The sequence below is a fragment of the Bidens hawaiensis genome, unplaced genomic scaffold, assembly GCF_021521415.1.
Source record: "Bidens hawaiensis isolate Kalapana, Puna unplaced genomic scaffold, B.hawaiensis_p1.1 tig00004357_1, whole genome shotgun sequence".
NCBI lineage: Eukaryota > Viridiplantae > Streptophyta > Magnoliopsida > Asterales > Asteraceae > Bidens > Bidens hawaiensis.
In genome coordinates, this window is record NW_027491262.1 from 1,413,412 (window position 1) to 1,485,500 (window position 72,089).

Sequence of the window (72,089 nt, forward strand, 5' to 3'; positions counted from 1 at the left end):
TTGAAAGTTAACTTTACTTTTCTTTAGAAAATTATAATAAAATTAAATAAAAATGCACTTTATGGTTTTGACTTGTTTGATAAATATTATGATTTATATTTATCAACAAATCAATCTAGACACTAAACTAAAGTCATCTCTTATGTTTGTTAATTGAAGGTTACCCGTAAAAAGAATGTGTAATTAAACAAATAATGGAATGTGGTCGTAGTGGTTAACCTTTTAAAATTTAACCATCAAGCATGTCCACGTTAGCTCTGATTTTTATTCATTTCTTTCTTCTTTGGCATTGTCTTTGTTTTCCAGTTTCCCCGTTTTCACTTCTCAGACATTAGCCGTGCTTCTCTAACAAAAGGTATTTAGCTTAATAATATCTTGTCGAATGGGCATCTTTTTAAGTAATAACCTTATGCAACTGTTGGTTTAACTATAAAGATACAATCGAATCTTCATTTGTGTTTGTGGAAATCATACGAATTAGGATTCGTTGTCTTATATACCTTGTGAGTAGTTTAATTTCACAACAAATTTCAAAGACTTTTTTTAAATCTACACCTTTTTTTTTTCTACCAAATGACCTAGAAGTCTATAACCCTCCCCACTTTAAGGCGGGACACCTTTATTCCAACACTTTGTACCATTAGGCTAAAAGTTTTTTGTATATATGTTTCAAATATTCGATCTTTTATTATAATAGAAGAAAATGATGGTCAGGTAAACTCGGTTCTAGCATGCTCTTTGTTAAACGTAGTTTAAATGAGTTTTTGGTTTTTTATCATCAATTTGCCATACTAACAACTAACAATATTGATACATAGAGGGAAAGCTTTACACATAAATAGATTACTTTCATCAAAAATATGGCATATTGATGTTTAAAAAACTTTATTGGACCAATTTTATATAGAAAATGCCATGAAGTTTAACCCCTACCCTACTTGTCATCTTCACTAACATTTTTTTTCATTTTATAGTACAAAATATGTGCATTTTATTACGTAATACATTATTTCTTCTTTTATTTATTGAAATCTGTTTAAAAAATGCTAACTATCTCTAAAAACTATTTAAAAAATACTCATTAAGAAATTAAAACAATTATAGAAAATAAAACTTGATTTTAAATAATAAAAAATATTTTAAATAATACAAAAATGTTTTTTGTTATTTTAAGTAAACAAAAAATCATTGTAAAAATTGAAAACATAAAGTAAAAAAAATACTTAAAAGAATGTGTTTTAAAAACGATAATAATAAAAGATAACAAAATGACAAAAAAGAAACAAAAAACGTTTAAATTGTATTAATGTAAAATTTAAGAGAGCGAGATATGTTTAGTAAAAATGAACAAAAGAGGGGTATGTTTAGCAACACCCTTAATCGTTTAAAGGTAAGGAAGAAAGCATTAAAGTGGTATGTGGTTTGGTGGAATTGGTTCCTTAATTGTTGCAACTTATAATGATTATTATCATGATAAAACTAATTACTTATAAAAAGAAGAAGATGAAAGTTGCTTTCTGAAAGCTGATTCCCTATTTTACTAAAAGATCATTAACAAAATAATAATTAAAAGACCTAATGTAGAAATTGGTTTCATAATCTTTTATGTCTTGTGTGAACTCATATTGTATGATTACATGATCATTTTAATTCAATGTCTTCAGATTTGTATTCTTGGTTTTATTCAAAAAGGATTGGTGTTGAAATGAAATAGACGTTTGTTAGAGAGAATGAGATAAGAGACTCATGTGCTAAGAGTTTCATTGTACATGATACAAACAAAGAAGAATCATGTCCATGGTATTTCTATTGAAAACTCATTTGGTTGCACTGAAACTACTTGCATGTTCATTTTGATACGTTGCAGAAAACGTTGGGATGGTTATGAACTACCAGCCACACTACACTGGCGGTTTAACAAAATATATTGGTCTAATATTAACATCAAGACGGTAACAAATTGTAGTTGATAGAATGTTAAATATGGTTTAAAATGAAAAGAAGAATTTAAATCGTTTTATTTAAACTTTTCATTTAAATTTTGTTTAACAAACTTTTTAATCATACTACTTAATTATTTTAAATATATATACATATAGATCATAAACTCAAGAATATTATTCTCTTATATTTGAACATAATATTTTAAACTTGTTACAAAAGTACAACTAACCAGTATTAAGTGCATCTTACTAATATAGCAGTATGCCTAACTTATACAACATTACATCCACCTAATATAATAGTGCGTCTAAAATTCAATGTTAAACCTACTATTATGATTAAATTGTGCAACTAAAACACTCCTTAAATCCTCAATTCGTTTCACACATTAAATTGTCCCTATCACACGAACCATTCTTGTTTGTGGTTTTACACGGTTCTTGACCTGACCCGGTGCACCTGAGTCGCGGGTACGACATAGTATTGGGTTTTTCCCCGAAACCGGACCCGACATGGATCGGCCGGAACCGGTTCCACCTTTACCGGTCAAAACCCAACCCGGCCATACCCGAAACCTGAAACCCGGTCAAATACCCGAATATTAGACTATAGCTAGAACCGGTTTCTAGCCAGCCCGGTTTTGTCTTTTGTTGAGCATACCTGGTCTTGTAAAACCACAACAAACCAGTAAATTTCAGAGCCGACCCACTAGAGGAAACAACTTGGGTTTTAGGCCCATAAAAAAAATAAGGTCCTACTTTTCAAATTTTACTTTAGATTTTTATTAAGGATTTTGGTCAACTTATTTTAAACTGGGCCTGCTTACTAGCCTATGTAAATACACACCACTTGCCACTTGGCTGGTAGTTGGTCCACTGGAACTAACCGGTTAATCAGTTATTAAATAATCGGTCACAGTTTCTAATCGAATTTGAGTGAAAAAACACTAACCGTAACCAGTTAGGTTCGGTTAATATGAAAATCCCTAACTAGTCCCTAATCTATGTTTAATGACGGTTATAAAACAGTTTCTTCTAAACAAGTTAATAGCCGGTTTCAGGTCAGTTTCGGTTAGCCGGTTAGGATTTGCACTTCTAACCGGAACCCTATGAATAAACGAACAATCAGGACGAGACACCAACACATTTTAGAAGTCAAATTCTTCAATATCAATCGTTTCAAATTCGATCAACGAAGTCAGCATCAAACATCTTAATCCATTTCAAGTCACATATTCCCTAAATTTATGCACGCTTTGAACCCCTGCTTTATACTTTAAAAGCTATAAAAACAAATTATTTTGTAAACGTGTTCAACACCAAACCAGATTGAAGGCTCTAGAATCTTGAAAAATATTTAATATAATAAATTATTTTATTATTATAAGATAAGTTAGTCTTATTTTATTTAATCCTATTTGTTTTGCATTCAAATTGGGTATTTGAGTTAGTATAGGATTAGAACCGTGGGTTTATATATACCCTACGTTTAATGTATTAGTTATTATTAAGTTTTTCTTTTTGTCGTTTTCTTAATAAAAGAGTCGTAGAGAGTTCTACAAATCTCGTGTTCGTATTCTTGATTCACCTCTCTAAAGTTTAACATTATTTACCCCTACACAAACAATTATTTCATCAATAAAGAATCATAAAAAAAAATCAATAATGTTGTGTGTCATGCCACATCAATGTCAACAACATCAACACAATTTCTTGAATCTTTTGTTGAAGATTCAGAGGAGTATGTTGTTTTATTGTAATGTATAGGTATGTTTCCATCGTCGTCATCGTCGTCGTCATCAAGATCACTAAATGATGCATCTTCATTATTCTCAATGGGAATTGTAACTTTATTAGTAACAATTTCTAGGCTTTCTTTCTTTAACCAATCTTCTTCATGTGACTCCTCTTGAATCACAGATTTGTCTATAATATCAATATCATTAATCTTGATCGGGTGTTTTACGGTCTCAGTTGATGATACATCGAGTGGGACAGATTTCGAGTTATAATCAGACATCTTTTCGGAACAAGAACGGTTCTTGAACTTGTGTGTTAGCAAAGCTCTAGCTTTAATAATCTGCATAAAGATATAAATACATTTCTTGATTTTAAATCTTTTGATTAATAAAATAACATAAATTAAAACATATAAAATGGTATCACTTGTATTAGGGCTGCTAAACTGGTTGCATTCAGGCAACTAGCAAACACGATCCGTTTAACCCAAAAAAAAAAATATTCTTTTTACATATTAATAATTTAAAACTCTAACTTTACATAATATTTTTATATTTTGAATCAATTGAGTTTTTACTATGCCATGTTGTTTTTAAATTTTGGCATTAAAAATACCCTAATAGTTTAAGTCATTATGTAAAACACAATTTTAATAAATAAATAAATGGGTTCACGGGTCAACCCGCTATGTTGACATGAACACGACTCGTCGGACCCGAAAAATATTTTATATTTTTATATAGTTATTTTAGATATTAATACTTTAAAATTCTAAATGGTACATATATTTTTTATATTTTGAAGCAGTTATGTTTTTACAATGCAATATTATTTTTAAAATTTTAAATTCTTAAACTTTGTTATAAAAGTATACCCTAATAGTATAAGTTATCATGTAAAAACACATTTTTAGAAAACTAAAACAAGTAAATAAATGAGTTAAATAGGTGATCGCCCGAACCCGAAGGGTTCACACGAACACGGCCTGTTTAGACTAAGCCCTAACCCGTGAATTTTTTGTTAGCTTCGTGTCATATAAAAATTTACACCCTTAAACCTAAATTGTGTAATCAAACCCGACACTGACCCGAACCTGTTTTAGACCAATCATAGCAGACTTACATCTGGTGTTGAAAGAATTTCAGCATCATTGCATGTGAGTTTTGGATGCAAAAGTACAAAATATATCTTCCAGAATGAACTCTCACTCATATATTTAGGACACAATTCAATCCTTAAAGCATTTAATCTGGGTGCTAATTGTTCAACAACCAAAACATGTTCTTGTTGTGCATCAGTGAGATTAAAACCTGAAGTAATTAAAAAAGTAATCATAACCTTATTATTAAATCCACATCTAACAAGTAGAAGAATAATGAGAAATCAAATAATTCTGTATGAAATTCGATTAAAATGAGTTGTATTTAGGAGTGCAAACGAGCCGAGCCGCTCAGGAACTACTCGAGAACGGATCAATAAAAAGCTCGAAATTAGTCAAGCTGATCCCGGGCCTCATATAAAGCTTGTTTTAGTTATTGAGCCCGAGCTCGAGCCTTGTAATGGGAAGATTGTTTAGCTAGTCGAGCCTTAACAAGCCTAGTGTAGATATTTTGAACTTCTATATATTCATTTCACACTGCAAAACCGAGATCGATCTGAGCTTTGGCTTGTTTAAGGTACTGCATACGAGCTCGGACTAAACTTAGGCTTGTTAACATTTTCCTCAAAAGATATATAAATAATTTAAAAAATATATAAATTAACTAATAAATAATTAGCAGCCATAGCTCAAGTTTAAAAAAACGACTCACAAGCCGAGTTCGAATTTGAAACTGAAAAATGCGAAACAAAACCGCCGGTTTAGTTTTATGTTTTTGTCAAAAACCGATCTTACAGTTCGGTTTATTTTGCATGTAAAACCGAACCGAACCAAACCAAACTGAATTTCTAGATTTTCAAATTTTATTTTAAGAATTTAGTAAATATGTAAATTAAAAAATAATTTAGCCAAAATACATAATAATCAATCAGTTAGTTATTAATTACCAAAATAATTGAGGCCTATATTGATTATTTTCGGTCAATATTTTGGTTGACCATATTTTCAAACATTTATGGCAAAACCTAAATACAAACAAACCAACCAAATAGAACCAAAACCGAACCGTTTTCAAAAATAGAAAAACCAAAGTTTCGGTTTTATTTCAAAACCGAGCGAAACCGATTACCTTCATCTTCGGGTAACGGAAAACCCATCCACGTTTCCGGATGCATCACAACATCATTAACAAACGCCACAACTTCATCCGTAACACCAACCGCCATATCATCACCCGAATCACACTCCTCGTCATCCGAATCCACCCGAAGGAACTCCGAAGCGAACTTCGACAATTCGCTTCGGACTCTCCCTCCGATCTCCGCCAAATCCCTCCGCATTCCCTCTGATCGCTCGTTAGAGAGACCAGAGGGAACCGGAGGGGCAATTAACGACGCGACACCCCAAAATTGCCGAGTTATGGTTTTAGTGATCTCTGATAAGTCTTGTTTTACGCCTCTTTGAGGCGAATTAGGCGAATTTTCGACGTTTAGTTCGACGTATTCATTGTTTTGTAGTTTGAGGCTGGTGGTGGTGGATCGTGACATTGTACGGCTGCCGGAGATACGGTGGCGATCGGAAAATATATATATTTATATTGTTGCTTGTAGACGAGGTAACTGAGTGTATGTGTGTGTGTTACACGAAATGTAATAATAATAATACTTTTTACTTTTTTAGAGGTGTTGGTGTATAACGGAATATAACGGATTTATGAAAATTATTATTATTATAAAGATACCATGTATCAAAAAAATGTATAGACCAAATTCGATTTTTTACTTTATATTGGTTGTCGTTCTGTAACCCTGTAATCGTTGGACTTAATTTCGGACTTCAAGTCATAAATCGGTGAATTGATGAACCAATATTGACAAGTAGGTCATAGTTGGTTATTTTCCTAATTGCATTATAATTATGTGATAGGGAATTTTGAGTTATATATTCAATCTTAAATATTGCATGTTTATGTTTTGATGAATTATATCGTTTCGTCGTTGAGTAACTTGGATGAACGGTTTATAGTTTGAACAACTTGGAATTACTAGTATTATCGGTTTGTGCCGGTTTAAGAATGAAGTAAAACTTTGGTTTATACTTTAGACCAAAGACTTTTAGTGGTTCATTCGTGAACCATAGCCTCCTAATTTTAAGTTTTAACATAGCAGGCTTCAATATTGTTCTTGTTATTGCCATTGAGCGACTTATAAATTATTTTTTGTATGGCTGATTAACTTTTGGATTATTTTTTAGTTGAAGTTTTATGTAATTATAGGGGCAACGAGTCAACCGGTTGTACCACTTCTAAAGCCAACCTCGTACGATTAAAAAACTGTTTTTAAAATATTGGTTTTTATGCCCCCTTATTTTGGAGAGAATTAGTTGCAAACAAGCTTATCCAAGCCCAAACTCGAGTAGTCTCGCTTTAATTTCCAAGAGCTCGAACTTGAACACCAGCTCGTCTCGACTATCAAATAATTTAATATATTTTTAGTTAAATGCGTCACATAAATTATAGTTTATTTAATATACTGTGTTTTATGACTATAAATAAATAGAAAAGGTGAAATAACAGAACAGGGAAAAAGAAAATTGTGCTCACATAATTGTGACGCGTGGTGTAATTAGTTATTTATTTATCAGGTATAGATTTGTAATCGGACTGTTTATTTTTTATTGCATATATGTAAAACTAACGTTTTTGAAAATCAAATAATCCATTAAATAAATAAAACTTAACTTTTAACGACTATGTATATGTAAAAAAATACCTCCACAACCACAACAATAAACGAAAAAATCGATTGCTAGCACTTATTTATGGATTAATCTTACGTGAAGGGTTGAAATTGTTGCTTTAGATAGAACTTTTGGGAAAACTTTGTGCACGAGAAAACGCTCCAGTAGTTTATTGAGAAAAGTTTTCGGGTTTTGGTATATTTGTTCACAATCGATCATTTTCTTTATATAAAAGACTCATCTTTTTTATTATTATTACATGAATGCATGCTTGATTCAAATCATCGATGAAAAACATCAACGATTATTAACAACAGTTTTTTTTAGCCAATAAGCTTATGGTGAAGTGATAAAAAAGACTTGTGTTTTATGTGACTCAGGTTCGAATATTCAGTATTCACAGACGTTGATGTTATGTGAGAGTTTTCCCCGTATCAAAAGGCGGGAGTAGCCCAAGCAGCCTACTTAAAGGATTTTTTGACCGTTCAAAAAAATAACAGCTTTTTCAAGGTTCACGTTTGAGATTTAATAAAAAAACAACCTTTATATGAAAGTAGGAAACAATGGGATTCAAATAGGAAGGAAGAAGACTGATTGGAGTACCTTTTATTGGGCCTAAGTTCATCTTGTGTGGGCCGAAAACAAAATTGTTGAAAAGACTGTTCATTTTGGTTTATTCTATTTTTGGATTAGAGAAACAACGCAAGACAGCTAAATGGCTTAATAGGTTATTATAGAGGTGCACAAATCGGGTTTTTTAAATACCCGGGTTCGGGTATGGAACCGGGTTCGGGTATGACCGGGTATTAGAAAATCGGGTATTTGCAATACCCGGGTCGGGTTCGGGTCCGGGTATTCTCTCTAAAAACCATACCCTATGCATCGGGTTCGGGTCGGGTATAGAACCGGATATTTGAATACCTCGGGTATCAAAAAAACCCTATTTTTGGTTTTTTTGAGCTTTTTCCAGGTTTTTTTTTCAGGTATAGATTAGATTTTTTTAAGGGTTACAATTTTTAGGGGTATTTTTGAGGTATTTTTCGGGTAATTTCGAGTATAGATTGGGTATTTGAAAAACCCGATTTTGGGTATTGGAAAAACCCGGTTCCGGGTTTCGGGTATTACCGGGTACAAATCGGGTCCGGTTCCGGGTACGGGTTTTGGTACCGAAATGCATATCCTATCCGTACCCTACGGGTAGGGTCGGGTTCGGGTATTAAAAACCCGGGTATAAAAAAAACCGGTTCCGGGTATTTTTTTCGGGTCCGGTTCCGGGTTCATGTTTTTTGTGCACCTCTAGGTTATTATAGATAAATTAGTTTTTAGTGAAATATCTTAGATCGGTTTGCTAAAAGCTAAATCGTGTATAGCTCAAAACAAAAATCGAATCTGAGCTTTATATCGCACGTGCGACTATTCTATGAGCTTAAACGAGTCTATTATTGTGTAGTTATAATAAATTGTTGCATTATAATAAATATCTGTTACATAATAAAAAAAGACATGTATATATTTATGATCAATAAAACTAAATAAATAATTATACAGGTATGTATGCAATGAATAATTAACAAAACAAACTTGGAATTTAGAAATTTTCTTATGAGACGAGTTCAAGACTTGAAGTCCGTCTATGCTAGTTTACAAGTATACAACCCTAACCTATCTATTTATATAAACATCTACCAAAAAATCATATATGTCACTTTTTGATTGCTTCCGCCCTCTCAGTTCTTTAGACTGGTTAAACTAATAAAGATGTCGGTTTAATAAACGTTTCAAGGTAAGTTTTACATCGATCAACTCGTATCCTTCTTTCGATTAAAAGCCCTAAAACATCAGTGTGAAATTCAGATAAACCTTAATGTCGTTAACCTTAATGGGACAAAAATGTTTTAAAGGTATGACTTCTAGCTAGAGGTGGGCAAACAAACTGGTTAACAGAACCGACCCGAAAACTGAACCGGTTTGAAACCGATTATGTAAAAACCGGTTTGGAGCCGATTGAAACAGTAGGTTTGGAACCGGTTTGTAATTTTCTTCACCAAAACCGGTTCCAAACCAGTTAACCGAACCAAACCTGGCAAAAACCGGTCAAAACCCGAACCGAAACCGATCAAAACCTGAACCGAAACCGAATGTAACATTGTAAGAAACCGGTTTCACCCCGAACCAAAACCGATTATAAACCGGTTTTAACCCAAACCGATTTTGAGTTTTAAACCGGTCTGTGCACATCTACTTCCAGCAGCAATATTCTCATATTGAATTATTAATGACAACTCGCACAAACATGAAATTATTAAAATCCAGTTTGCTTATCTAAAATAATCAGGTTTTTTTTTTTTTTTTTCTAAATTTTACAACAATCTTTTTGTATAAATCAAAACATGTGTGCGTTGCTAAACAAATAAGTGACCTCTCACGTGTAATGTTGAAGGTATGGGTGACAAGCTGGTCTCACCTCCCATCTGGATTACAAGTGTGGTCCTAATCTGAATAAGACTTTAATAACTTGTATAGCTTTTGTTTTCTATTATAATAAACCAGTAACAAAATTATTTAATATGTTTTACATTATAATCATATAGTTAGTTTATCTTTAATGTGTCAAGTTTGCTAGGAAAAATTGGTTGAAGACTGAAATTGAAGACTGAAAAAATTAGTTGAGAGAAAAAAATGATCGAAGAGCCAGCGAGGCAGGATGAAGAGTCGACGAAGCTCGACAATTTCAATATTTTAATGACTCAAACTTGTAGCCTCGAAGGGTGTAAAAGAGCGGCATAGACTAAAGGATCAAATTAAAGCTTGTTTAGTTGTCGAGTCCGAACTCAAACCTTGCATAGATATATCATTTAGGCCCGTTGAGCCTTACTGAGCCTTATGTATTTTAAGGTTTTAACTTAACTCCATTTTAATTTCTTTGTATTAATTAACATCCAACCCAGCTTTGTTTCATTGACCAAATATTTGAAGTTCGAGATGCTTGAATTGTGTTGAAACGCTTGGGTTTATTGGCTCGTCCCGGACTTCATCGGGCACGACCTCAGCGGGAAAGGAGGCATACATGCCTAATCGTGCTCTCACGACGAACGCATTGCTGGTAGCAAGCTGTTGCCGCTCGCTTGATGAGTTCAGCGCAGGACGAAACCAGCAGACCCTGATCATGAGCGGACCGATTAGCTGGCCTTTGGACGTCACATGGAGTCTGAGGAGTAACTTCGTGACATTTGGTCGCTTAAGGTACTGCACACGAACTCAAACTGAGCTTTAGCTTGTCTAAAGCTTTTCTCAAATTTGCTCTAGTCGAGCCGATCTCAAGCTTCAACTTCTGTATACTAGTCGATATCAAGCTCAAAGAATCGAGTCAAGCTAAAGCTTAAGCTTCTGCTTCTGTAAAGTTTAACAAGCCGAGCTCAAATAGTTTAATACTGTTAGAGATGGTCTAAACAAGTTTAAATTATTAAACATTTAAATTAAATGTAGTTTAATCATGTTAACATCATATATATATATAAAACGTTCCGTATATGGAACATGAGTGCAAAGGTACAGAGAAAGCTATCTCAACTATCTTTTCATAGCCACGTCAGCACTTATTTGAACCATTGATTGGTCCAATCCTCATCCTCTACATTCAGATTGATCCACCCACACACGCCACAATTATTTACCAAATTCTCAGTACAACAATCAAAACTCAAGTCATTGAAACCGAAACCCGAACCGTTAACCGAAATTAATTATAATTGAGCAAAATCAACTGTTATGGCTAAGTGAATATAATTAACTGATCATTTGGTTATTGTTATGATTAATATGTCTAGTTTACCGATTTAAACTGAACCAAACCTTGTATGTTATGTTTTTTCATATTTTATACCTCTATTTCAATCTTTTATATATTTTTAAGCAACTTCAAATATTTTATATTTAAATTTAGGGGCAACTTCATAGAATAGTAACCAACTTTCAAAACTGTTCCAATTAGGTCACTCAACTTTAAAAAGTGTTCAAATTAGGTCACTCAACTTTCGTGTTTGATTAAATTAATAGTTTTAACATATTTTTTTAGCCAATTTCTGTTTTGTTTCACATAGGAAATGTTTTTATCTTTTTTGAAGTTGACGTTGAGTGGCGACGTGAATTTTATTTTTTATTTTTAAATTTTAATATAATTAACGTTTTTTAAAAATTTTTAAATTTGACTACATATATTGCAAATTCCGACACCCACATCCTATCATCCATTTCTTTCTTAACGCACACAAAAATCGGTGAGACTTGATTTGAAGATTTAGTGACTTGATTTGGGGAAAATATGCATCAGTGACCTAATTGAAACACTTTTGAAAGTTGGTTACTATTCTATGAGATTTTCCCTTTAAATTTATGTTGCAAGTTGCACCTATCTAGCTTGTAACACCGTAATCAAGGTTAGAACCGGCATATTTCAGCTTCAAACTTCATAATTGAGCACAGAATATCATCACCGAACTAATTTCAACTAGGAAAAAAAACTTAAGATATGCATCTGACAACTAACCGAATTTAACCGCACCCGCCAACAGTTAAACAACCTTTCGGTTATGATTATAGTTATGGTTAAGCAATCTTCCATAACATAATCGAAACCAACCCGACTTAACACACCCCTGCAAAAACATATCAATGACACAATTCCCATTTCAACAGAACATCATATAAATATATTCATATCCCAAAAAAGGATAAAAAAAATATTAGTTTTTTACCATTGGATTAACATTTAACACCATCTTTGACTCAAAATCCAATTTCTTTATCAAAAAATATACAATCATTCATAAATGAATAATCAATCACCTAATGGTTTTAGTTAACTTGCACTTAGAAATAAATATTGAATCTGTATAATTCAAGCTGCATAACTTCAACAATTCAGCTGACCTTTGTTTCAACAAAGGATCACAACCACTTTGAATAACAAGAAGCAACTTTGCAGCCAGTCCGACTTCAACCGCGACCGACGAGCACTCTTCGGGCGACACCTTACATAACGACCACAATATCGACAATGCAAGTTGCGTGCAACTTTCGGATACATGCATCAACACTTTAACCATATTCGGTATAGTATTCGAACACCCGCTTAACGCCAAATTACCCTCTTTTAACGTCGAAACCGCGTCTAACACAAACAACGCGAGTTCCAAACATTCTTGATTCATTTCGGGTAATAGTTCGACTAATTGAGGGACCGCGCCTATGTTAACTATCATAATTCTCACTTGTTTATGCCAACATATCGATTTTAGAACCGTTAACCCGGGTAACATCCCACTCGGGTGACGTTTATCGCGAACCAAGCTCATTAACCCGACGAGTAAACTATGGCTCGAGACGATTTCGACTTGGAAATCGTCTTCTTCCATTAACATTTGGATCAATTTGGTACAATTAATCTTCGTTTCGACCAAACCCTCGTTTAACATATCGATTATTAACGACACCTTCGCGGGTTGCATCAAGTTTACCCGCGAAGGCGAGTCGAGACTCAAATTAACAATAACCGAAACAACTTCGGACCCGATCGCGTGTGACGTGTACGGGCCTAATAACGACGAGAGAACGGTAATCCCTCCGTTTTTTACAACCGTAGTCCTCGCGGTTAAATGGTTCGTAACGAGTACCCGAAGGCGTTTTAACGAGTGGACCCGGGTTTGCCCTTTAACCCGCTTAAGCATGTCGAGAAGCTCGGCAACCGTGCCGAGTATATCTTCGGATTTTTTCTTAATTTGCTGGTATTTTTGCGAATACCAGGAATATATTAACTGCTGCAGGGTCTTGTTTGGGGTCACCCCACCCCAGAGACCCTGCATGGTTGTGGGACACGTGAAGTGTCCCAAATTGAACCATTTTAATATGTTGGTGCGTTCATAGGTTTGCCCGGTACATAAAGTGACCGGGTCCTGCATCGGTTCAAGTGATATCGGGCAGATGAATACCGATGGGACATCGGGTAGATCTAGCTCTTCAATCATTGTGTTTAGATCTAATTTGTCAGAGAACCCGCCTCCGAATATGACACCGCCACCTAAAAGTCCGTCTTTGACGGCGATGTCTAGATCCAGAACCTGCCCGCTGACGGCAGGTTTTGCTAACGGACACACAGGCATTTTATCGAACAGTTGCTGTGCGGAAACTGAGTTTCAGATTTCAGTGGCTGTGCACATTACATCAGCAATGTGGGTCTTTTAATTGTTCTTCTCTTTCTTCAAATGGAGACTGGTTCGCTTTTTCTCTGGTCAAAAGGCTCATCACCATCACAACAAAAATGATAGAGAGAGAAATAGAGCGTAGTAATAATAATATTAATAATAACACAGAGAAATTTTTGTAAATGGTTCTCATGGTTTGATAATATTGCAAGTTTCGTTCGTATATTTTAAAAGTTACAAATTAAGTCCAAGCATTTATGAAAGAGTAGCAGACTTGCAGGTTTAGTCCACGTAGCTAATCTTTCATAGAAAAATAATGTCATACATGTGAGGATAATTCTGTATTTACAAATTTGAAATCGTAATAAAATGAACTTTCAAACTCCATAACTCTTAACGTCGATGAATGATTAGCAGAAAATCGAAGGTTTGATGTATAATCAAAGGCGGTGAGGTCGACTTTAGGATAATTGTGTTTTTTCGAATGATGTCATGTGTCGTTAATGTGAGAATAATTGTGTATGTGTGTTTTTTTATTGGAAATCGTAATCAAATGAACTTTTAAAGTCCAGAACTTCTAATGTCGACTTCATTGTCTTTTATTTATGCAAAATTGAAGGTGATGACTTCAACGTTAGGAGCTTTTGAATTTGAAATTTATTTTACTATGGTTTAAAATTTGTAAAAACACGACTACCCCTCATGTAAATGGCATACATCATCGGTTTTTTAAACTTATGTCATGTGTCATTCATGTGAGAATAATTATGTTTTTTTTTTCAAATTTAAAGCCCTGATCAAATAAACCTGAACATTCAATGACAGTAACTTCTAATGTCAACTTTATTGTCTGTTATTAATGCCAATACGAATGTTCAATTTATATCGAAGGTGATGAAATGAACATTAGGAGTTCTGGACTTATGAAAAATTATTTTATTATGATTCCAAAATTAAAAAAAATTAAACAAGGGAAAAAAGAAAGAAAAAACAACTACCCTCTCATAACTTGCATACGACATTAGTTTTTTTCATTGAAAATTAGTTAGGATTAACAGTGACTCATGAGAACTAAACATGCAAAGCTTTCATAATTGTTTGGACAAAGTTTGCCATCTTTTAAAGTCTAAGGCCAAACTTGCAATATGCTCAAATTATTTATTAATAATATTAACAAAAATTAATAATAAATAATACCCTTTTCCCTAAAATCAAAGTGTTTCACGTCGTATTCAAAGCTTGAAAAATTTAAATCATGAAACCAATAGTAAACAGTCAATGAATAAACAATTAAACCACACAGAGATCTATATGCTTTTTTAAAGTAGGTTTAATTAAAAGAATCAAAAAGGGGATTTCCAATTTATGAATAAATAATTAAAATTGAAAGAGACCCAAATTGAAAAAACATGTAGAGTTCATAAATCTTGACAAAAATGAGATGAGAAAGAGAATTAAAATTTAAAAGTCTAAAAACTTCATCTTTGCCATGTTTTTTCTTTATAAAAAAACAACTAAAAAATCTCTTAAATAAATTACTGGCTAAATTTATCGTATCGGGATATACTCACCTTCTGATACAGGGAAAACCCTCACCTAAGGTCAACATCCATGAACACTCGCTCAAAGTCATGACAATGCGATGAGTTAAAGCTCGTTCAGCTCAAATATCCAACCAGTGAACGTCACATACTCGCCTAGTCTCTCATCATCACATGGTGTTGCTGAAACCGAATGTTGGGTCAGGAATCAAACATGGGCCACATGAAACGCAGGTTTCTTTATTACCATTACACAACTAGCTCATTGCCCTTTGCAGCTCTGCTTTGAGGCTATAAAAACGCACAATACATTAATTGAGCAACTATTATACATGTTGGTCGTTGTGACTCCTAACCAACACCACTTTTTTATAATTTAAATTTGTTTTCCAGTGTTACTCCCCAAACTAACCAGACACAAACTTGGTTAGTTTTGAGGCTTTTGGAGATTGGAGATGGGTAAGGAGTGGAGATGGCAGTTAAGGGTGCCAATAGGTGAGATGGTGGCAAAAACATTTGACGAAAACTTTTAACACGTCAGAAACATTTGTTGGCGGGTGACATATGGCGTCAAAGGCGGCTATATTATTAAACAAACTTTCCATTTTACCCAATCAACTTAGTAGAAAACACTTTTTATCCCAAAACTAACCGGTTAGTGTTTGGTTAGTTTGAGGAGTGACACAAGAACAAAATTAAAGTATAGAGTTATAATGGTCAACTTGTTAAGAAAGAGTAACAGTGGCCACTATGTGGTAGTTGGGTTATTAAAATCCGATAGCCCATAAACAACTCAAATATGTAACAGTTATTATATCTAATATAAAACATATGATTAAATAGTGTATAATATATAGTATAAACAAAGCTCCAGTGTGGTTTACATGACTGGCTTTTGGTAAAAATCATAAACCAAACCGTTTGTAACAGTCTGAAAATAAAGTTTGAGCTCGATAACTAAACAATCTTTGATTAAGGCTTTGGCTTGGCTCGAGCTCGAAAAACCTTGACTCCTTCAAACCTTTTATTGATCTGAGCTTCAGTAGCTCACGAGTAACTCGCTTAGTTTTCACTGCTATTTACAAAGGTCTACAAACTTTATAAATAATCTACCAAAAATATTTATATAAAGGTTTACAAAATAAAAAAAAAAATATTGAGCATGAATAATTTGTTTAATTTTGAAATAATAATGAAGGGTAAATTAGTAATTGCAGTGGCCCACGTGGGAAGCCGGATCAAGTCTGATACATCAAGTCTGATACATTAACACCGCACGAGGATTAAGGTTAGCCAGCCCGCACGAACCAAGACCAATAATAAAGTGAGCATGTCTCGAACCAAGGCCACACGGGTACGGGTTCCAGATAGATAACTGATCTCATATAATGATTTTCATTATGACCCCTTTATCTTTTGTTCCTTACACTATTTTACCGGTACTTTTGAAGATATTATAATCAGTCACTAAAAAATTTACATGTTTAGGAAGTAAATATGGAGGTACTAGTGTCATGTGATGCATGTAATTCTTTGTTATATAAAGTGGCGTTTAGTGACACCATATGTTATTTTGATGATAATACGTAGTGCTGGCATATCGTGCATACCAATACATGATAAGACACGAACACGAAACATGTATACCTGTACACGACAAGAAAACTTATCGTGTAACTATATCCTAAGCCCGAACAAGAACCTATTAGTACCTAGTATAGACGATAAGACATGAACATGTTAATACTAGTGGTGCAGCTGCAACCACGATGAGGCCGAACTGCTGGAGAATCGGAGATGTAGGCCGGGTAATCGAAGGGCTGCGACTACCGGAGATGTGGAGGGAAACCACCAGACTACCCGAGATCCAGAGAGAGAGAAACGAAGAATGGTTTGTGCGTGTCTGCTTGATGTTGGATTGGAATGATAGCGCCGTGTTCAATTGTTTGGTATAAAAATCTATGGTTAACTATTTAGGGTATATCATATATTATATTATTATATATTTTTTTATTAATGTATCTAATTAGTTACTAACAGGTAGTTAACAGGTAAACAGGTATTTTACCTGTTTAGTACACGAAACATGTTAATGCCATATCTGATACATGCTAAGGTCATGCATCGTGTCTAAATTGTCAGCCCTAATAATACGGTGACATAATAGAAAGAAAGTGTGTGATATTGAACTTCTGTTAGATATTTAACATGAGTTGAATCAGTGTTTTTATGTGATTATTGTGATGTATGTCTCTTGATTTTGAATTATGAATTATTGTTGGAATTTTCGTTGATTTTAGTAATGTAGACCAACTAAACAAAACAAAATTCAAACGCATCAAAGGCCAAAACATGGACTAGCATAACTAATATGGATCCGCACATACAATAGGCAACTGTGTCTCTTTTATATAAATGTGATTACCCTTAAACTTTGCACCCTCACTCTTAGAATATGTACAGAATTTTATGGCAATTTTAATAGTGTTATTAATTGTTTTAACTGAAGAAATCTATCTGTAAAGCTTTATATCACATTGAAAATATTTTTTTCTTTAGCGTACATAACTCAAACAACTATTCTTGTTATAAGATGAAAAGGTAGCACCTAGTTCAACATATCCTGAGCAATAAACTTCATAAATGACATGTCCGGTACCATACATCTCGCTTCTCCTTAAACACATCTTGAGCATCAAGTTTCTGAATAAGTAGATATAAACTGTACAATATATGTATTAGGCCATTGTTTTAACTAGACACGCATGTGGGTGAAAGTACATAAGCATTTAATATGGCTTGATCACACCAGTAATGCATCTTTTAAACCGCAACACTAGAGACACGCAAATAGTATTTATCTCCAAATCTTTAAAATACACACTAGGAATCCTACTAAAGCCCGAAACTATACGGTTTATTAATCATTCAAGCAAATGTACAATTAAACGGTTTACATTGTGAAATGTATAGTTTTCTTATCCTACTAAAAGCAATGTTGACCGGTCGGTCAAACCGATCAGACCGGAATTTAGTCCACTGACCGGTCTAGTTCTATACAGCTCACTTGGTTCCCAAGAAACCGATCGGTCTGACCGGAAAACCAGACCGACTGAACCGGTTTTCTACAAAAAAAATAATTTTTTTTTCAATATTTTTTAAGCAAAAGTCGTTCGACCGGCTCAACCGATTCGACCGGTTAATCGGTGAACCGATTGCCCGACCGGTTCGCTGTCCGATCCGGTTATGGAAACATGGACTAAAAGTGTCAAATTCATAAAGAGGTTGGTGCCACTTTTGTTAATAGAGGGGAGTTGAGGGGTAGTAAAAGTTAAAAGTTGTAACTTGGAAGTAATGTGTGGTGTGTTTAAGGTCTTTTTGGGCAAAACAATATAAAAATAAAATATAAAATAAAGATTAAAAGTTTAAAACAGCTTGACCATGACAGTGTGTTGGTTTGACTGCATCATATTTGGTCTTTTGTTTGACCGAAAGTTTTATGCGATGTCCAAGACACAGCCCACTTTCATCCACTTATTTAATGACACGTTACCTTTGCTTCCACCATGTATCATATATTTTGTCCTTAAATAAAGATTTATTCATTCCATACTAATTATTTATTTAGTTAGTTATTTTATTACACTTTTAAAAAATCCCAAATTTTTCATTTTAAGAGAGATTTTCATGTTTTGTACCTTGATAAAAAGAGGTTCAGGGTATATCCTTTTCAAACTCGTCGTTGACAACATGTCAAGAATGAACGAGTGTTTTATCCAACTAGAATATGACGTATGTCAGTCTGTTATAAAATAAGTTTACGACACGTGTTTGCCAAATATTTGGCCAGGCCACATAATTATTCTCAAAATTCAGGTGTTTTTCCTCATATTTGGTTGGGGCGTGTTAAATTTTCAAATACTGATCGGGCTGTCCTGTTTTTTGTGTCATGTGTCTTCTGTTAGACGAAAAAACTCGACATGTTGACTAAAAGACGCGACGCGTTGGCGCGTTGCCAACGACAAGATTGTATAGTACAATTATGGAATTCTTTGTTTGTAATCTTGAATCTTTCTTTTATAAATGGACATTTTGAGAATTTTATCAATTAATAAACTATTGGTTTAATTTATAAAACTTATAAAGGATAGATTTAAGGTGATGTTTCTTTTTTTTTTCTTTTCTTTTGTTTTTTCAAAACTTAATTATCGAATTATATTATTTTCAATTATTCATTTAAGTTAACATGTGATTGAATCACGTTGATAATAATTTTAGGATATAATTATGTAGATGATCGGATCACATCTAGATTTTGATATAAACTTATATATTGTTGTATATGTATGGGCTTTGTAGTTAAATTCTTTTGAAGGTTGATATACTATTTGTAACGAAGAATATAACATTACCACATGTGGTTCAACGATAGGTCCTCACCAAGTAACAAAGGTTTCATCAATAAAACTGGGGTGCAATTATAAAATAAGCTAATGTGCATAGAGTCATTATTTATCTTCGCATTATGGGTACGGCATGTCTTTTGACAATCAAAATATATCTACTAGCATTACCTAAGTTCCAAGCCAAGCCTTCAAACAATGCAAAACCGATCATATGATAATACAGTGCAACGTTGCTGGTTATATAACGGGAAATCATGGTCAAGTTACGAGTGTCGTGCACTTAGACCCTCTAAGATGCCCTTAAATGCTCGAAACTCAAACACCCAACTCAACGCGCGCCGCAAGGTGAAATACACCCAAAGTGAAATACACTTGTTTCACTTTGGGTGCATATTGACAATGTAGAATTTAAGCCAGACCTTTTGAGGTTGTCAGTTCAGATCCCGAGTCCACCGCGTGTTACGCCACCGAGTTACGCTCTTGTGGATTGTCAAGTGGTAACCCAGAGAAACGACCAAGCCAAACTCTAAAGTCAAAGTAAGCCCGGTTAAAATAACATGGTCTGATTAAAGTGGTGCGACACGGAGATCTAAACATAAAAAGAAAATCGTCGTTTTAAAATTAACGTTCAAATCGGTAAACTTGTTAACTTCAACATCTTCCCCTCTTTTAAATGGGGGTGTTTGGGGTGTTTAATTTTTTAGTCCACATATTGAAGATGATGCAAACTGAGGATGGTGTTGGAAGAGTATGGGAAGTTGCAGATGGGGGTGGAGTCTTGGAGGAGAAGATTGTGTCCTTTTTTTTCTTTAACTAATGTGTGTTAATTTAATATTTTAATTATAATCTTAAAAAAACTTTTCATATTTATTTAAGTAGTTAAATAGTTTTTAGTTAATAGAATGTTTTTGTTAATTTGCTGGAAAAAGAAAACTAAATACATAGGTTTGTATAGCTTTTTTTATGAACATCTCGATATAAATTTTAGAAAAAACATATTTTTGTGAAACAAAAAATATTCTTTTGTCTGATAAACGACTTTGACACGTGTTTGAACCGACTTGCTTAGCAAAATATTTACGTTTTTTACTACTGGCAACAATGAGTACTCAAAAATTATTTTCTTTTTATTTTACGTTTGTACATGAAATTTAATATTTTTATTTAAGTTATATTAAATTAGCTTAACTTATATTAATATTAAAAAAAGAGAGAAAAGTTGTGAAATGATAATCATTTTCATGGTATTATAAAAAATAGTGGGACAGATTGAAGTATGATGTAGCGCTGCTGCGCAATAAAATGACCAAGTAAAACGAGAAGAAGAAGATGTATCCAATGAAGAAAAAGAAAGAAAGACACCACCACCACCACCACCTAATCAAAACCAATTTGACGAACAAACCCTAAATTTTGCGCGGAAAATCGTGAATTCAGAATCTCACAATATCAGTTAGGTTACTCTTCAATTACACACAATTGTGAACTGCAGCTAATTAATTAGTAATCTAATTACACAATTAATGTTATGAATTTGGGCAAAATGTGAATTAGAGGAAGAAGAAGTAGAAGAAGATGAAAGGAGTGAAGAATTAGGGTTTCAGAAGCTTACAAGAGCTCAGAGAAAGAGAGTACGGAAGCAGAAGCTTAAAGAAGCTGCTTCGAAACGTAGACAGATTATTATTGGTCCGCAGTTGCCCATTGATGATGAACACCTGGAAGGTGTTCGACGAAATGCCGAAGAGAGACCCGAGAGCAAAAATGATGACAATCATAGTAAGTTCAATAACCTAGGGGTCGTAGGTTGGAAACCGATCCTAAGCGCCAATCACCTTGCCGCTGAGTGAGGCTGATTTACCTCTCACGTGATGGGACGGTCTGGCGTAGGCCGGTTTGCGTGTCCGGAACAACACGTTTTGGAACAATAAGATCAAGCTATGTTATCTAGGAGTGGGCATGAAAATGAAAAAACCGAACTGAAACAAAAACCAACATTTTTTTTATTTTAAGTTTTTGTAAAAGCCAATGTTACGGTTAGGTTTTTGTTTTGCATGCGGTAAAAACTGAAAAATTGAACCGAACCAAATTTCTAGATTTTCATTTTTAATTTTAAGTAATATATAAGAATTTAGTAAATATGTAAGTTAAATATTTTAGCCAAAATATGTAATTATTAGTTAGTTATTAATTACCGAAATGATCTGGACTTAAATTTATTATTTTTGGCCCAAAATTTTCAAGCATAAATGGCAAAACCGAACCGGAACCACAACGAAAACCAGAAAACTGAAAACGAACGGTTTTCATAAATTGATAAACTGAAGTTTTGGTTTTAGCCCAAAACTGACCCAAACCGAACTGTGCACACGCCTAATTTTATCAGGTAGTAGGCCTGTAAACGTTCAGTGAAATGTTCATGAATCGTTCGGCGAGAAATTCGTTTATTTAATAAACGAACAAACATGAACAAAATTTTTTGTTCGCTTAATTAACGAGCAAACATGAACACATGTTTCGTTCGTTCGATTATGTTCGTGAAAGTTTGCTTATTTTCATAATTTCAGTTGTTTAAGTCTGTGTGTTTATGTTGGTTTAATCCACTTAACTATGTAATTTTATTATTTTTAAAAGCAAGTAGACAGGTATTAGACATTTAGACTTCAATTGGTGTTTGTTTAGGATTGCCTAATTATTTTCGTTTATGTTCATAAACCGTTCGTTTATATTGAACGCTTACATGCTCATTTTATTAACGGACGAACATGAACAAGAAAATCAGTTTGTTTAATTGTTAGTGTGCGTGTTCGGGTTCAGATAAAGTTTAATGAACAGACACAAACATGCTGTTGTTCGTGTTCGTTCGTTTAGAGTCTGCTTATTTGTAAGCTTTTCATGAGACTCACAGTCTGCTTATGGTTTATTCAGGAACAGAGGTATCATCATGCAGCAAAGTAAAACACAGACGGATGTCTAAAAATAATGCTAGGGACAAACTAACACCACTTCCCAACAATGACAGCCATGAAAGTACAAATCATGGTACCCAAAATTAGCCTTTTATCTGAATCTTGTTCAATTTCATAAGAACTGATTATTAGCTACAAATTTTGATGCAAAATCACCAATCAGTTTGTAATCACCATAATGTTTGCTTTTAGGTATGCTTAATGAATGGGTTCAAATGAATTTTGGGCCGGTAACTGGTAACGGTCTAGTGGATGTTCATCAGGCCCGGCCCAAGGGGAGGGCGACGGACCCGGGCCCACTCTCGAGAGGCCCATAATTGTTAAAATATAAAATTTATATTTTATATATAATTTTGTTTTAACAGAAAAGTCCACAAAATGACTATTTGGTTAAATGGAAAGTGTTCTAGACTATGGAAACAAAGGTAATGGGTTCGATTTCCACAATAAGTGTTCTTTTTCTTTTATAGAAAAAAACTTTCATTTTATATGCCATTTAAGTAACATTGACAACATTGTTGGTAAAATTGTGATTTTATCTGTTACATAATTGAGAATGTGATTTTAGGGGCTCGTTTTTTTACTCGTCCAATGCCTCAAAATTTTAAGGGGTTCTCGGAGACGGCCTTGATGTTTATGGTCTGGTTTTGATATATTAGGTCGAACCATTAGTAAGGGTTTTTGAACTCTCTAAACCATGATCGAAGTGTTGTCAAACTGAAACCGAAGTAAACCAAACCCTTAATGGTAAAGTTTAAATGCAACATTATATAAACAAAAATCAATCTTACATTAAATTTGCGTTAGGCTTTACTATACATACGTATGTACATAGACATGCATATATAGATACGCTTGAGGCTTATGTGGTTATCTCGGTTCTACATTTTAATTTTTAAAATATGATTCTATATCAAACACCCTCTACTTAGATGTGTGATACATGTGCATTTTTGTATGCAAGTATACGTGTGTGTAGGGGTGCATTTATTACAAAACTAATAACATGTCAAGAGCCATGCATAAAAGATAATTAAAGAAGTAGGGAAGATAATCAAATTAAAATAACTAGTAGGCGTCTATTATATGGTTCTTAAAGGTTTCAGCGTATTGTTGGTTCAAAAATAAAAACTATATCTACGGATAGTTTCCATTTAGAAAATGGAAGATCTTTGAAAGCTAAACCCTAAACCATAAACCAACAACTCGGACTAGTTTCAAATTTTATGGGAAAACCGATTACGAAACTAAATCGATGCTTGACTTTACAGGTTTAAACCGAACCATAAACAACTGTAGAACATGGAAGTCAAAACTAAAACATACGACTAAGCGAGGCCCACTAACTTATACAGCAAACTAGCAAAGCATTAAGCCCCTCCCTATAGATATAGTCTAGACTCTAGACATCTCTGTTCCCAAGATTAATAGACAAGAGAATAAAAGAAAAAGGAAATTTAGGAGAGAAAAGAAAGTGAGGCAAAACGAAGATATTATTTAAGTTCCTGTTTCCGTTCGAATTAAACGAAAATGAATTAAAGAAGTTTGAAGGAAAATTCGGAAGAGATTTTACTTTGGAAATCTCTACCCTATTATTTATTTTAATAATAAGTTTTACTTCAAATATTAAATATCTTTTTTGAGCGAGCTTTTTAAACCGGAGTAACCCTCATTAAGTATAACTTAAATTGGAGCTTTACAAACCCAACTTAAATTCATATTATTTATTTTCCTAAAATGTTAAATATCTTTTTCGAGCTGATGCATATAATTTTGAGCTCAAAGCGTGAGCTGTATCTGTCTTGGTGAAGAAACACTAGCCGGACCCCGGACAGATTACTGGTAACCTGGGGGTTGGATAGCTGTTTCCCACGAGGGGTTAGACCCTTGGAAGATGGTTCTTCTGATAACCTGCAAAACAGACACCGTGAGCTCGTCACTGAGAAGGGGGGGTTCCTCCTTGTGACCACCCTCCGGCGTGAGAATCAGACTAGATTGCTCTTTAAATATAAAAGTATATTAAGAGATTGCTAGAGCAGATATCAGGTATAATATGATGATATCAGATAAGATATGATAATACAAGATAAGATGAGATGGTCATACCATTTGTGGTATTTATAGCCGAAGGTAGGTTTCCAAGGAGGTATGGCCGGCTGCAACAGTGTTCCTGTTCCACCAACAGTAGCCTACGCACGTGTCCTGCTGGTAGTTGGTGGGTAGGTAGCGGCTGATAGCGACCAGGCCTGCTGTATACTATTCCTTTTCCACCAACTGTCAGCTACGCACGTGGTATGACAAGAGTTGGTGAGTAGGCAGCGGCTAATAGTGACATACAGTGTAGGAGCATGCTGCTCGCCATACTGTTGTCTATAAGCTGTCGTATCTTTAGTCAGATCTTTTTCCCATACCTCGTCAGGTACAGTACAGAAGACCTTCCTGTATCGTACGGACTGGCTTATTTGGGCGGGAGTATTCCCCCTCCCGCCCTTGTGCAGGATTGTTCCCGGCTTCGCTCATTCCTTCAGGTGACACTGAACGATTGAGAGCTAAGTGCCTTGTGCGTGTAGCCTTGCTGCGCGGGTGGCCTTCCCTAATGGCTTGTATCCGAGGCTGCGGGGACAGGCGGAGTCCTTCACCATTGGGAGGCATTTCCTGCGGGACCAGCTTGCGTACTGCGCGTAAGGACGTCACGTCTCTGAGCATGGTTGGTCCTGCGGATCCAGTTGGTTTCTGCGCAGACATCCCTGTTTGAGGTGAGTCTTGCGGGTCCAACTGGGCTCTGCTGGGACCTACCTCTTCAAGTCCCCCCAGTCCAATGTTCTTCTCATGCGTGTTTAATAAAGTGAGGTGAACTTTTGGACTTAAGCAAAGGGTTTTGAAAAGGGTTTTTTAAGGTTTTCCATGGGGATTCTTCCCGCGGAAGTCCTTGTCACTTGCAGAAATTCCCGAGTTTCCTGCTTGGTCTTTGGGTATGATGCGGGTAGGTCTGTAACCTCCTCGCAAGTCAGGAGCGTTGAGTCCCACTTGTGTGGACTCCATGAGGTTTTGGTAGTTTTGAACATAGTGATCAATTATGTTAAAACCACCAATTCCATCCTGGAGCTTCAAACAACGTAGTTCTCGACGTTCCTGCTATGCGGGGATGTTATTTCCGTTTCCGCAAGCATTGCCCAGAAGATCCTTCTTGGTTTCAATTCCCAGCGGAGCGCTAGGTATGTGAAGGGTTTTGCCTTAACACTGTACCAGCGCTCGTCTTATGGTTACTTTACTTCCAAGGTATTCCTGGCGTCAATTCCCTGCGGGTGCTAGGTATGTGAAGGGTTTTGCCTTTACACTGTACCCGCACCCGTCTTATAGTTGCTTGGTTGCCGAGGAATATTTGGCTTCAATTCCCTGCGGGAGTTAGGTATGTGAAGGGTTTTGCCTTTACACTGTACCCGCATCCGTCTTACGGTTACTTGTTCGCCAAGTTTTGGCTTCAATTCCCTGCGGGTGCTAGGTGCGTGAAGGGTTTTGCCTTTACACTGTACCCGCATCCGTCTTACGGTTACTTGTTTGCCAAGGTCTTACTTGGCTTCAATTCCCTGCGGGTGCTAGGTATGTGAAGGGTTTTGCCTTTACACTGTACCCGCATCCGTCTTACGGTTACTTGTTTGCCAAGGTTTTACTTGGCTTCAATTCCCTGCGGGTGCTAGGTATGTGAAGGGTTTTGCCTTTACACTGTACCCGCATCCGTCTTACGGTTACTTGTTTGCCAAGGTAAGGGGTGTTTTCCCGCTTTCTTTTTAATATTTTCAAAATTTGAATTTTGAAATTCGAAGGGTTGGTGGAAAGATAGGAACAGTCCAAACCTTTGAAACGTCGTGCGACGGTTTCTTCTGACTGTGTCAGGACGTGCAGGAAGTTATGGTGACGTGACAGTACATGGTCATTCCAGACGCTTTTCAGGCGCGTAGGCGCGATTTTTCGGGCGCGTGGCCGCGAAATTGCTGGCACACGTCCTGTCAACAGCTGTTGCCAGCCTGCTCTCTGCCACGTGTCATAGTTTCATTGCACCTTCGATTTCTCTCTCCTCCGCATTAAATTCACCGCATTAATTGCGATTACTATATAAAGGGGGAGAGGGTTCTTTGTAATCCACACTTTCACCCTTCTCTTCTTCTTCTTAGCGATTTCCGGCAAATACTCCCCTTTTCAGGCAAGCATTTTCCCGAAATCGCTTTCTTCTTTCTGCAAAATGTCTTCTCATGATGCTGAAGCTGTAGCCGACGATAGGAGTACTGCTGGCGAGTGCCAGTGTGCTCTACCTGTCGATCAGTACCAGTACATCGTCAGGAAGTTCATGCTTGAGTCTCTTGAGCCTGAGTTTCCTGAACCCCACCAAACTGTGTACGATGCCCCCAGTGGCAAGATCGGGGTATATGCTGCATTCTTTGTTTATGGGAACCTTAGGTTCCCATTGACAAAGTTTATGTACCGTGTCTTGGAGAGGCACGGTGTGCACCTAACCGAGTTGCATCCGATGGCGATTGCCAAGATCCGGCACTTCGAGTGGGTGTGCCGGATTCTGGGTATTGAGCCCTATGTGGACCGCTTGATGACCTTCTATACTTGGAGGTGCATCCAAGGGTGGTACACCCTGACGACCCGTATTAAGGGTTTGAAGATCTGCGTGACCGAGCGCAGTCTCCGATCATGGAAGCGGGAGTTCTTCTACATCTCTGCCCGCGCCATCCCCATTGCCATGAAGTTCAAGAAGGGTCAAGCGCTTCCGAGCCTTCACGCTTCCAGCTATCAGGAGGCGGAATGTTCGCGAAGATATCCCGGGTCCAATCTCCGGTTTACCGGTTTGCGGAGTCCGGGATGGTGCTGCTGGGGATGAGCCGGGTATGGAAGGATGCGTCCCGGTTTCCCATCCTTCTCGAATACGGTTTGAACTCTATTCCTTATGGTATGTCTTGTCTTTCTTGCTGATATTAGTTTATTTTCTAACTGTTTCTTTTCTTTCAGAGGGGAATAATTTGGAGTCGCTCCTGTTCCCACGGGAAGCTGACGGTCCCGTGCGGGTGGGTACTCGTGCTCTTGACGAGAACGAGTTGCCCATCCTGGAGCAAACGGCGGATCGGTTTGTGGAGGTCTATCCGCTGGGCCACGAGATCCTGAGCCAACGGCGGCCAGGTAAGGCGATACTCTATCCTCAACCCCTCAATGCTGTACCCGCTGCTGGAATTCCTTACATCCTGTCTTCTTCTGAGGAATCCGCAGATGGTCCTCCGCTGGTGCGGAAGAGGAAGGCTGCCGGCGGGAAAGGAAAGGAGAAGGCCTCCACAGCTGATCCGGTGCTTCTATCTGACAGCGAGTCAGATAGTGAAGAAGTGGCGGGGCACCCCGGTGGTGAGAAGACCACTGCTCCGGAGGCTACGACTGTTACCTCCGGAGAACCAACGACGACGACGGTGACCGGCATCAAGAGACTGGCTCCATCGGGTTTGTCCCCGCCTGTCCGTACGTTCAGGCTCAAGAAAACCCGTAAGTACAAATATCCTTGTTTTGTAGATTTAACATACTTCATAAATTTATTGTTAACACTTATCTTCTTGTGCAGGCGTGGATGTTGACGCATTCCCGGGTTTAGCGCCTTCGAGTACCTCTCCGCCGATGACGGTAGGCTTGGTCAGCCTCCCTGAGGCGTCGACCCAGGCGCCTGCGTCTGCTCCTACTGGTTCAGTTGCTCACTCTGAGCCGACTGTTCCAGCTTTGTCGTCACCGCCGGCCGTGAGTGCAATTTTTACCACATCCTTTACCGAGCCGGCGGTTACTATTGCTGCGGATTCTGCGGCAGCGACTGCGGCGGCTGCCACCATGCCCCCGCCACCGGCACCAATGGCCGGCCCATCAGGTACGCATGGGAGTACTCGCCAATCTATGCCACCTTCCCATCTGCCTGACCTTTTGGATGGATTTCCTTTGGGTTCAGGTGATGGGTTCGGCGGCTATCGGCCTGTTATAGACCCTACAGGTGCGTAGGGTTCATTTGGCCCTTATATATATATATATATATATATATATATTAATCATCTTTTCCTAACTGCTTTTTTGTTTTTTGCAGTGTCGGATTCCAATGAAGTGTATGTTCCGCGATGGAACATACGCCGAGGAACAACCCTTCGTACCCCTGTGGAGTGCGTGGAATGGGCTCGCCACGCTGCTCCCCATGGTGCGTTGGGGGAAGCCATGGCTAGCTACCAGGAGGGTAGGCTAACCAATGAGCTTCGGGTTCTCCAGGCCCGGATGCAGCCGCGCGTCGAGCTGCTTTGTCGTGAAAACGACAAGTTGAAAGCAGCTCGCGCCAAGGAAGTATCTCAAGCGCGGGCTCTTCGGGAGGAGAACCAAAAGTTGGCCGCAGCTGCTGCGGAGAAGGAGAAGGCCTTCAAGGCCCTAGAGGTTGAGGTTCAAGCGCGACTCGAGGCCCGCTCCAAGGCTGCCCAAGCTGTTAACGAACAGCTTCGGCTGGCTAAGGAGACTGCGAGGAACGCGACTGAGAGGGCTACCAAGGCTGAAGCCGTTGCTGAGCCTTTACGCATGGAGAACGAGGAGCTCAAGGCCCAATTAGAGGCTCTCCAACGTGCTCATGATGCCTTGGCCATGGAAGATGCCAAGAAGCTCCAAGAGATCCTGGACCAGAGGGGCGTGCTTGACCACACCGAGTGGAAGCTTAAGGGCGTTGAAGAGGCTGCTGCAAAGGAAGTGCAACTTGCCAACCTCAATAAAAGCGAAGCCGAACGCGCCTGTACCCAAGCCCTGGTTGCCAAGGAATGGCTTCTTCGAGAAGCGTTGCCTCAGGTATTTTATCTTTACGTCTTCACGCTTTCCTTTGTACATAGAAAAGGTGTTTTGACACTTGTATTTTCTTTGTAGGTTGTGCATCGGGTCTTCTCAGAGACATCCTACGACGAGGCTATGAGTGCAGCCCTCAACGCTTCTCACGAGGATGGGGAACGGGCTGGCTTCCTGCTTGGTCTAGGGTTCGTTAAGAAAGGCTTCCCGCCTTCCAACTTCCATTTGTACAATGTTGACACTGAAGCCATATATGACCAAGCAGTAAATCAATATGCTGCCTTCCCGCATCCAGTGGTGGAGAAGGTGGACCAAGTAGCTGCTGCTGATGATGGGTTAGCTATCCTTAAAGCTTTCCTCGAACCGCCCCGTTCTTCTGATGGAGCGGGTCCAAGTGGAAGCGGCCCTGAAGCCTGATCCTGAAGATCCCTTCCCACTGCTAGGATAGTCTTGCACAGATGTATTTATTTTTTCTTTTCGTAGGCGGGTAGTTACCCGGCCATTGTAATAATTCATTTGTGAAATATAAATCTTTTTGCGTATAAGATTGTTATTTCCTTCTTTGGGTTCCTTGCTTTATAAACTTATGACTTTAGTTTAAATTAGCAATTTTCCAAGTGTTTAGAATAAGTTAACCTGTTGAACGTGGTTGATAATGGGTTAAAGTTTTGCTTCCTCTTTCGTGATTGTGCGGGTAGAACCGTCACTTGCACTTAGTAGGATGGCTAAACTTTAACCTTTATCTGACCTGCGTGTAGGTTTTCCTCATCTTTTGAGGATAAGTTAACCTTTGAACGTGATTGATAATAGGTGTGAAGTTTTGCTTCCTCTTTCGTGATTGTGCGGGTAGAACCGTCACTTGCACTTAGTAGGATGGCAAAAGTTTACCCATATCTGACCTGCGTGTAGGTTTTCCTCATCTTTTGAGGATAAGTTAACCTTTGAACGTGGTTGATAATAGGTGTGAAGTTTTGCTTCCTCTTTCGTGATTGTGCGGGTAGAACCGTCACTTGCACTTAGTAGGATGGCAAAAGTTTACCCATATCTGACCTGCGTGTAGGTTTTCCTCATCTTTTGAGGATAAGTTAACCTTTGAACGTGGTTGATAATAGGTGTGAAGTTTTGCTTCCTCTTTCGTGATTGTGCGGGTAGAACCGTCACTTGCACTTAGTAGGATGGCAAAAGTTTACCCATATCTGACCTGCGTGTAGGTTTTTTCCTATTATTGGGTTTGTGCGGGTAGAACCGCCTTCCCACGCAACGACTTCACATAATGTGAATATCGTCATATTAGTGTTCAGAAAAGTAAAATCATCAGCTTCGATGTTCTAAAGAGAATCATTTCCATTAGAAGTGGCTCTTGGCATTTTCTTTACAAATGGGAATTGATTTACATGCAAATTGTGTAAATGAGCTCCCTTCCATATTGTTGGGATGGGAGTGCCATCGAGCCGATACGCACCTGGTTCGGGATCTCGTTCTTTACGCATCATGTAGTCTCGATATTGAAGCTGGAATTTGTATTCGTGTTTTCCCCAGCTGGGGTTCTACACGCACCCGCCTGCTCAGCCTTTATTGTGCCACGAGGTGCGCGAGCATCCCATCTTTGACAAATGCTTCGACCATGTCTTTTACGTCTATGCATTCTTCAGTGTTGTGGCCTTTTGTCTTGTGAAAGTCACAGTATTTGCTCCGATCAGCATCGTGACGATGTCGGATTATTGGAGGCTTTGGCCACGGGAGCTCTTCAGTGGCGAATATCTCAGTGACGCTTTTGCTGAGTGGCGTCCATCTGGAGTTCCGATGCGGCTGTGCGTTATCCCTCCCGCCCAATCGATGTTGCAAGCCGGATGAGGTGTCAAAGTTTACCCTTGACTGCCAAATGCCTTGCTTCCGCTTTTTATTTAGTCGGGCGGTGAGGACGTTGTCTTCTCTCGTTTTCTGAGTGTAGAGGTTTGTGCTCTGTGGGAGATCTCTACCCAGTTGCTTCTCCGTTTCCGCATAGCGTTTTGCTGCTGTCATGATGGCATCCCATGTGGATGGCATGCCATCTTTACCCGTTAGGGTGCGGATGAGCTCTGGGTCATGCGCGCCCTGGATGAAGGCAGCGCGAACAAGATCTTCACTGATATTGCCCAAACTTAGCTTCTTTGAGTTGAAGCGAGTGATGAAGTTTGGCAGAGATTCATCTTCTTCTCGTATGCATTTGAGGATTGTCCATTGCTCCTCGGTATACTTCCGTTGCTGGCTGAAGTGTTGGCTAAACTTCTGCTGGAAGTCTGCCCAGTCGTAGATGTGGTTGACCGGTAGGCGATCAAACCAAGCTCTAGCAGCCCCAACAAGCGTCATTTGGAACATGTAACACCACGTGGGTTCCGTCCAATTGCTGACGGTTGCCCCTGCTATGAACCTGTTCAAATGATCGTCTGGATCAGATATACCGTCATATGTGCCTATGTTAGGCATTTGTTTGGCACTATTTGGGGCGATTGCTTCTGCAATGTCCCTTGCAAACTTGGACGTTCCTGCATTTGCAACGTTTGGTCTGAACGTTTTGGAGAAGTCTCGTGGACTTCCACCTGTGCTTTTTGGTTTGAAGGCTTGTCCAAAATGCCTTTTCGGTTGCGATTCCATTTCCTTACGCTTCCCTTTTGCCCTATGGCGAGGGTTCGCGTCGGAGTCGGATTCCTCCGAGTCATCCTCCCAGTATTCGAATTCGTCGGCCTGTTGTACGGAACGCAAGCGTTCGTTCAACTCGGCCTGGAATTCCTTTTGTCGTGCCTCCGCCCATGCCTTGACTTCATCGAGAGTTTGGCGGGGGAGTCTTCGTTTTTCAACCTGGGTATCCGTGGATCCCAGTTGGCGATCATTTACTGCACTTGCCCCAGCATGAGTAACTGGGGTAGTGTTCGTAAAATTTACTTCACTTGCCCCGGCTTGGGTAACCGGGGTAGTGTTTGTAAAAACTGTGTTACCGGTATTCCCCCCAGTAGCTGGGGTTGTGGTTACCGGAATTTCTCTAACCATCTTTGTAGAAGTTTTGAAAAAACTGGAGAAAAATGTGGTTCTAGCTTTATGCACGGATGGCGCCAATGAAGAAACACTAGCCGGACCCCGGACAGATTACTGGTAACCTGGGGGTTGGATAGCTGTTTCCCACGAGGGGTTAGACCCTTGGAAGATGGTTCTTCTGATAACCTGCAAAACAGACACCGTGAGCTCGTCACTGAGAAGGGGGGGGGGGTTCCTCCTTGTGACCACCTTCCGGCGTGAGAATCAGACTAGATTGCTCTTTAAATATAAAAGTATATTAAGAGATTGCTAGAGCAGATATCAGGTATAATATGATGATATCAGATAAGATATGATAATACAAGATAAGATGAGATGGTCATACCATTTGTGGTATTTATAGCTGAAGGTAGGTTTCCAAGGAGGTATGGCCGGCTGCAACAGTGTTCCTGTTCCACCAACAGTAGCCTACGCACGTGTCCTGCTGGTAGTTGGTGGGTAGGTAGCGGCTGATAGCGACCAGGCCTGCTGTATACTATTCCTTTTCCACCAACTGTCAGCTACGCACGTGGTATGACAAGAGTTGGTGAGTAGGCAGCGGCTAATAGTGACATACAGTGTAGGAGCATGCTGCTCGCCATACTGTTGTCTATAAGCTGTCGTATCTTTAGTCAGATCTTTTTCCCATACCTCGTCAGGTACAGTACAGAAGATCTTCCTGTATCGTACGGACTGGCTTATTTGGGCGGGAGTATTCCCCCTCCCGCCCTTGTGCAGGATTGTTCCCGGCTTCGCTCATTCCTTCAGGTGACACTGAACGATTGAGAGCTAAGTGCCTTGTGCGTGTAGCCTTGCTGCGCGGGTGGCCTTCCCTAATGGTTTGTATCCGAGGCTGCGGGGACAGGCGGAGTCCTTCACCATTGGGAGGCATTTCCTGCGGGACCAGCTTGCGTACTGCGCGTAAGGACGTCACGTCTCTGAGCATGGTTGGTCCTGCGGATCCAGTTGGTTTCTGCGCAGACATCCCTGTTTGAGGTGAGTCTTGCGGGTCCAACTGGGCTCTGCTGGGACCTACCTATTCACTTGGCTCACTCATTAAGGAGCCCTAAATAAAACTTATAATCGTGGATAAATTTACGTATGAAATCGGTACTGTACAAATATCTAAAACATCTATACCGGATTTATTAAAAAGCGTGCACTAAATATACCGGTTGAATTCATGAGTGAGCAACTTAACCGCCATAACTGTTAAACCAAACCATAACCGATATAACCGAACCGATTTTAACCGATAAACGACATAACCGGCGGGTTGGTTTAATGAATTTATAAAAACTGCCAAATACGGGTTGGTTTTGATTAAAGATAATTCCAAAACCGCTATAACCGAACTGACCCATTAATTTAACCAACAATATGTTTTAGATTAACTTCCACCAAACATGATGTTGGATTATATCATTTTGATGTTTTTGGTTCAACGTTCGTTATCAAATCAAGTTGAATTTCATTGTTGGATTATATAATTTCATTCTTTTTTTTGAATGAATATTTAGTATTAATATAATGGATTATATACTTTGTTAGATTATGTCATGTCGTTTTTTGTAATAATTGGTACCAAACTTGTAGGCCCATTTACATTGTTTTGGTTACGGTTAACCGACTCACTATAACATACAAAACGGATTAACCAAAACCGCCATAACGGGTCGGTTATGGTTATGGCTATGAGGCTATCCATTAACCGAAATGTCGGTTATGGTTATGGATTTAACTCAAAACATTCCCAAACCAACTCATACACAGTAGTTGAATTTATCAGTTACTCTACAAAATGTTCTCTCTCTACTTAGCATGGGTGCCATACCCGTACAAATACCAAAAGGGCGCTGTTAAAGATAAATTAATTCTGGAGGCTTATTCTAGGGTTTGAATCAAACGGATTATTGACGGAACGCTCACTCGACCGGTAATCACAATAAACTGTCATTACATCATCTACGAGCATATTTACAGTTTTAATATCTTCGATTCTACTCTTATTATCTACAAATATTGAATACAACTGCACGTAGTAGTGATGAAATTAGGTTTTACACGGTTCGATTTTGCTATTAGTGTTTGTTCTCATGCATAATTCTGTTGTAGAGTGCTACTATTATTATTATTATTATTATTATTATTATTATTATTATTATTATTATTATTATTATTATTTACAAATGAATCTTTGAGAGTGAAATTTGTGTTTATTGAGTATTGACTCTGTTACATTGATCATTCTCTGATGATTGCTTCATGAATCGTCTGATTTGTGCTACCGGTAAACACGTTGAGCTGTCATACGTAACGAGCATATTTGCAGTTTCGATATTTTCGATTTTAGTTTTATTATGAACAAATATTGAGTAGAATTGCGAAACTGATGAAATTAGGTTCGATTTTGCTATAAATGTTTGCTCTGTTGCATAATTTCGGTATTATTATCGTTTTACATGAATCCAGAATATGAGAGTGAAATTTGTGTTTGTTGAGTTGGTTATGTTGATCGTTGTTCTCTGATGATTGCTTCATAATTAGGTTACAATCGGTCTCACTCTCTGTCTTCATAGATTATTGCTTTGGCTTTCACGGTTTTCGGATTTTGGATATTTGTGATTAGTGTTTATTATTTATGCAATCATGCTACTTTTAGTGTTATCAGCACTTAATAGTGAAAATGGAGGATGCTGACTGTATCATCATGAAATTTGACACCACAGACATAATATACTAATTGCTCGAGCCTAGGGGTGTAAACAAGACAAGCTCAGCTCGGTTTGTTTTTACTCATGAGAGCTCAAGCTCGGATCGTTTTGACTTATGAGAACTTGAGCTCGGCTCGTGAGTGGTTTTTAAAGCTGGAGCTCAGCTCGGCTCGGGCTCGGGCTCGGCTCGTTTATTATTTCTGAGTTTACATATGTTTTTATTTATTTCTTGATATTTTGAGAAAAATCTTAAACTAGCCTAAGCATGGCTCGAGCTCTTGTGCACTACCTTAAACATGCCAAGAGAGTTAAAACTTAAAAACACACAAGGCTCGACGAGCCTAAACTTTTGGAATATAATATTTAGGGTTTAGTATCGTAGCCTACGGGCGCGGTTTATCTTTATATAATGTAACTCTATTGAATGGAATTGATCAACCAATATTTTACCATGTTACATAAACGATCTTCTCATACAAGGGTCGAGCTCGGGCTCGATAAGTAAACAAGCTTTGTTTGGGGTTCAGCTCGAGCTTGATAAGGCTCGGCTTGTTTCGAGTTGTTTATTGATCCGATCTTGAGTAGCTCAAGAGTGGCTTGGTTCGTCTCGTTTGCACCCCTACTTGAGACTTGAAGGGGACGAATCATAATAATATTTGCTTGTCATTCATTATTATGAAACTATCGACTGTAAGAGAGTTAATGGAATAGATCACTCATTCATTTGTCTTGTTACTGTACACATTAACAATTTACTAATAACTATTGATGTTGTTAATAACCTAAAGAGTACTAGTTTTAACATGTTATTAGTATCACAAGTGATTGAATATGTGTTCTCTCTGATGTTCTTGAAATCTAGAAAAGATTTTCGACTTCCATAAATGGGCGCTCCTAAGCAGAAGTGGACACAAGAAGAGGAGGATTCTCTCAAAGCTGGAGTCGTCAAACATGGACCGGGAAAATGGAGCACAATTCTCAAAGATCCGGAGTTTGGATCCGTTTTGTGGTCACGTTCCAATGTGGACCTTAAGGTACAAAATGATTTTACATATGTACATCCAGTATTGTATAAATTCAATCATATGCTCACAGTGTATTGATGATTTTGTTTTATTTGGTGCAGGATAAATGGAGAAACATGCACTCGATTGCCAGTGGATGTGGGTCCCGTCAAAGGGGTAGACCTGCAAAGTCAAAAATACAGCCTGAAAATACTACCACTGCTTCTAAAGAACATGACATGCAAATTTGTCTTCCAACTTCAAATTCAGATTTTAAAAAGGATCCATATTCATTGCTTTTAGAAGTGAAGCAGGAATGTTGCACAATGAGCAGTACTCCCAAGATTCTGACAAAAGCTGAAATTGATGCTGAGCTGGTGAAGATGTGGAGCATGACACCTCAGCAGGCTGCTGACATGGCTGTAAAGGCTGTTGCAGAGGCTGAAGCTGCAATTTTAGAAGCTGAAAGGGCGGCAATGGAAGCAGAAACTGCAGAAGCTGATGCAAACGTGGCTAAAGTATTTGCTGCTGCTACTGCTGCAGTGCGTGGACACAAGCGAACCACCCTATGCACATGGTAAAACATTAAGTTCAAACTGATCACCTGACTTACGTTTGACAAACTGGTCAGGTTCAGGTTCATGTTCTGGCCAAAAGGGACTTCGGTTGACATGAGTCATTTTAGAAAAAAGTACTTAAATAAGTTCACCCAATAAATACTTTCTTAGCATGGCTAGTGGTGGCGGTGGGGGCAACTACGTTGTGGTGTTGGCGGTGGGAGATGACAGATACGGAGGCAATAACGGCGGCGATGGGTTGGCAGCAGTGTTGATAGTGGCAGCGCCTAGTTGATGGCTGCATCAACGATGGAGTGGTGGCGACGGTGGTGTCAACGACAACAAGTAGGCTGTAGAGACAAAAATTGGCCATGGGCGGTGGTAACACATTTGGACTCTTAAGTTAACACATTTCATAATAGTTATGCATTTTGACCGTTGACTAGTTTACGTTGACCCAAAAATGAACCCATATATAATTTATTTTTTGCCGAAATCAGCCCATTCTATTGCCATCTATAAACTGATTGGTAGCAACAATAAGTAAGGCTAAGCCTGACAAATTGAGCGGGTCAGGCAACATGTCAAAATGGGTTCTGACCAAAATGAGTTCGGGTCAAAACGGCTACCAAGTAAAATGTGTTTTTTTTAATGGATCGTGTTAGAAAGAAAAAGGTATCAAAATTGATGGTGGGGCGGTGGAGGTGGCGGCGACGGTGAGTAGGTGGAGACACTCGGTGGTAGTTTGTCCCGCTCACCCCTTTGGAACCATTTTAAGTTAGCAAGTTCTATAACACTTGTTCGAATGGGCTCTTTTAATTTGAATAGATCCATGTTGACCCATTAACTATTTTCTTTACCCAAATCAACCCATTTCTTGATGAACGGGTCATTTGTCGGGTATAACCGTATAACAGTGTAAGATGATTGTCGTAAAACTTAACTATTTATTCATGTGCAGATTTCAGTGGAGATGAAACAGGGGTCTCAACAAGATGTGCAGGATATTTTTCAATTGTGAAGGTTTTTGGTCATGAAATATTGGCTCTCTTTTGGGGTATAGATCTGAAGGTATAAGTAGATATGCACACGATACTCGTGTTTTTTAGTGTCAGAACAAGTTTCTTGTTGATTAATTGGAAATCGGTTGTGTTCGGGCTTATCCTATACATGAAGGTTGAGTAACATGCCAATTTTTTCAGGTCAAAAGTCAAAATGATTACGTTTTTATACGGGTAAAAAAAACATACCACCAGAACACTTCTAGGTTTTTTAGTTAAGACTTGAAATAAAGATGTTAAAACAGAATAAGCATGTTATCTGTCTCAAATTAAAAACTATTATATTGGAATACTAATATATAGTTTTATAAAATTAATATACAAGTGTCATTTTAAAGCACTAAGGCTATGTGTCGTGGAGGCGTCATCCATGCCATATGGGCATGATGGAGCCTGTACACCATGCCGCACAAGTTATATGGGGCGCCAAAGGTGGGGAGCAGTCGGAGCACCACCCAAATAACAGCTTGTAACAAAATAAATGGTGGGTTCACCCAACTAAGAACCAATGAATTAATTATGTAAACCAATAAAAAAAATTAACCTTACCCCGCTTTACCACTTTTTATTTATTTATTTTTTTATATTTTAATGTGGTAGTGACTAGTTAACTCGCAACACTTAAAAGAACAAGATGACTGAACTAAAAGCCCGGAAAAAAAATGATTGAAACCAAACTGATAGGCTTTCAAATCTATTCACCTGTTTCTTTCTCTGGCCCGTTAAGAAATAGACATTAATGTAATCTCTTGGTTAGGCTTTCGATTAATATAGGGACTAAGAGCCCAAAGGCTAACAAAAATAACGAACAAAATTTATTGATTCATGTAACCTTTGATTTTAATACAAAAACCACACCTCAAAGTTTATGTTTAGGATTGAAACCTAAGCATACAATATTTGAAAATTATACATTCATGATAATATATAAAAAATCTAAGTAAACCTGCGTAACACCATATGAAATTATTGATAATAAAAAAATTATAAAAACTTAGTAAAAAATTAACATGTGATTAGAAAACTTTCATTAATAAAATTTAAAAACTAATGTAACTCATCTTATACTTGATGCAGATTATGTCAACATATTAAACTTCATATACGTTAAAAAAAATATAATAAATATCAGAAAATGAAATAAAAACACATACGGAAATAAAACAAAATATTCGATTTGCCCGTTTGAGATAGATGTGAAAATGAAATTAGGCTTGAGAAATTCAAATCCATTAATTTAAAAAAAAAACCCAATGCACTATCGAACATAAAATCCATAGCATAAACAAGAAAATGTTTGGCTACATTAATTAATAGATCCATGAGAGCTCATATGAGGTCATCCATTAATCAACATAGCATCAACAACCAACCCTAGCAACTCCATATAATCACAAATAAAACAAACAAACTAAGCTTTAACTCCACTAAAAAAACATAACATACTTCATACATTCATGTAACCTTTAATTTGAATACCTAAACAGATCATACATGAAAAATATAACTCCATACAAACGTAAATAAAACAAACAAACTACACTTTAACCCCAACTAAAAAACATAACATACTTTATATGTTCATGTAACTTTTAATTTTAATACCTAAACACATCATACATAAAAAAGTATATATTATCACTAATTTATAAATAAAAAATAACAGTAACCCGCGTAACACACGTGCTAAAAGCTATGTATATGAAAAAAAAGAAAGTAAGAACTAAGATATAACACAAAGCACAAATCAATCTTTATTAATTACTCAAACGCTGAGAACACATAGAAAATTAAAATCACACGTACATAAACATCAACCTGATCATTCTTTTTCACTCAAATGAGGACACACAAACCATCCTATGCCAAATAACTTGACTTATTGTTTAATATTGTTAATCAACCTTATTTTGATATCTCATCAAGGAAAGTAGCTTATATAACGATAGCATCAACGACAAGGGACTTGATATGATTTATAAGTTCTTCATCGACATGTGTGAAATGATCCTTATTTGTATACAAGGTTTCCATGGCACGCGCCAAATTGATCACCAGCCTAATTATAGGCATTTCAACATCTTTGCACGTCAGGGACTCTAGATTCATTTCTTTCCAATTTTCTTCAAGGTCTTCTCTTAACAAATCATACACATGTTGCTCCGAGATATCATGTTCCTTCATGTAGCATTGAATGGCAGACGCCACTTGCATTCTTTCTTGCTCCTCCTAAATTTATTAAAATCTTGAAAATAAGTTATAAAAGAACGAGTAACACGTAAACTAAATATGGTCGATAATTAGGTTTTGGTACGCACAATAGAAAATAAATCACTAGCATGAAGGTACAAGTTAGATGTACCTTATGGGTGACAATATCATCCATGACCCTGCAAAGTGCACAACATGCTTTCACAAGGGGAGGCATAGTAAGAGCCCATTTGAAGTTTCATCTGTGATTACATCCCCCATGCCACAAAAACTTGCTACTAGAGCGTTTTTGTATCCGCTGCTAACAAGTGAAACTTCTTTATGTTCCTCCACTGTTCGAATGTACCGGTCCTTTGCCCATTTTGCCTCTTTCAAGTAGCTTTCAACAAATGCGGTCATCTGTAATGACAACAGGCACAATCACATGCAACCAAATCAATACCACTCTATAAATGACCTTGAAGTTATAAACTCACTCTTTTAAACCATATCCAACAAAATACATAAAATTATGTTTCCACATCTTTATTGTTAGAATTTTTGTGTCATCAATGTCATTTTAGGTAATGGATTTACTTAAGACCAATTGATAAGTTAGAATATACATCGGCTTTAAGTTAAGAGGTGTGGAGTGACATGACTATTCTAACTTATGTACTATGGAACCTCTAAAGTTTATTAGGAGTGAAGCACCCAAACCAAAATGGGTTTCCAAGTGGCGGCAGCCCCTGGTGGGGTCCAAGGGCGAAGCCCCGTGTGGGATCAGAATTAACCGGAATTACTTGTAATCATATGAAGACCTAGTTATTTTCAAAGTTTGTTATTTTATTTTCTATTTAAACATTCCGGTATGCGTGTTTTATTTTATCACATTTCAATTCATTAGCCATAATTACTTGTAATCATATGAGCACGACTCAATCATTCGATTATTGAAATAAAGATTACATTCGACTATTGTGCTTTCCTGTTCTATCCTTGATTATACTCGTATTACCTGATCCAAATCTAACAAAAGTGATTATACGATTCAGAAGACTATCTGGTCATTACGAAATCAAAGACCTACATATATCACACGCACAAAGGAGTTTTGGCTTGTTATTTTCTTTCATATACTTTATATATCTCAGCATATTTTTATTGTGCCAATATAGAAATCATGTTATTTTTAAGCTGGAATGTATTGGAAACTTACTGCTTCTTTGCTATAGCTGAGATGATGTGCTTTTCCCATCTTTATGAAAATGTTTTCCATATCTTCATACATATCCACAACCATTCGGTATACAAGTTCCATGCTTTCTGGAAGATCGTCCAAGCAAGTAACCGACCCCTTAAGAAACATGCGCACGTAAGTAACTTGATAGAATTGACTAAAATATTTGGTTTTAATAGAGTTCATATACGACTATACACGTACCTTTTAACCGCTTCTGTGAATTTCTCAAGTTCTTCAACAGTGCCATAAGCATCATAAGTGTCATCAAGAAGTGTTTCCATCGATAGAAATTTAGCCAAGAACATCCTGGATTGAGAGTATTGAGGCTCAGAGTACACGCTTAGTGACCAAAAGTAGCATTCAACCAATCTATTTCGGGCGTAGGGTATATTAGTTGGGACATCGTAGCTTTTCCACCACCTACAATAAATTAACAAGCATGTACATATGTATGAGATATACGCCAAGGTATATATATGTGTGCTCCATGTTTGATTTTGATATATATACTAAAATTCGGACAAAAAGGGCATATATTTGAATACTTGTAAACTTGGCTGAGCTCTTTCTTATGGAGTGGTTGAAGTAGGTTGAACCCTAACTTGGCAAGCTTTAGTAATGACTTGTTATGAGAAGTCTGTTGTTGGTAGAAGGGTATGTAGCGCACCGACTCGAGTCTTGGTGTCCTTTTATGCAAAGGTTGCAGGAGTGCTGCTTGTATATGTTTAGAGACAACAGAGTTGCTCAGAGAAGGATCTTTTGACATGTTATCAAGACAACCTTTTGTGAAGGCAAGAGCTTCATCTAATATGACTTCACCGGGAGCCCTTAGATATGCTGCCTCATACAACTCAAGTAAACCGTCAACATCATTCACTAATGGCCGCTTAAAAACTCCATCTTCACCCTTGTAGCTGTTGAAAATATCTGTGTCGTATCATGCAGACGTCATTAATTAGCTTCTTTTTCGTCATGATTAATAAACTAATGACTAAGAGTCTAAGAGCACACTATGGCACTAACCACTTGAAACAAAATAGCCATTTTGTCGCATGACTCGAAACCAAACAGCCGCAGCACCACCATTCCAGTTGTCACCGTATGCCTCATAGATGTGCTGCAAGCAGACTTGGTTAATCTCCTCAAAGTAATAGTCAATGCCAAGGCGTTGGACTGCATCGACCAATTTTATCAAATTTGTGTGCTCGGTAGGAGTGTTCAAAGCTTGCAGCATTTCTTTCCTCACGTCTTCTTGAGCTCTTCGACCACTCTTTCAACACCAGCTTCATCTTCTTGCTTCATTTACAATCCAAATTCAAATGGAAAGGATCATTAATGAGTTACATTCATAGTGTGTGTGTGTGTGTATATACACAGGGGAAGTATAGTTTGAAAACCCTCTTGAGTTGAGAAACCCGTGAAAACCCTATTTAACATCTTTTTTTTTCTTTTTTTTGTTACATGTAATATATCTTGTTACATTTAATACAAAACATCGAAAACATAAAAAAAAATGTTTTGCTATTTTTTTTTACATTTTTTAGTAATTTTTATATATGTTTTCAGGAGAGAGAAAATGTAAATAAACTTTTACATTTTTTATTAACTTTAATTGTGGACTACAAGATTTAATCTTAAATTAAAAACATGTAGTTGAGAATGAGTTTCTAGAGTTTTCACAACTCAAGTGGGTTTTTATTTTAACCTAACCCTATATATAAACACATCCAAACAATATCTACAACATTCATAGAAGCTTGAATACACATATTATTAATTTAATGATGATTAAAAACAAGTACCCATTACATGACAAGAAACTCATCTCCCCAAAAGCTGGGTGGAAAAACAGCGAGGGGGCGCTTAACGTCCTCTTGTTTAATAGACATTTTTTTTACTGACGATCGATACGTGTCTATTAAATTGCTTGAATTTGAAATAGAGCTAAAGGGTATTTATAGCGGATGGTGATGACATATGAAGATGCTGGGGCATATAAATTAATGTCCTCAGCTCCTCATTGTTTGTATAATATAGAGGAACCTCTTTGAGTCTTTACAAAACATATGCAATTAGACAAAACTGCTAGTAAAGTACAATATAAAGAGTTACATCCAAAGCAACGTACAATAAGAATATTAAGAGTTAAATATTCTAACATGAAATGGCAAACAATGATGATTATTTGCATAGATAATCGAATTCAGCTAATTAGTTATTTAATAAATGTTTTAGAGATTGATTATTTGTAATTTTCAATTACAATTTAATTATTTAGATATTAGATAATTAAAAGTTGAAATTCAAATAATTATTCTTTAATGAATATCTCAAATCTTAATCCTTAAGAAATTCATAATGGGTTTGAGGAGGCTGTTAGCAGTGTTGTAAAAGTTGGCCCCGGTGAGTACTAGCTATATGATATGGTGGAGAGACGACTTTCTTTAGCTATGTTTAATTACTTGGAATCAGAATGTGGTCAATATAAGCCAAAATCGGATATAGTTGGTTAACTCGGGTAGATTTTGACTTAAAATAACAAAATCTACCTATTCTAATAAAGTAAAATAATTATGGACACTTGTCATGTTTTGGTTAATTATCACAATTCTTTTCCCTCCAAAACTAAAATCTTAATTAACCCTAATATATGCAATAGATCAAAAAATATTTAATTTCCTTTTATACTCTATTTATATTATATCTATACATTTTTATAAAAATAAATATTAACATATTCTTTTACTATATATTCCAAAATACTTGGTGGAATTCAAAAATCAACAACAAACCATGTTTGTCAATTATTGAAAAGAATATAATTTCAGATGTTATCATTAACATATTGTAATATGTATATTGTAAGAGATTGTAAAGAAAAATAAAACTCGAACATGCTTTCATTTTACAAAGTTATTTTTTAATCATTAAATTATAAATATATGCTTAAAAGTCGATCCATTTTTTTAAAATCAATCAATTTATCTATTATTATTATTATTGTTGTTGTTATTTTTGTTGTTGTTGTTGTAAATTCTCATATAAATTTATAAATTATAAATCTATGCTTTAAATCTATCCATTTATTTTTCGATTAATTTAGTAAACTCTATATATGTTAAAATGTAAGGATAGTATATACCAATCACTATCAGACATAACAAAGTTTATCATATTTAATTTCTTAGTATTTTTATCAAGGATTGTTTCAGGTTTTTTGTGGAATTTAAATTTGATTTTTATGGGTCAAAAGTTGGTAAATATATTGTTCGGTACAAGTTAATTACAGTTAGGATCAAATGTTATAGGTCAAAAATGGGAAATCTGAGTATTTTAAAAGTTTGAGAATGCAAATACATTTATTATCAAATTTGTTACGGGTTCAAAGTGTTGACTTGGAAATGTCAAACGGATGAAAGTTATAATTTTAAACATGATTCGGGTTTCAAAATTATTTTCAAGAGCATCTTTGGAAATAATAAAAAGGTTCGAGATTTGGCAAATTTACTATTTTTCCCTCGACTATTAAAATTTAAGAAAAGATTGTGAACACTTTCGATATGCCACCCCTAGACCCATCAATGCTTCTAACTTTTATCAAATTTGAAATAGTTGTGTAAGCGTTAACTTTTCATTCAATGGTGATCAGAACGTTATATGAGAAGCTCCCTGAAACTTATCAAAATCTTTTTAATGGTGTAGCTTAGAAAAATAAAGTTCATGAAGAACATTCGTCGTTACAATTTAATGTTCTCCTTTCCTTCGATTAGTGGTAAATTGATAAATATATCAATAAAGGTAACAATTATTTTGTATTTAGGCTGAGTTGTTAGAATTACTATTGTATGAGAAGTCTTACTCCTGAAATTGGTTAATAGCCAAAATTCTTTCAATTATATATATGTGACACTGAGAACGGAATTTTCAATAGAAAGAGCATTCTCGGATACATTTCTGCACGTGCATTTTTTTTATTAAGTTCATTTAAAAAAATCATTTTGTGATTTAAATAAAATTAATTTGTGTACACATAATATAGAAACAAGCATAAATATAATGCATTTTTTCATATACGTTATGTAAATATTTGCTTTACTTGTAATTTTATAATGTGGCTAATCACGTGTGTGACACGGGCTATAAAGCTAGTATAATTTATATACCTATAATATTTGTAACATCTTGGGTGAATCTCACATCGGCCTTGGATAAAAGAGATTCTTGGTTTGTAAGAAATGCCATGCCTCTTAAATAACCAACTTGTTTTGGGCATAATGCTAGTGGATGAAAGGAAAAAAGTCCACGGTTAAACGTTTTCAGGTGGGAGTAATATCATGATAAGTGACCTCCTATGAAGTCTCCACCTGGAGATCTGTGAGCTCTTCGTGGGAAAACGGGCAATGTTGGTGGTAGGAAGGGCGGGATGTTACAAATGGTATCAGAGCCACCCTATCTCTCTTCTGGGATGTAGGGACAAACCAGCCCATCAAGGACGGTAATTCCCTGGGGGTATTGTTGGGGCAAACCAACTCATCAAGGATGGTGGGGAAAACGTCATCGATGACGATGAGTCCATAGGGGGTGATTAAAACACCCTAGGCAAAACCCACATCGGACGTTGACGGGAGAGCTTATTAGTTAATAAGAAATGCCTGCCTCTTAAATCACTAATGCGTTTTAGGCTTAATTCAAGAGGATGAAAGAAGAACTCCACAATCAATATGCTTAGGTGGAAATAGTATAAGGATGGGTAACCTCCAGTGAAGTCTACACCTGGACAAACAAAAACAAATCCATGAATCTTTTGTAGGAAAAGCGGACAATATTATTGGTACGAGGGCCAGATATCTGCTTTGACGTTTAATAGTTTCGGTTTTTGCTATCTGCTTTGACATTGGCCGAATGGCTGTTTTGTTAACTGTAAACGCCTTGTCCGGTTTTCTACATTGGTTTGAGTCTTCAAAAACGGTGGTTTTTCTTAATGATCTTTTTTAACTAGGCTCATGGCTGTGTAATGTGCTTTATTTTGATGCAGGTAGTTTATTTTGGCTTTATTAATTGTATTCCTTTTGCTTTTGTTGTATGTGTTTTTTGTATCGATTGACGTCTTCTGATTCAGGTAAACCTGTGTCTCGATTGAGTTGTAGTTTATTTTATCTGTTTTTATGTGGGTTCAGTCTTCTGTGTTCATTTTTGCTGTTGTTTCAAACAATGAGATTAGGTTTTTTTGGGTGTTCAATCAGATTGATAGGGTTTCGTTACTTGTGGTTCCTCTTATATTGACGAATCGAATTCTAGAGCTCTCAATTTTGCAATATTAAACAAAAATAATAATAGAAATTGTTGATTTATGAGGTTTTCGTGATGTTGCCCTTTATTGCCGAACTTAGATATTGTGTTGCACGTGATGCTTAACATGTATATTGTGTAGCATCGGGCAGTATTGTTATCTTAATTTAGGTTGTACTTTTGACGTGATGATGCGTGCCTTAGCATCAAGGGCTATGATTCTCAATTCTGTCAATTCTATGGTTCCGATGACCATTCGCTTATGAATAAGCGCTATGATGATGAGGTTTATGTCATATGAGCGTATGTGAACCTCCACAATAACAACCTTTTAAGAACATGCCACTTCAATCAGGTATAAAGGTTAGTTAAAGTGCACAACATCTATCATTTTTCTAGCATTTCATGAACTTATGTTGTAACAAACCATCCTTTTGTTCTTGGTATGTTTTTAGATCAGAGCTTGACTAAAGAGAGAATGGGACACAGTAAATTGAAACTGGGATTAACCCCTTACATGTTTATGATTTTGTAAACTAGTTGTTCTCCAATTTTTGGTAGCCTCTTAATAATTAAGAGGCTACCTCTTAATAGCTTATAACATCTGAATGGTTAAGATGTAGTCTTAAGTCTGAATGGTTAAAAAGTAACCGTTAAGAGGTAGCCTCTTAAACATTCAGACTTTTAAGGCTACCTTTTAACCATTAAGAGGTTATGAGTTATTAAGAGGTAGCCTCTTAACGACTGTTAAGATGCTACCAAACAGCCCTAAGTTTGATGTTATGCCCGGTTCTGGACCCGACCCGTAACCATTTTCTGCACGTACTTGACCCGTGGGTACGACTTGGTATAGGATTTCTCCCCAGAGCCGTACCTGGAAACGGAAATACCCGGTCAAAACCTGAAACCCCAAAAAAACTCGAAAAACCTGGTCAAATACCCAACTATATCCGAAACCGATTGCTGAAAATACCCGGTTTTTGCACCTTAAACCACACTATAGAATATGTGGCCCTTGAAATTAAATTCTTGCCACTATCTATAAAAACAAAAATAGCAAGTATATTAATATTTTAATTGGATGCTAGATACCCACGTTTATTTGTATTTCAAATTTTGATATGCGTCGCTTTCAATTTATAATCAATCAATAAACAATGACTTTCAATATAATATTTAAAGGTGTGTTTTTCAACTTATTAATTTCTTTAAAATATGACCAGCAACTCTACTGGTTCCCAAATCAAACAATGTAATAATTAACTTTTAAAACTATGAAAAATAATCACTTCTATGTGACAAATTTCAAAGAGAAATAACTTTCTTTCCATTTTTATTCAGGTTCCAAACATATCTTTATTTATACACACAACATTTAACTAAAAAAAGAAAGACGAAAAATAATAGTAACAAAAGGTTCACTAATATTACTTACAATAATGATTAGAATTCTAACTTGAAACAACTCATTTCCAAGAATTTCTCTTAGCAACACCTTATAGAGTAATATGTTATACATATTCCACTCGTCACGGCCAGGCCGACCCCTGTGCCTAAAACTACCAATTCGCTTCCAAATAAGATATCACTTTGTCGGCCATCCTTGGGTGGAGGACACACCTCCCCATCTTGTTGGAACACAATTTGCACAAATATGTTCCGGTCAAAATGGATTCGCGTTGAAATGAGTCGTTTTAGAAAAAAAAAAATACTAAAATAGGTTGACTCGATATATTTTCTTAGCGTGGTTAGTGGTGGCGGTAGGGACAACTATGATGTGGTGTTCGCGGCAGTGGAGATGCAGATACAGAGGCAGTGGCGACGACAGTGGGTCGGCAACAGTGTTGATGGTGGCAGTGGCGAGTCAAGGGCGGTATCATTGATGGAGTGGCTACGGCGATAGTGTCGATGACAACGAGTAGGGGGTGAAGACAAACAATGGCCATGGGTGGTGCTAACCCATTTGGACTCTTTTAAGTTAACACGCTTTATAATAGTAACATGTTTTGAACTTTGACTAATTTACGTTGACCCAAAATGGCATGTGGACTAATTTGAGATGGCTATAACATGCATTTTCCAACTAATTGATAATTGATACATTAGGGATTCTAGCCTAGGTGGTTGCTTGTCATCATTTGAATTAAGTCTAGGTTTAAGTCATCTTTAAGTCTTAGTGATTAATTTAAGCCCAAATGAACTCATATGTAATGTATTTTGCCTAAACATGCCCATTCTTTGGAAAACGGGTCATGATTGCCACGTATAATCTGACTGGTAGCAACATTAAGGTAAGTTTATGCCTGTCAAAATGAGTGGGTCAGGTAACATATACCAAGTAAAATATGTTTGTTTTGAAATGAGTCGTCTTAGAAAGAAAAATGCATCAAAATTGGCTTTTAGGGCAGCTAGGTGGAGTGTGGAGGTTGTGGCGGTGGTGAGTAGGTAGTGGCACACACAATGGTGGTGTGTTGTGCTCACCCCTTTGGACCCATATTAAGTTAGCAAGTTCTATAATTCTGCTTCAAATGGGTTTTTTATTATAATTTGAGTAGAGGCAAATTTAACTATTTTCTTTACCCAAATCAACCCATTTTTTGATGAACGAGTCATCTGTCAGATGTAATAGCGTAAGTAAGATGTTTATCTTAAAACCTAAAAACTATTTATTTACGTGCAGATTTTAGTGGTGATGAAACTCGGGTCTCATCAACATGTGCAAGATATTATCAATTGTGAAGGTTTTCGGGCATGGAACATTGGTTCTCTTTTGAGGTATGAATCGAAAGGTATAAGTAGATATGTACTCGTGTTTTTTAGTGTCAGAACAATTTTCTTGTTGTTGAGTCGGAAATCGGTTGTGTTTGGGCTTTTCGCTATACATAAAGGTTGAGTAACATGTCAAATGTTTTCGGGTCAAAACCACTGCTTTTTGATACTTGTCTAGAAGACCATACAAGAAGAACACTATTAGTTTATTCGTTTGACTTGAAACAAATGTTTTAAATAAAAGTATACCTAAAACCCGAAACATATAGAAAGGGTGCACCTGAAACCAGACGTGTACTGGGCCAGGTACGGGACTCGTTTCATTTTTTTGCAGGTATGGGATTATGTGATACCTGATCCGATTACCCGAAATCGCATACCTGTTTACCCGAACCAGATACCGGTATCTTGTACCCAAAAAATTTTGATTTTATTTTCTTAAACTCTTGTCTATTAATACTTCATTTTAGTAGTTCACTATATGAAATATTAATTTTCTTTTGAGTTATGTATTTAATGATATTATATATATTTTGTATTTTTTTTGAAGCATATGTGTAAAATTATATAAAAATTATAATATAGTTATTTATGTGAGAACGCTTATATATATCATATTTTAATTTCTAATCTCCTATTCTAATAAAGTAAAATAATTTATGGACGTTTGTCATCTTTTGGTTAATTATCATAATTCTTTTTCCTCCAAAACTAAAATCTTAATTGACACTAGATTAATAATTATTTACTTTTCTTTTACACTTATATTATATCTATACAATTTTATAAAAATATATATTAACATATTATTTTACTATATATTCCAAAATGCTTGGTGAAATCCAAAAATAACCAACAAACCATGTTTGTCAAATATTGAAAAGAATATAATTTCAAATGTTATCATTAGCATATTGTAATATGTATATTGTAGAAGATTATAAAGAAAAACAAAACTCGAATATGTTTTCATTTTACAAAGTAATTTTTTAATCATTAAATTATAAGTATATGATTAAAAGTCGATCCATTTTTTTTAAATTGATCAATTTATCTATTATTATTGTAAATTGTCATATAAATTATAAATTATAAATATATGTGATATGGTCTAAAATATATATATTACTATATAAATATTTCTTACGCTTTTAAGTACTTTTGAGATAGATTTTAATGAATATTATTCTTAGTTGGCTCATGTGTGATTTTTTTAAGGTTCTAGGAGATAATGAGCTAAAATAGAGTATATATTTACTAAACTTGAGACCAATGGACGAATACTCAAATAGAATTTTTATATCACCATTTTTATTATTATTAGTATTAAAATAGTTACTAATTATTAAAGTGCAACATATGATCCAAACATAAAATAATCTTGTTTAACTTTACATTAATCAATAGAGTATTATTTTACCAAATTTATCCATGTGTTGCAGATTGAAAACGAAAAATAAGTCAACGTGGCTAGGAAGTTAAATATTAACCGGGCTGAATATTCTCTTGCCTGGCTAACTAAAAAAAACTCCATATGGAATATTGAGGGCTCGGTTATAAAAAGAAAAGAAAAACAAGTCGGTGGAATGTGCTTGAGGGACATATGCTATATATATTTCGGTGGGAGCCCCCAATTTTATTATTATTATTATGAGGCTGCTACGCAAGATTTAAGATCCAACAATTATTGGAGGGCAGCCAGAAAAGAAAGAAGAAAACGCAACGAGGAAGCAGTTGGTTCGAGAAGATAACTTTTGGGTTTAACATCTACTCATCCAAACATCATTATTATTCGGTTCGAATTTATTGTTTTCGTTTTGAATTCAATTTTTGAACTTTATTTATTTGGTTTGTTTTTTAGTATGGTTGTTGGCTAAATCCTTAAACTGCCTAGGTTATGATGAACTTTTGACGACGTTGGATTTTAGTTTGGATTTGTTTTTGTTATGGTTTATGAATAAGTAAAAGGTTTATTGTTATTCATTCGATGCATATGTGTGCTTAGGATTGTTTGATGAATTTTATTGTTTCACAGTTTCCTTGGTGATTGTTTGTCATATAATAGGATCTGTTAGGTCATCTACTATGTGTTTTTGACTAGTTTATGGTTGATTTGCAATAAAACCATAGGAACAATATTAATAAATCAAATAGACTTAAGTGTGCTGCTAATCTAAATAACTATAAGGTGATAGATTATGTGATAGGTCTTGGTTGATAAATTGCTAGATTTAGTTCTATGCAAGGAGTCCGTCTAGGTTTGGTTTATTTGCCTTGTCTATCTAGTTGAGCGAATTCTTTAAATTACCTTTGATTTCCGCGCTGTAAGGTAGGATGTCTTATAGAGGTACTTGTCATAAAATAATTAGCGACCGTAAGCAAGTCTAATTAAGCTTGTGTTTTTAAGAACTTAACAGAAATCCATAGGTTTCTTCTTGAGAAGGGTCAGGGGTTCGGTTTGGGTTTTCTTTTAAGCGTCTATTTTACGATCTAAGTTCCATAACATGCATTTTCCAACTAATTGATACATTAGGGATTCTAGCCTAGGTAGTTGCTTGTCATCATTTGAATTAAGTCTAGGTTTAAGTCATCTTTAAGTCTTAGTGATTAATTTAATTATTAGTTTTTAGTAACCCCCCCCCCCCCCGCCCCAATAATAATAAATAAATAGTCGTGTTTGTAGTTGAGTCTAATTAGCTAGTTTACGTAATTAAAAGAGTCTCGTGGGTTCGATATCCGGACTTACTTAGCTGTACTAGCGTCGACCGGTTCACTTGCTGGTTAGTAGTTTTAGTTTAGTTAAGAGTCTAAAATTTATTACTTAGTGTCTAGATTAGCGTGTTTTTATTAGACTACTTTTAGTACATCGATATGCTTTAAATCTATCCATTTATTTTTCGGTAAATTTAGTAAGCTATATATATGTTAAAATGTAAGGATAATATATAACAATCACTTTCAGACATAACAAAGTTTATCATATATAATTTCTTAGTTTTTTTATCAAAGATTGTTTCGGGTTTTTCGTGAAACCTAAATTTGATTTTTATGGGTCAAAAGTTGGTAAATAGATTGTTTGGTACAAGTTAACTATATTTAGATCAAAATTCGTTACAGGTCAAAAATGGAAATTTTGAGTATTTTTAAAAGTTTGAGAATGCAAATAGATTTATCGTCAAATTTGTTACGGGTTCAAAGTATTGACTTGAATATGTCAAACGGATGAAAGTTAGAATTTCAAACATGATTCGGGTTTCAAATTTATTTTCAAGGGCATTTTTAGAAATAACCAAAAGGTTCGGGATTTGAAAAATTAACTATTTTTCCCTAGTCTATTAAAATTTAAGAAAAGATTGAGAACACTTTTGACATACCACCCGCAAACCTATCAATGCTTCTAAGTTTTATCAAATTTGAAATATTTGTGTAAGCATTAACTTTTTCTTTATTGGTGAACCAAGCGTTGCATGGGAAGCATGTCATGCAAAACTATGCTTAAATGAAGCAAAATATTCACAAAATTGAATGCGTTAACATGTTATTTTTTATGTTGTTATTATGACAAAGTCGAGAAGCCCTCTCAAACTTATCAAAATATTTTTCATGGCGTAGCTCAGAAAAACATAGTTTTTGAAGAACATCCGTCGTTACAATTTAATGTTCTCCTTTCCTTCGATAAGTGGTAGATTGATAAAAATATCAATAAAGGTAACGTCCATTCTATATTTAGGCTGAGTGGTTAAGCTGTTATTATATGAGAAGTCTTATTCTAGAAATTGATTGATAACCAAAATTTTTTCAATTATACATATATGACACTGAGAATTAAAATTTTCAATAAAAATAGTGTTCTTGAGTACGTTTTTACATGTGTATTTTTTTATTAAGTTCGTTTAAAAAAATCACCACATTATAGAATTGATGGCCCCTGAAAGTAAAAGAGAACGCAGAACACATTTGGTTCAGCTTTGTAAAAAAGTTGACGATAAATCACCACATTATAGAATTGGTGTACCCTAAAAATTGTTACATGCTATTAAAAGGAGAACGCAGAACACATTTAATTCAGCTTTGTAACCACCACTTTGTGGCCCCTAAAAGTAAAGCCCTGCAATAATCTATAAAACAAAATATATAAATATTTTAATTGGATGCTAGATACACACGTTTGTTTGTATTTTAACTTTCGATACGCGTCACTTTCAATATATAATCAATCAATAAACAATAAACAGTGATTTTCGTTATTCATATACATTTTTATGCCAAACGTCGTGGGCCGTTTTAAAGGAAGAAAACGCCTCATAGCTTTCGCAACACCACTCTTGGGGCGTTGTGGGGGCGCTTTGAAGGCCAAACACAAAAAGTCTCAGGTGTGTTTTTACATGGACGGATCCACCATGTAAAAGGGTGGTTTCCAGGAACCACCTTAGTTTTGAAATAATAGTGTATCGGTATATAGAAAACAATATATTGAACATGTTTAAATCCGTTTTACGCTATTTTTTTTTTAAATTCTATGCATCTTTTTAGAGTTCAAATCCGTCTTGCATTATTTAAAAAAAAAAAAAAATTCTCTGCAGTTTTTTAGGGTTTTGTAAACCAAAATTTTTAAACCAAAATACAATTACAAACGCCTTTCTCTGTCTCTCCCTCTCCATCATGATTATGCAAGCGCCACACCTCCTTCCTCCGGTAGTTCGGGCATCCGGCCGAACAATCGTATTTATATTATATATATTATATAACAATTTCAAAATATGAAAACTCGTTAGGAACAACTATTAGTATTTTTTTTTAATTCATAAAGACCATTGTATTTATATTATGTATTTCTTAATTTCAAATGATGGTGTTTTTTTTATTATTTTATCGTATTTTTATTATGTAATGAACCGACCCGAACCATCGAACCAACCTGAACCATTGAACGAACCTGAAATATTTATATCCGATTTCATGAAATTTAAGCATCTAAACGTACTGCATCACCTAAAAAAATCTTGGATCCGTCACTATGTTTTTCAACTTATTAATCCGTCTTTAAAATCAGACCTGCTAGTCACTATACTGGTTCACTAGTCAATATGTAATAACAAACTTTTAAAACTATCAAAATAATCACTACCATCTGTCAAATTTCAAAGAGAATATAGCTTTCTTTCCATAATCATTGATTAATACTACACAATTTTTATTCAAAGCTCCAAACATATCATTATATACACAACACTTAAAAACAAAAAACAAAAAAAAGGAAGAAAAATAATAATACACATAGGTTCACTAATATTATTTACCATCATGACTAGAATTCTAACTTGAAAACAACTCATTTCCAAGAATTTCTCTTAGCAACACCTTGTAGTGTAATATGTTATGCATAATAACATATTACACTCATCACCGGGGCCGGGCCCTACGCCTGAAGATACCCGTTCGCTTCCAGATAAGATATCACTTTCTCGGCCATAGCCTCGGGTGGAGGACACACCTCCCTGTCTTGCTGCAACACAATCTGTAAAAAGACGGACGAATTTTATGTTTTTCCTAATTAGAGGTCAAGTAAAATATTGCACTCGCTACGTACCTCAGAATTTAGTGGTGGTTCATATGGATCATCAATCCCGGTAAAACCTATGAAGATGATAATTTAAAGTTTAATAATATGGTTGTTATGATAATAATAAAAGCGGGTTGAATTTACCTTTAATCTTTCCGGCCCGTGCGAGCTTGTATAACCCTTTTGGATCTCTAGCTTCGCATACACACAATGGGATATCCATAAACACCTGTAAGTTACAAACGAGTCATACATTCATAACTCATAACTCATATCAACGAGTTCTACAAATCAATAAAATTACTAAAATAACCTCGATGAAGTCTCCATCTGGAAGTTTAGACCGACACGCATCGCGATCTTTTCTGTAGAGAGATATCGCGCTAGCTATGCAAATAATTCCAGCATCAGCAAATAGCTTAGCAACCTCTCCTAACAAATTAAAGAATATTAATACTATTAGAATCCGAGTATTTGGTTTACAAATGTTTGATCAAGAAATATTAGAACAGCAAATCCCACCGATTCTTCTAATATTCTCTGCACGATCTTCTGCTTTGAAAGTAAGATCAGAGTTAAGACCGTGTCTCACATTATCACCATCAACGACGTATGTCAATTTGCCTCTAGCGTGAAGGATTCTAGTTAATGCACAGGCCACAGTGCTTTTCCCTAATTAGTTGACAGAAAATGAAATATGAATACAAAGATCAAACTCTAAGATGAAATGGTCAATAATCACAGCAATTACATGATTTAGACCCTTTATTACTGAATTTTGTGAGTTGCAGGATTATCAGATCCCTAGTTATGTTCAACTGTGTAAACAAGCCGAGCCCGGGCATAACTAGGCTTGAGTTTGGCTTGTTTTGAACTCTAAAGCTCAAGCTCAACCTGTGAGTCGTATGTTCAAGATTGGGCTCGGCTTGTTTTTTATATATTAATTAATTTATATACATTTTTAACTATTTTATGTAGTTTGAGTAAAACCTTAAACGAGCCTAAACTCAGCTTGAGCTCGATAACTAAACGAGCTTTATTTGACGCTCAGGCTCACTCATAGGCTCACTCATTTACAGCTTTTTATCAAGATGATCTCAAGTAGCTCGCGAGCACCAGGGTGTTGTAAACAAGCCAATCCCGAGCTCAACTAGGCTCAAGCTCATCTCGTTTTGACTTACAAGAGCTTGGTTAGTTTCCAACTCTTTTCCTAAAGCTAGAGCTCGACCTGTGAGTTGTGTTTTCAAGCCTGGCTCGGCTCGGCTCCGCTCGTTTATTATATATTAATTAATTATGTACATTTTTAACTACTTTATGTATTTTCTCATAAAAACTTGACCGATCATAAGCTCGGTTGTAAAGTGTAAAATTAATAAATAAAAGTCCAAAGAGTTAAAGCTTAAGAATGCACAAGGCTAGAGCTCGATTTTATTGAAGTTCGGGCTCGCCTCATTTACAGCCTTTTATCAATCTGATCTCAAGTAGCTTGCGAGTTGTTTTTGCAAGCTTGAGCTCGGCTCGTTTACTATATACTAATAATCAATTAATTTATTATATACATTGTTAATGTATTTTGAGAAAATCCTTAAATGAGCCTAAGCTAAGCTCGATAACCAACTAACTAACTTCATTTCAAGCTTTTTATCAATCCGATCTCAAATAACTAGTAATAAATAACATTTACCTGAACCACTGAGGCCAGTAATCCAAATAACACATCCTCTCTGCTTCAACAACTCCTGCCTATCATTCTTCTCCACTGAACACTTATGCCACACCACGTTCCTCGATGCTCCTTCATACATAATCATTGAACCTACTAATAACTCAATACAATTCATCAAATCAATACAATTACATTCACTTTATTATTATTATTATTATTATTATTAAGATTAAACTTGCTATTTCTTATTGTCGAAGCACGAAATGAATCTTACCTGATCCATGACGATGTTTCCACGGATTTTCGAGATGAACGAACCACGTCTTGATCTTCTTCTTCTTCTGCGGCTGCGCCGGCGACCTGCAATGTCGTGACCTGCAATGGTTTCGGGGGTGTGGAGGCGACTGCTAAGATATCCTGAGGATTTCTTGTTCACAGACACAAAAAGTGGTGGTGGCTCTTACTGAGCATGACCCATGATAAGGAGGTGGAGGCCTCCTTATATAGAGTCTCATGACCACCATCATGGTACCCTAATGGGCCTAGCCCAGTTAGGGTTACCTCCACAAAACCCCCTCGGCCCAATAACATTGTATTAGTCCATGCGATAAAATAGGCCAAACATAATAGATTTAGGGTCGTAGAACCGGGTTTTAGTACCATACCCCTACAAGCCCCCCAAGTCCAGTGTTGCTCCTGGGCGCGCAAGCGTTTAGGTGGAGCGCTGGACTTTATAAGGTGCGAGGCGGTTTTTTCCCCTTTTCTTTGGCCTTGACTTTATTGTCTGAGTTTTGAGAGGCTTTCTTCATGATGGTGACATGTTGTAATAAAAGCCTGCGCGCGAGGCGACTTAACAGGAGTTATAATAATAATGGAGCTGGCGCGAGAAGCGACTTACGAGCTAAAATAATAATGGAGCTGGCGTGAGAAGCGACTTACGAGCTAAAATAATAATAATGCCTGCGCGCGAGAGGCGTCTTACGAGCTTAGAATAATAAAAGCCTGCGCGCGAGAGGCGTCTTATGAGCTTTGAGAATAATAATTGAGCTGGCGCGTGAGGCGACTTACGAGCTGTGAAAGTAATAAAGCTTGCGCGCGAGAGGCGTCTTATGAGCTATAAGAACAATAATTGAGCTGGCGCGTGAGGCGACTTACGAGCTGTGAAAGTAATAAAATTGGCGCGTGCGGCGACTTACGAGCCTGTAGAATAATGAGAGCCTGCGCGCATGGCGACTTACGAGCTGTAATAATAAAGAAGCTTGCGCGCGAGGCGTCTTATGAGCTGTGAATAATAAAGCCAGCGCGTGAGGCGACTTACGGGATGTAAGAATAACAGCTTGCGCGCGAGGCGTCTTATGAGCTGTGAATAATAAAGCCTGCGCGTGAGGCGACTTACGGGCTACTTTATGTCACGCGCCACGTGCAGATGTTGCATGCACGTGCGCGTAGACTTTGGGTTTTTGTGTTATGCGCCACGCGCAGATGTTGCGTGCGCGTGCGTGTAGACTGTGACATGTGCGAGCATGTGATGCGTAAGCATGTGATGCGTAAGCATGTGTAATATGCGTGAGCATATATGATGCGTGAACATATGGTATGAGGATTCCCAACCCCTAAGTTTGGCGTGTAGCCATATGGGATCTTAGGAGGATTCCCAACCTTGTAGTTTGGCGCGTAGCCATATGGGATATTAGGGGGATTCCCAACCTTGAAGTTTGGCGCGTAGCCATATGGGATATTAGGAGGATTCCCAACCTTGAGGTTTGGCGCGTAGCCATATGGGATATTAGGAGGATTCCCAACCTTGAAGTTTGGCGCGTAGCCATATGGGATATTAGGAGGATTCCCAACCTTGGCGCGTAGCCATATGGGATATTAGGAGGATTCCCAACCTTGAAGTTTGGCGCGTAGCCATATGGGATATTAGGAGGATTCCCAACCTTGACGTTTTGGCGCGTAGCCATATGGGATATTAGGAGGATTCCCAACCTTGCAGTTTGGCGCGTAGCCATATGGGATATTAGGGGGATTCCCAACCTTGAAGTTTTGGCGCGTAGCCATATGGGATATTAGGAGGATTCCCAACCTTGGCGCGTAGCCATATGGGATATTAGGAGGATTCCCAACCTTGAAGCGTAGCCATATGGGATATTAGGAGGATTCCCAACCTTGAAGTTTGGGCGCGTAGCCATATGGGATATTAGGAGGATTCCCAACCTTGAAGTTTTGGCGCGTAGCCATATGGGATATTAGGAGGATTCCCAACCTTGGCGCGTAGCCTGATACGCGCATGCACGGCGATAGAGTGGTGACTCGCAAGTGCGTGTGCATGGCGGAGGTCTCTTGCGCGAAACCCAGATGGTGGTTTCCGCGGCGGCACATGCACGGCTGCGGAGTGAGAACCCCCGGGCGTGCGTACATGGCGGCGGAAGTCTAGTAACTTCTGGATCTGCAATTTAAGAGTCAGATCTGCAACTTTAGACCTAAAATCCAGGTCTGTAATCTAGACCTAGATCTGTAAATCAGATCTGGACAGATCTGAAAATCCGGAGCAGATTTAAAACCATCACAGATTCGGAGATCCTGAATCACAGGTTCACAGATTCGGAGATCTGATCATTCGAATCACGGATTTTCCTTCTTGCCCAGATCTGGAAGCCTCTTTTTAGATCTATGGATCTTTTTGAGCTTTAAATAGAACAAGCTTTGAAGCCTTTTTTCTGTAAACTTCCAGATCTGCGTTTTTCTTGGGAGAGATCTGACAGCCGAGATGAAGATCAAAGGGCAGTTCGTTGCCGTCCCACGGATGGCGCCAATGTCGAAGCACGAAATGAATCTTACCTGATCCATGACGATGTTTCCACGGATTTTCGAGATGAACGAACCACGTCTTGATCTTCTTCTTCTTCTGCGGCTGCGCCGGCGACCTGCAATGTCGTGACCTGCAATGGTTTCGGGGGTGTGGAGGCGACTGCTAAGATATCCTGAGGATTTCTTGTTCACAGACACTAAAAGTGGTGGTGGCTCTTACTGAGCATGACCCATGATAAGGAGGTGGAGGCCTCCTTATATAGAGTCTCATGGCCACCATCATGGTACCCTAATGGGCCTAGCCCAGTTAGGGTTACCTCCACAAAACCCCCTCGCCCCAATAACATTGTATTAGTCCATGCGATAAAATAGGCCAAACATAATAGATTTAGGGTCGTAGAACCGGGTTTTAGTACCATACCCCTACACTTATTAAACTCAAAACGATTACAATAAAGAGGCTGGCAAACGAGCAACAGCCGCAACCCCATTTTGAATAGAAAACCCAGTTTTTTATTATTATTATTATTATTATTATTATTATTATTATTATTATTATTATTATTATTATTATTATTATTATTATTATTATCATCGGCTGCGCCACAGCCCCTTTCGAATAGCAAAGCCAGTTAATTATTATTATTATTATTATTATTATTATTATTATTATTATTATTATTATTATTATTATTATTATTATTATTATTATTATTATTATAGGTGTTTACCGTTGGATTGATGGCAATCGTTGGTAACCGCACATCCGTTGGACGATTTAACCTCAACGTCGATCGTGTATGACGTCATCCTCGATCCGTCCGTCGCTTTAACTAGCGTCAAATTCCAACGGCATTGAAACGACGTCATCGGGAAACTAGCAAACCCTAGCGGATTAGGACGGTCAACGGAGTCAAACCCCGAGGGAGGAGATGTGAAAACCGGTGAGAGGTTTCCGGCTGCCGTCATTGATTGATTGATTGCGTCAGTTACGGCGCGAAATATAATTAAATGAAATTGAAATTGAAAGCGTAGAAACATGAAATGAATCTGACCTGATCCATGACGATGTTCCCCGGTCTTCGAGATGAACGGACCACGACTCGATCTTCTTCTCCGGTAGCTTGAGATCTGCAATGGCTTTTTGGGGGTGTGGAGGTGACTGCTAAGAAATCTCGATGATCTCTTGTTTACAGACACAAAAATGGTTATGGTGGTGGCTCTTATTGAGGACCTCCTTAATAAGAAGGTGGAGACCTCTTTATATAGGGAACCTCATGGCCACCATCATGGTACCCTAATGGGCCTAGCCCAGTTAGGGTTACCTCCACAAAACCCCCTCAACCCAATAATATTGTATTAGTCCATATAATAAAATAAGCCAAACATAATAAATTAAGGTCGTAAGCCGGGTTTAGTACCATACCCCTACAAGCCCCCCAAGTCCAGCGTTGCTCCTAGGCGTGCAAGCGTTTAGGTGGAGCGCTGGACTTCATAAGGTGTGTTAGGATATGAGGCGGTTTTTCCCCTTTCTTCGGCCTTGTCTTTATTGTCTTTGAGTTTTGAGAGGTTTTCTCCATGATGGTGACATGTTGTGATCCTTATGATAATGATGGTGCACTGGTATGAATAAGATATAGCACGCATCATAACAATAGTGGCGCGGGGCCTGATAAAAGATAGAGTGCGCATCTCGATAATAATGTAATGCAACTTGCGCGCGAGGCAGCTTACGAGCTATGAAAATAATGAAGCTTGCGCGCGAGGCGACTTACGAGCTATAAAATAATGAAGCATGCGCGAGTTGCGGCTTATGAGCTATAATACGATGATAATGACTGGCCCACAAGGGCCTCTTCTACGCAGGATGACTATCCCGGCTTGTCTTCAAAATAATAATGGAGGCACAAACGGCCAGATAATAATAATGATGTCTCAGGTGCTTGTGCGACTCGTAGCCGAACCTGCAAAAACATATCAACTAAAAGTGGATGTATTACAAGGTTCCCATCCTCGGGCAAATTATGAGGTGTGCCCAACCTACGTTGGCGCGTGGCCGTTTGGGATACTATTAGGCTCCCGACCTTTATGTTTGGCGCGTGGCCATGTGGGATATTATTAGGCTCCCGACCTTTATGTTTGGCGCGTGGCCATGTGGGATATTATTAGGCTCCCGACCTTTATGTTTGGCGCGTGGCCATGTGGGATATTATTAGGCTCCCGACCTTTATGTTTGGCGCGTAGCCGTATGGGTTTATGAGGATTCCCAACCTTTAAGTTTGGCGCGTAGCCGTATGGGTTTATGAGGATTCCCAACCTTTAAGTATGGCGCGTAGCCGTATGGGTTTATGAGGATTCCCAACCTTTAAGTATGGCGCATAGCCGTATGGGTTTATGAGGATTCCCAACCTTTAAGTATGGCGCGTAGCCGTATGGGTTTATGAGGATTCCCAAACCTATGTATTCGGCGCGTAGCCGTGTGTTACGCATTAATATAAGCATAATTTTTTGTGCCATTTCATGCAAATCTTATATAGGCAAAAAGTTTGAGGTTTTGTAAAAACTTGTGAAGTAATTCACTTACTTGAGGAATTTGTAACCAAGCATGTGCTATTGTTAGCGTTCTGGGATTTGGCCGCGAGGATTCCACGCTTCCGACACGAGTGTTCCGTGCCTCTGACGCGAGAGTTGTTTTCGCTTTGCCATGAGAATTCCACGCCTCTAACGCAAGTGTTCCGCGCCTCTGACGCGAGACTTCTTTCAGATCGAGGAAGGTTTCCTTGTTATACTTGTAGAGGGGGGTGAATGTCAACAGCTTAAATCCATATTTTGTTATCATAATAAATATGACTCAAGAGTTGAGGGGGCTGTTTTGAAAATTTGGAAATTAATTCCTCCATCAGGACTTTGTTGTCATGTGACATGTGATGATACTGACAATGCTTACGTTGCACTACTGACATGCTATAATATTATTTATTTAGCTAACTGTTTCTTGTTCGAAGACCCACAAATTTGTAAGGGATGCCGTGTTGGAGCAGAATAAGACCTCCGTCCCAGTTTGTCGATTTTAAAAAGTTGCGTTGCGAAGATGTATGCGTTCTTTAGTGATCGGTGTTGGTCTAACGGAGTGTTGATCTGCGGTGCGCGCATACATGGAGGCGGAGTGGTGATCCAAGGTCGCGTATGCATGGCGGCGGAATGGTGATCCGCGGGCGCGCATGCATAGCGGCTGAAAGTTGAGCGCGCATGCATGGCGGAGAGTTGAGCGCACATGCATGGCGGCGAGTTGAGCGCGCATGCATGGTGGGAGGTTGCGTGCACATGCATGGCGTTGGAGTCTTCTACGTAAAACCAAAAGCATGGAGTCGTCTTTCGAACTCACATGGTGGTTTCCGCGGACGCGCATGCATGGCTGCGGAGTGAGGATCCACGGGCGCGCGTGCATGGCGGCGGAATGGTGACCCGCTGGCGTGCATGCATGGTGGCAGTCTTGATCCCGGCCGTGCGTACGTATGGTGGCGGAATGGTGATCCAAGGTCGCATATGCATGGTGGCGGAGTGGTGTGTAACACCCCGACCGATGGCGGATTATACATCGGGGCGCTACCAATTGTTTCATTACTCGTGACACTATTTGGGTGTCAATATTTAATAAATACATTTCATTTCGCATGCGCATAACACGACATAAAGTAACATAAATCACATATCATAACTCATAATATTCAAATACATAAACTTGTCTTGTTATATTTTAAACTAGGTCCAAAGTAAAAGAAAACATCCTACGTGTCCTCGAGTTTCCAAAAGCAGCTACAGCAAACCTGAACATGTGTTAAAATAAAACGTCAACACTTGCGTGTCGGTGAGAAATCAAGATTAATAGATATAAATAGATAATAACAAAGCACTGCGCGCAACATGTGTATAACTGGTGTTCAACATAGTGTGTAAACAGATTGTGATCAAGCCTAAATAGATCATAGCTCATAGTTCATAACGTGCCCCAAATCGAGCAAAAACAAATAATCATTCGTGTATGTGCAAAGAAACCAAGAAAAATCGTAACGATAGGTCTCCCGTGTTCATCTAATGGATCCATGAAAACTTCGGAATAGGCCGATCAAAGCGGTTAATGATTCACACATACAAATATACAACACTAGTAAACGTCCATAACACATGGGTTTTGCGCACATAATTTCATAAACAAGTTTAAGACTCAAGTTGTACGAACACACGAACATCCCAAAACGTTAAAAATAAAAGGGGATTAGGTACGAGATTACTCACTTGTAAAAGGTGCGTTGAAAGATAACGTAAGAACCAACTTTTAAACAAGCGAACGTTAACCTATAAATAAGAGGTTATTTACCGAGATTTCTGGGCAGAAAAGAAGAGAAGACGGATTGCAAAGAGGGGAGGGGAGGATCTTCGGCTGAGAGAAGGGAGAAAGATTTGGGGAGTGTTTAAGTGTTTGAGTGTAGTGTGTAATTATCAAAGAAATTAGTTTTATTTATAGGAAAACCCTAGGGAACACATCCCTCGAATTGGGGAAAAGATCTTATCAAATCAAAGCAAAAGATCTCAAAAGCAAAAGATATCACAAGCAAAAGATATGGTGGCAGCTACAGGGGATGGGGAAGGCTGACAGGTTACTGTTCATTGCATGGGAGGGGTCAGTCAAAGTACTGTTCAAGACATGGAAAAGAAGATTTTAAAAGATTGTGCCAGTTACTTTTTCTGACAACCAAGAGGGTTGGTAAGCAAGCTGCGCCGAAAGTGACATTTCGGACAGATGTCAGAACTGGCCTACTGTGCCCATACCTTGGTAGGTATAGCATAGAAGATAAGATATTTCAAAAGCATACAGGCTGGCTTAAACTGGAGAAAAGACTTAAGTGTCTAGCGCGAGAAGGCTTGAGTGCGCGAGGGCGAAGGCAGACAGAACAAACCTTAGCGCGCCGCGGGAAGAACTAATATTCTTAGCGCGCCGCGGGAAGAACTACAATCCTTAGCGCGCCGCGGGAAGAACTACAATCCTTAGCGCGCCGCGGGAAGAACTACAATTCTTAGTGCGCCGGGGGAAGGACTACAATCCTTAACGCGCCGCGGGAACAGTTCGCCTCGCTTATCGCAGGAAAGGCTGGTCTTCACGCAGGCTTCCTTGTAAGGAGTCTGGCGCGTGAAGCTGCGCAGACATCCTCAGGCGGGAAGAACCAAAGGACAAGCAAAGAGTTAAGAGAAAAAGGGGTTCAAGGCTTAAGGGTTAAGCAGAGGGGCGGGACGGCGACAAGAGAGAAAAAGGGGCGGGACGGCGACAAGAGAGAAAAAGGGGCGGGACGGCGGAAAGGAATTATTATTATTAGTAATATAAATATATATATATATATAATAAATTTATAAAGATTATAATCAAATTTTAAATCTTAAAAACGGATCCGGAAACGGGTACCTGGGTCGGGTCGGATTTGGGCAGTTGTCACAGTCTTCCCTACTTTAAGAAATTTCGTCCCGAAATTTAACTCGAAGTAGGAGGCGCAGAGAAAAGGTGCGGGTACTTGATCTTCAATTGATCTTCCCTTTCCCAAGTGAACTCGGCTCCGCGCTTAGACTCCCAGCGAACTTTGACAATAGGGATGCGACTGCGCTTGGTTTTCTTCACCTCGCGATCCATAATCTCAACAGGCTTCTCAACGAAATGCATAGACTCATCAACTTGAACTTCATCAAGTGGTATGTGGAGGTTCTCGTCAGCTAAACATTTCTTGAGATTGGATACATGGAACGTTGGATGCACATTGCTGAGCGCGGGCGGCAGGTCCAGTTTGTAGGCAACCTTTCCCACTCTCGCGAGAATCTTGAACGGACCAACATAACGAGGTGCAAGCTTACCTTTCTTCCCAAAGCGGACAACACCCTTCCAGGGCGACACTTTGAGGAGAACAAGATCACCAACTAGAAATTCGAGAGGCTTCCGCCTGCGATCTGCGTAACTCTTCTGCCGGCTTCTGGCAGTCAGCAGATGATCACGGACCTTGGCGATTTTATCGGTTGTCTCTTGAACTAGTTCGGGTCCTGTGATTTGAACTTCACCCACTTCGTTCCAACAAATCGGTGAGCGGCACTTTCGACCGTAAAGTGCTTCAAATGGGGCCATACCGATGCTGGAATGATAGCTGTTATTATAAGAGAACTCGATCAGAGGTAGGTGTGAATCCCAATTACCTCCAAAATCAAGAACACAAGATCGAAGCATATCCTCAAGGGTTTGGATGGTTCGCTCAGACTGTCCGTCAGTCTGAGGATGATATGCAGTACTCATGTCCAAACGAGTTCCTAACACAGATTGGAGAGATTTCCAAAAACGAGATATAAAACGGCCATCGCGATCGGATATTATGCTCAAAGGAGTACCATGACGGCAGACAATTTCCTTGACATAAAGATGCGCAAGTTGTTCAACACGGTAGGTTTCACGAATGGGCAAAAAGTGGGCAGACTTGGTCAATCGATCCACTATTACCCAAATGCTATCATGTTTGCTTGCGGTCAAGGGTAACTTGGTGATAAAGTCCATTGCTATACATTCCCATTTCCACGTAGGAATTTCTGGTTGTTCGAGCAAACCAGATGGGCGTTGATGTTCAGCTTTTACCTTAGAACAAGTTAGGCATTTAGATACGAACACAGCAATATCCTTTTTCATACCGGGCCACCAATAAGTAAGGCGCAAATCTTTGTACATTTTGTCAGCGCCAGGATGAATGGAATACCGAGTTTTGTGCGCTTCACTCAGTATGACAGCGCGAAGAATCTCATCATTGGGAATCCAGATGCAATTGAGATAACAGAGAGTTCCATTCAGGTTAGGGACTAGATGCGCTTCTGCACCACACGCTAACTCGGCGCGTAGGTTGCCTTTGCTGATCGATGCGCGCTGCGCGTCGCGAATGCGCGATTCAAGATTGCTTAGGATCGGCGCGAAGTGAAGCTGCGTGTGCGGCAAAATACAGTTGAGTTGACTGGGTTTACGGCTGAGCGCATCGGCTACCACATTAGCCTTTCCAGGGTGATATCGGATCTCACAATCGTAATCGCTGATGAGTTCGTTCCATCGGCGTTGTCTCATGTTAAGTTCCTTTTGATCAAAAATGTGCTGAAGGCTTTTATGGTCGGTGAAAATGATGCACTTAGTACCATAGAGGTAGTGTCTCCAGATTTTTAAGGCAAATACAACTGCACCAAGTTCGAGGTCGTGAGTCGTATAATTCTTTTCATGAATTTTGAGTTGCCTTGACGCGTAAGCGATAACCTTGCCTCGTTGCATAAGTACACAACCGAGACCTTGGTTGGAGGCATCACAATAAACGACAAGGTCGTCAGTACCCTCTGGTAACGTTAGAACAGGAGCTTCGCACAACTTTCGCTTGAGCGTTTGAAAGGCTTCTTCTTGCTTCGAGCCCCAAACATACGGTTTGCCTTTGCACGTTAATGCTGTTAAAGGCAAGGCGATTTTTGAGAAGTTCGAAATGAATCGCCGGTAGTAACCAGCTAAGCCCAAAAAGGATTGGATTTCGGTAGGAGTGGTCGGTGCAATCCAGTGCTTGATTGCTTCAATTTTGGATGGGTCGACATGAATACCCATCTTATTTACAACATGACCAAGAAACTGTACTTCGTCAGACCAAAACTCACACTTGGAGAGTTTGGCATAGAGTTGTTCGGTTCGAAGCTTTTGCAACACCAACAGAAGATGTTGTTCATGCTCGGCCTTGGTTTTGGAATATATCAGAACGTCATCGATAAACACGATCACGAATTTGTCCAAGAAAGGCCTACACACCCGGTTCATTAGATCCATGAAGACAGCGGGTGCGTTGGTTAAACCGAAGGGCATGACCAAGAATTCAAAATGACCGTAGCGGGTTCGAAAGGCAGTTTTGGGAATATCCTCTTCGCGGATACGCAACTGGTGATAGCCAGAACGGAGATCGATTTTGGAGAAACAAGAGGCACCTTGGAGTTGGTCAAAGAGGTCGTCAATACGCGGTAAGGGGTACCGGTTCTTAATGGTGAGCCTGTTCAGCTCGCGGTAATCGATACACATGCGAAACGAACCGTCTTTCTTTTTAACGAACAAAACCGGAGCACCCCACGGCGAAGAGCTAGGGCGAATGAATCCTTTATCGGTCAACTCTTGAAGTTGACTTGCTAATTCTTGCATTTCAGTGGGTGCAAGTCGATAAGGAGATTTGGCTACGGGGGATGCACCAGGGACAAGATCAACACGAAACTCGACTTCCCGAGCGGGAGGTAAACCAGAAAGATCTTCGGGAAAGACTTCAGGAAAGTCACGCACGATGGGGATTTCATGAAGTTTCTTCTTTCCTTCATCGGGTTTGACCACATGAGCTAAGAATGCGACACATTTCTTTCGTAAAAGTCTTCGGGCTTCAGTGCATGACATAAGTTTAAGACCGTTAGATGGTTTCTCGCCGTAGATATGAAGATCTTGACCATTTTCCTGAGGAATGCGAATCAATTTCTTGGCGCAGATTACTTCGGCGCGATTTTGCGAGAGCCTGTCCATACCAATAATAACATCAAAACTTCCAAGAGGCATGGGAATGAGGTTGATTAGAAAATCGTGTTCATTAAGGTTAAGCGTGCAATCTTTGATCACGGAGTTTATTATAATTGTTTCACCGTTAGCCATTTCAACTGTAAAGTTTTCATTTAAGTTTATTCGCGGTCGCGCAATTTTTTGTTCAAATGCGCGGGAAATAAAACTCCTATCGGCGCCAGTATCGAAAAGTATAGATGCATATTGTCCGTTAAGTAAAAATGTACCATTAACCACGTCATTATTCGCTTGCGCTTGGTGCGCGGTTGTATTAAAAGCTCGTCCGCGCGCCACTTGGTTTGAAATTTGGTTAACCGGATTAGCTTGCGTAATTTGTATTTGCAGTCTCGGGCACGCGTTCCGGAAATGACTGGGGTCACCGCAGTTATAGCACGACCTGGGTCGTGGATTATGGTATGTTGATTGTGGGTTTTGCGGGTTGGTGGTGTTTGCGTGATTGGGTTGGCGGGAAGGACTCTACAGTACTCAGCAGTGTGACCAATACGGCCACATTGGTTGCATTGTCGACACGGGGTTTGAGTTGGGTGATGAAGTTTACAGGTTGGACAAAAGGGTTGGTTTCCTGTGTAAGGTTTCTTAGTTGACGGGGCAGGGAGTGCGGCATTGGTTAAGGCATAGTTATGGACTACAGGGGGTGTTGGGTAGGTTGACAGTGGGTTAGGAGCGTATACTGGAGGTTGGTAGGCGGGTTGCTGGACAATGAGCGGGTTGGTAAGCGCGTAGGCTTGATGATTGGGTTTGCGCCTGCGTTTGAGGTTGTTACGGTTTGAGGGTTCTGGCTTGGTTTCTGTTGGTTCTGGGACAGTCTTGGTGAGTTTGGTCTTCTCGGCTCCCCGCAGGAACAGGGTTCCTGCCCTGACATGGTTGTCGCTAAGCACAGCGGCCAACTCGATGGCGTCAGAGAGGGTCACTGGGTTCCTGGCCCATACAGAATCATGAATTTCCATGGGGAGACCCCCAAGAAACTTTTCGATGGCGCGGCGGGAAGGGGTAACTAGGTGCGGGACAAGCAAACTCAGTTCGTGAAAGCGCGTAGCGTACTCGCGCGCTTCGCCACTGTACTGTTTCAAGTTCCAAAATTCCTCCTCAAGGCGCTTTACTTCGTTGGGAGGGCAGAATTCTCGAGTCAAAAGATCCTTGAATTCCTCCCAGAGCATGCTAGAAGCAGCCTCTGCGCCACGCGCATGAGCTACTCCGTTCCACCATGTAAGCGCCCTTGATTCCAGGACACTTGAGGCGTATAAGGTTCGTCGGTCTGGAGGGCAATGGGTATGGAGGAAGGTGTTCTCAATTTTCTCGAACCATTGGAGCATTACGGTGGCTCCTTCAAGCCCTGTGAATTTCGGAGGGTTACCCGCATTAAAGGACTTAATATTGTATCCGGAGGGGTTGGTATTATTTTGATTTAAGGCTTGGGCTATTGCGGCGGCCATTTCCTGGGAACGACGCTGCATACGTCTGCGCGAGGCTTCTCTCCTCTGATGACGGCGAGCTGATATCGGAGGCATTCTATAAAAGTTTTAGTTTTTGTTAATATCTTGGTATGGGAAATCGTTTTAGCGCAAAGTATATCATTGTAAAGCTTGTTTCGCGGAGTTAAATGCTATCAAATTTTGAAGTAAAATATGAATTTAAATGCAAACTAAATACATGTAATGAATTCGAATTGAAAATCGACAATTCATGCATCACCATGACTTTTCAAATCTTCAATTTAAAATATACGAGTAAATGAATATTGAAGGTTGACAATTCATGTATCACCATGACTTTTCAAATCTTCAATTTAGAATATACGATTAAATAAGTATTGGAGGTTGACAATTCATGTATCACCATGACTTTTCAAATCTTCAATTTTAGAACATAAAGTTAATGGGGATTGAAAATCAACTATTCATGTATCACCATGACTTTTCGGATTTTCAATGTTAAGTCCCCACAACAAACGAATATGTAAGTAAAGAAACGAATTGAAATTTAACAATAAAAATCGAAAGATCGCGGATAAAACATGAAATCATGTGCTGCGTATGCGCAAGCATATTTTATAAATATCGAGTAATTAACAATTAGCGCGCAATCATGAGATTTTTCTCATGCGCGAGAAGGGACTCTTAGGTATTCTAGGTCGTTACGTCTAACCACCTAATCCTAAAGTCACGGAGCTCTGATACCAATCTGTAACACCCCGACCGATGGCGGATTATACATCGGGGCGCTACCAATTGTTTCATTACTCGTGACACTATTTGGGTGTCAATATTTAATAAATACATTTCATTTCGCATGCGCATAACACGACATAAAGTAACATAAATCACATATCATAACTCATAATATTCAAATACATAAACTTGTCTTGTTATATTTTAAACTAGGTCCAAAGTAAAAGAAAACATCCTACGTGTCCTCGAGTTTCCAAAAGCAGCTACAGCAAACCTGAACATGTGTTAAAATAAAACTTCAACACTTGCGTGTCGGTGAGAAATCAAGATTAATAGATATAAATAGATAATAACAAAGCACTGCGCGCAACATGTGTATAACTGGTGTTCAACATAGTGTGTAAACAGATTGTGATCAAGCCTAAATAGATCATAGCTCATAGTTCATAGCGTGCCCCAAATCGAGCAAAAACAAATAATCATTCGTGTATGTGCAAAGAAACCAAGAAAAATCGTAACGATAGGTCTCCCGTGTTCATCTAATGGATCCATGAAAACTTCGGAATAGGCCGATCAAAGCGGTTAATGATTCACACATACAAATATACAACACTAGTAAACGTCCATAACACATGGGTTTTGCGCACATAATTTCATAAACAAGTTTAAGACTCAAGTTGTACGAACACACGAACATCCCAAAACGTTAAAAATAAAAGGGGATTAGGTACGAGATTACTCACTTGTAAAAGGTGCGTTGAAAGATAACGTAAGAACCAACTTTTAAACAAGCGAACGTTAACCTATAAATAAGAGGTTATTGGTTTAACGATTGGTTTTTATGTCTTGAATATATGCAAGTTACTTAAACAAAATATATATTTACCGAGATTTTTGGGCAGAAAAGAAGAGAAGACGGATTGCAAAGAGGGGAGGGGAGGATCTTCGGCAGAGAGAAGGGAGAAAGATGGAGTGGTGATCCGCGGGCGCGCATGCATAGCGGCAGAAAGTTGAGCGCGCATGCATGTCGGGAGTTGAGCGCGCATGCATGGCTGAGAGTTGAGCGCGCATGCATGGCGGGAGTTGAGCGCGCATGCATGGCGAAGGGTTGCGTGCGCATGCATGGCGTTGGAATCTTTCATAGGTGGTGGAATGTTGATCCGCGGCTGCATGCATGCATGGCGGGGTAGTGCATTATCCGCGGCCCGCGCACGCATGATGGTGGAGTGCTCATCCGCGTGGACGCATGCATGGATGGTGGCAAAGTCTTTCACAAGTGGTGGCAGAATGTTGATCCGCGGTGGCGCGCATGCGACGTGGCTTGTATTCCACCCAGCTATAGTGGCGCTGTTGCGTTACAATGGCGCTGTTGGTATGCTAGTATGTATGTGATCCGCGGTGGCGGGTGTTAATCCGCCGTGCCTGTTTTTGACCGCCTACGCGCATGAGAAAGCGATTGACACGCCGTGAACGGATTACAAATAACAAGCATGGTGGTCTTCGTGATGGCGGCCTTCATGTCTTCCCACTTGAACAGTGATGCGGATGCAAGAAACCAAATTTTTGGAGGCGCCCATCCATAATGACGCGGTGTTGTTCCGCGACGGCGCCCACGCATGTGGCGCAGTGTTCTTTTGTGACGTGATTGCGTAGTGGTGATCCGCAAGTATGATGGTGTGTTGTTTAGCGATGCGCATGCACGGTGGCGAGGTTGGATCGCGGTGGTGCGGTGCTTGGCGCCAGCGCGCATGCGTGATGGGGCGCTGCTGCTTCATAACGGTGGAACTCATGCATGGTGGCATGCACCATGGCGGCCAGATGGTTATCCGCGGTGGCGTGTACGCGTGATGGCGGTGTATCGAACCGCGGTGGCGCATGC

The 72,089-nt window shown here is 38.3% G+C and overlaps 3 protein-coding genes and 2 pseudogenes across 3 annotated transcripts; 1 reads left to right on the forward strand and 4 right to left on the reverse strand.

Annotated features, from left to right (window-relative positions):
• Nucleotides 1–3,618: 3,618 nt before the first annotated feature.
• On the reverse strand, nt 3,619–6,367 carry LOC143626387 (uncharacterized). Its single transcript, XM_077096500.1, has 3 exons — nt 5,912–6,367; nt 4,806–4,993; nt 3,619–4,023 (listed from the first exon to the last, which is right to left on the reverse strand). Exons 1-3 carry the CDS (start codon nt 6,327–6,329, stop codon nt 3,619–3,621), a joined length of 1,011 nt encoding a protein of 336 aa, XP_076952615.1. The 5' UTR covers nt 6,330–6,367.
• Nucleotides 6,368–12,362: 5,995 nt separating this feature from the next.
• On the reverse strand, nt 12,363–13,709 carry LOC143626321 (U-box domain-containing protein 30 pseudogene; annotated as a pseudogene).
• Nucleotides 13,710–21,382: 7,673 nt separating this feature from the next.
• On the forward strand, nt 21,383–36,857 carry LOC143626323 (single myb histone 6-like). The gene is made up of 4 exons (XM_077096454.1): nt 21,383–21,444; nt 22,594–22,695; nt 36,102–36,273; nt 36,366–36,857. Exons 3-4 carry the CDS (start codon nt 36,124–36,126, stop codon nt 36,822–36,824), a joined length of 609 nt encoding a protein of 202 aa, XP_076952569.1. The 5' UTR covers nt 21,383–21,444; nt 22,594–22,695; nt 36,102–36,123; the 3' UTR covers nt 36,825–36,857.
• Nucleotides 36,858–39,796: 2,939 nt separating this feature from the next.
• Nucleotides 39,797–43,183, reverse strand: LOC143626324 (alpha-isocomene synthase-like; annotated as a pseudogene).
• Nucleotides 43,184–54,761: 11,578 nt separating this feature from the next.
• On the reverse strand, nt 54,762–60,361 carry LOC143626388 (adenylyl-sulfate kinase 3-like). The gene is made up of 7 exons (XM_077096501.1): nt 60,124–60,361; nt 56,600–56,731; nt 55,438–55,587; nt 55,229–55,347; nt 55,060–55,144; nt 54,943–54,989; nt 54,762–54,870 (listed from the first exon to the last, which is right to left on the reverse strand). The coding sequence occupies exons 1-7, from the start codon at nt 60,359–60,361 to the stop codon at nt 54,772–54,774; spliced, it is 870 nt and encodes a 289-aa protein (XP_076952616.1). The 3' UTR covers nt 54,762–54,771.
• Between the last annotated feature and the right edge of the window lie 11,728 nt (nt 60,362–72,089).

What these genes read in the sequence shown, in the direction of transcription:
- LOC143626387 (XM_077096500.1), bottom strand. Translation starts at nt 6,329, where the DNA reads ATGTCACGATCCACCACCACCAGCCTCAAACTACAAAACAATGAATAC. An exon ending in TCCGTTACCCGAAGATGAAG is followed by an intron (nt 4,994 to 5,911) that starts GTAATCGGTTTC and finishes TAATTACTTCAG; the next exon opens with GTTTTAATCTCACTGATGCA. An exon ending in AAATTCTTTCAACACCAGAT is followed by an intron (nt 4,024 to 4,805) that starts GTAAGTCTGCTA and finishes ATCTTTATGCAG; the next exon opens with ATTATTAAAGCTAGAGCTTT.
- LOC143626323 (XM_077096454.1), top strand. Translation starts at nt 36,124, where the DNA reads ATGGGCGCTCCTAAGCAGAAGTGGACACAAGAAGAGGAGGATTCTCTC. An exon ending in GTTCCAATGTGGACCTTAAG is followed by an intron (nt 36,274 to 36,365) that starts GTACAAAATGAT and finishes TATTTGGTGCAG; the next exon opens with GATAAATGGAGAAACATGCA.
- LOC143626388 (XM_077096501.1), bottom strand. Translation starts at nt 60,361, where the DNA reads ATGACGGCAGCCGGAAACCTCTCACCGGTTTTCACATCTCCTCCCTCG. An exon ending in CAGATGGAGACTTCATCGAG is followed by an intron (nt 55,145 to 55,228) that starts GTTATTTTAGTA and finishes TGTAACTTACAG; the next exon opens with GTGTTTATGGATATCCCATT. An exon ending in ACGGGCCGGAAAGATTAAAG is followed by an intron (nt 54,990 to 55,059) that starts GTAAATTCAACC and finishes TCATCTTCATAG; the next exon opens with GTTTTACCGGGATTGATGAT.